The sequence below is a fragment of the Amphibalanus amphitrite genome, unplaced genomic scaffold (genome assembly GCF_019059575.1).
Source record: "Amphibalanus amphitrite isolate SeventyFive unplaced genomic scaffold, NRLGWU_Aamphi_draft 001267F_arrow, whole genome shotgun sequence".
In the NCBI taxonomy this organism is placed as follows: Eukaryota; Metazoa; Arthropoda; class Thecostraca; order Balanomorpha; family Balanidae; genus Amphibalanus; species Amphibalanus amphitrite.
In genome coordinates this window covers 1-52283 of record NW_024882760.1, presented here as the reverse complement: position 1 = coordinate 52283, position 52283 = coordinate 1, and the positions used below count along the sequence as shown (strand labels likewise).

General features: G+C 52.4%; 1 protein-coding gene across 1 annotated transcript; it reads left to right on the top strand.

Moving 5' to 3' along the window:
* The first annotated feature begins 11489 nt into the window (after positions 1 to 11489).
* On the top strand, positions 11490 to 47876 carry LOC122371648 (mucin-5AC-like). The gene is made up of 4 exons (XM_043348105.1): positions 11490 to 11825; positions 41613 to 44529; positions 44741 to 45020; positions 47769 to 47876. The coding sequence occupies exons 1-4, from the start codon at positions 11750 to 11752 to the stop codon at positions 47874 to 47876; spliced, it is 3381 nt and encodes a 1126-aa protein (XP_043204040.1). The 5' UTR covers positions 11490 to 11749.
* The last annotated feature ends 4407 nt before the right edge of the window (positions 47877 to 52283 follow it).

Here is a 52283-nt window from a genome sequence, read left to right as displayed (position 1 = left end):
TTGTCTCGATGCTGATTCTTGGTTGATTCAACATTGTCTCGATGTTGATACAACATTGTCTCGATGCTGATTCTTGGTTGATTCAACATTGTCTCGATGTTGATACAACATTGTCTCGATGTTGTTGTGGACAGACCTATGCGTGTACGAAATCCCGTAGGATCCCGTAATTACCTAAAATATTCCAGCGTCACCGTCACAGTCAATGTTCGGGGAAAAATGTATTTCTATGATATATGCACAGCTCTTCATTTTTTTCGAGTCAGTTACACTTCACATATCACGTCACACAACCTCGGCCGCCGGCACAGCTCTTCACTTTTTTCGAGTCAGTTACACTTCACATATCACGTCACCCAACCTCGGCCGCCGCTCAGTCTGCGCCATCTTCACATCTTGAGCGGTTGAGTCGGTTGAGTAAATTCAGTTCAGTCATTTTCAGCTCAGATAATAGATATTTATGTAAGTGCATTTAGCATCACGCATGTACCTACCTATTCGTCCTACTACCATGAATCTATTCTTTTATACTTACCGGGCCCTGTTTCAAGTCATGACGCTACGTGACGCCACCGGCAGCCCTTTTTCTCTTTGCCGCAGGCAAGTGAGTGACGACGGTGATCGCCACCATTTTGAAGAGAACGTTTCAGCGCCACTTTTTTAACTTATCACTGCAATAACTAGTAGGGTGTGTCGACAGAGGGGTTTTTCTCACAGATTCGCGTTAGACAAAGATATAAAGTGGCGGGAGCATGCCAAAACACTAGCCCTGCAGTTGGTTTTGCGTAAAAATGCGATTTGACGAGGCTCGGGCAGGTCGAAGTTACAGCGAAAAAGTCGCAGTCGACGGTGCTGCCACCTACATTGCCAATAACGGGCACTATCATATCGTGATAATTGGGGTAGTTTCAAATGAGAAATGACTTCTATTTTTGTTCAAACTGCTTAAGAAGAAATAAAACAATTCGGAAACATACATTTTTCCCAAATATCGCGTTCCATTTTTTCCTGTTGAGTTGTTAGGAAAGTGGTAAATTTCAAGGTTGACGGCTAAAAAACGAAACAGGAGGAACAGAGCAGGGATCACCAAGACGTGCGCCGCGCCGATGCTGTAGCCTGTAGATAAGGGGTGAGCAACAGAACCAGCATACCTAACGATTTTGATTAGTGATAGATATTTTTCTCTAAATGAAAGACTATTAGTAACTCAGGCAAGCCTTCTAATATAGGTATCGACAGGGTTGCAGTAAAAGGTACAATCGATGGCAGATTACAATTATTCTGAGTTGGGAAACCAGGGCCTATTTTAACATGTTAACTGGGGGGGCAAATGCCCCCGCACTCAACAGAATTGCCCCCCCAGTCGTCGAGATGTGCCCACTATAAAAATGGGCATAAAGGATTACACGGTGACAAACATACAACTGTGACTTGTTTTGCAATGGATGTCAAATGAGTCAGTCTGCAAGTAATGACCAGTGGTGGATCCAATGGTGTGTCATATGGGTTATGACCCCCGCCCCCTTTGGCCCGGGGACACCACAGGCCTGCCTGAGGCACCGCCGGCCTGTCAGGGGCACCACAGACCTGTTGGGAGCACCATCGACCTAGGAAGAGCACCATAGGTCTGCCAGGGGCACCACAGACCTGCCAGAGGCCCCACCGGCCTCGCAGGGGCGCCACCTTGGGCCTGTCAGGGATACCACCACAGGCCCGCCAGGGGCACCACAGGCCTGCCAGAGGCACCACAGGCCTAGCAAGGGCACCACGGACCTGTCAGCGACACCACGGGCCTGTCGGGGGCACCTCAAGCTTGTCAGGGCCAAGGGACACCACAGGCCTGTCAGAGGAACCAGAGGCCTAGCAGGGACACCACATGCCTGGCAGGGGCACCACCGGCCTCGCAGGGACATCTTGGGCCTGTAAGTGGCACCACGTGCCTGTCGGGGACACTCCAGGCTTGTCAGGAGCACCACAGTCCTCTCAGGGCCCAGGGGCACCAGCGGCCTAGCAGAGGCACCACCGGCCTAGCAGGGACACCAACGGCCTCGCAAGGGCATCATGGGCCTGTCAGGGGCACCACGGGCCTGTCGTTGGAACTTCAGGCTTGTCAGGGGCACCCACAGTTCTTTCAGATGCACCGGCGGCCTAGCACCATGGCACCATGTTTGGCCGGGATTGCGATTCGGCGCATGTCGCCTCGCATTAGCCGCTCGTTTGCAGTCTTTTCGTGGTTTCAAACGTTCAAACATGGGATATGATGTTGCTCCCATGCATTAGGGTGGGTGTCAAGGTCACCGGAAGGTCAGGTCAGGTCATTTACCTTTGATGACCTCGGTTCACATTTTCGAGTTCTATAAGATTCTAGGCTAGTTTTTGGAGCTAAATTCGAATTTAGCAACCATTTGACCGTTTGCGAAGTAGTTTTGGTGCCTTCGTAACATGTTACGAGGCTGTCAGAGGCGGTTGCCACCTACTACGAACACCCGGCAAAACCCTTACTGGTTGACCTGACCTGACCTGACCCGACCTGGCCTAAATGCATGAAGACATCATCTATAATCATAACTAACATGATATTCGTGATCATCACCCCGAAAAAACATAGCAGCCACCCTTTACATACGATGCTCTAACAGGTCTCGATTTTCCCGACTTTTGGGTCATTGATCTGACCTGGAAGGTCAAGTGATGACGACCTAGGACCTTAACACTCGCCGGCACAGGCCATTTTGCGTCCTTCGACGGCACAAGGGGGGTTGGTACGACCCCCCTCGCGTTTGGCCCCTGATCGAGCTAGAGCTTCGCGGAAAAAAACGAGCGTGCTGCCCGTCACGAGAGGAAGCCGATGATATCCAATTTTAATGTCCTAGGTCATCGGGTGACCTTCCAGGTCAGGTCAATGACCCGAAAATCGGGAAAATCGGGACCTGTTAGAGCGTCGTAAAGTGTGGCTGCTATGGGGTTTTTCGGGGTGCTGATCCGAATGATATCATGTGAGTTTTGATCACAGATGATGTCTTCATGCATTTAGTCCAGGTCGGGTCAGGTCAGGTCAGGTCAACCAGTAGGGGTCCTGCCGGGTATTCCTAGTAGGTGTCAACCGCCTCTGACAGCTTCGTAACATGTTACAAAGGCACTAAAACTAGGCTTCGTAAATGTTCATCGGGTTGCTAAATTCGAATTCAGCTCCAAAAACTGGCCTAGAAACATGTAAAACTCGAAAAAGTGAACCGAGGTCATCAAAGGTGAAAGGTCACTGACCTGACCTGACCTTCAGGTGACCTTGACATCCACCCTAATGCATGGGAGCAACATCAAATCACATGTTTGAACGTTTGAAAGCACGAAAAGCTTGCAAAAGCGCGGCTAATGCGAGTCGACATACGCCGAATCGTGATTCCGGCCAAACATGGTCTCGGAAAGTAGGTCACAGGTCAAAGGTCATTTGGGTCAGGGTCATGAAATTTTCAGGGTAGGTGTAAAATTGATAAATGCGAGGGTACTGAAAGTTTCGTTGCAATCGGCAGCTTTTTACGCGAGTTATTCGCGAAAAAACCTTAGGGGGGTTGCATCAACCCCCCCCTGTGTCGGCGAGGGTCGGCGAGGGTTAAAATTGGGTATCATCGGCTTCCTTTCATCACGGGCAACACGGTCGTTTTTTCCACGAAGCTCTAGCTCGAGCAGGGTCGAAACGGCAAGGGGGAAGGTCCAACGGACCCCCCCCCCCCCCCCCATATACGTTCGCAGCTGGAAAATACCAATACGGGCGAGGGTTGCTGGATTATTAGAGACAATTTTCCAGGTTGCCCCCCCAGTCAAATTCCCTTAAAATAGGCTCTGTGGGAAACAACACTCTTCAGATACCTACCATCAACAACCTCACTATCTCCTATATGGGAGCTATTTCATCTGATTCCAGCGCCCTGAAAACAAACAGGTTATCATCAAAAATCTCTGTATTAGCGCCTACCGACATATGCTGAATGACGCTATCAATACCCAACATTTGTAAAAGGTGATTCGCCACACAGCCCGCCGGCGTCGGAGGGGTTGAATCAGTGAGCCAGATTGCCAGCGACTCACCGCTGAACTACCGGGCGTAACAAAACGGACGATGCGACAATGACTCAGAGATCATCACAGACGCGACGGTAAGCCGCCAACAGCTCCTCTGATGTACCTATGCTTTAAAAATGTTGGCCAAAATTTAAGATCTATGTTATCTAGTGCTAATATTTGGGTTTTCGGTTTTTCTAATCCCCTCTATTTCACGGATTGCTTGAAAAAAAGCTAGAGGGTTTCTTTTTACCGATGTCAAGTGATTTTAGTTCAAAAGATTGGTGGTGCTGCTACTGGCAACATTATTGGCGCAATATAACCGTTCTTTAGTCACCATGTCAATAATATTGACACAATCAATGACCACCGACTCTCACTGAATGTGTCTTCCTGTGTTCCGCAGGAAGCTGAGCTGTGACTGACTGGCCATTGCGTGTCATCAGTTCGGCCAGTAGCGGCGGAATACCTTCAATTAAGGGGGGCACTGCCGACTTTTGGTCCCATTCATTCCATGCAACGCCCATAGGGCTAATGTTAAAATGCCAAAATCAAAGGGGGCACGGTGCCGCGGTGCCCTCCCCGTTCCGCCGCCTATGAGTTCGGCTTGACAAGGGAACCGCGAGGTGGCAGATAGCGATATTACGTATATGAACGAGGGTTCCGCACGAGCTCAGATGGGGCGGGGTGGGGCACGACACCTGGCGGGCTGCTGGGATCGTGCTCACGATCGAGCCCCTGCTGCCCGCCCGCGCGCCGCCGTGGGAGGTGGCCGCCTGCCCACACGTCACATTCTCCCTGGACATCGGAGCGTTGCGGCGGGACGCCCCACCTGACGAACTGCACCAGGCGGCGCAGAGACACCTAGCGTCCCTCCCCCAGCAAGCCATCTGGGTTTGGACGGATGGGTCGGCGGATGCGGGAGTCCGCAGCGGAGGAGCAGGAGCCTTTGTGGAGTGGCCGGACGGTGCAACCGACGAGCTACGCGTCCCTGCCGGTCAACTCTGCTCGAGCTTCAGGGCGGAGATGGTCACACTCCGCGCGGCCCTGAACCACCTGCGCGACCACCCGCACCAGCCGAGCGCGCCGATCACCATCTGCTCGGATTCGCAGTCGGCCCTCGCGACGCTGAGAGAGGGCCCGGCGTCCCAGAAGACCCTGCTAGGAGCCGCCATCTGGACCGAACTAGCGGCCCTGGCCGGTCCGTTCCGCCGGATCCACCTACAGTGGGTGCCGTCCCATTGCGGCGTCGACGGAAACGAGCGCGCCGACCAGATCGCCAAGGAGGCGACCGCGCTCCCCCAGGCGGCGGTCCCGGTGGACGTCGCTACCGCCCACCGCGCGGAAGCCAGACTGGCCCGCGACCGCACCATCGCCGCCTGGCCGGAGGGCTGGTACCGGACCCTGATGGAGAACCGGCTGCCGCCGCCGGCCGCGACGGGGGACAGATCGTCGGCCGTCGACGTCCACCAGCTCCGCGCGGGCCACTGGTCAGGATCCCGCCAATACCTTCACCGGATTGGACGGAACCCTTCCGATGATTGCCGCCAGTGCCCTGACACCGACTGTGCGGCGGGCCGGTGCACCGTGTGCCGGGAGGAGGCCACACGCCCCGGCACTTCTTCTTCCGGTGCCCGGCCCTCATGGGCTGGCGTCTCCGGATGTACGGAACGATTTTCCCGAACCCGGAAGACGTCCGCGACGACGGAGAGGTGGCGGCCCTGGCGGCCGCCGTGAGGGACCTCCAGAGCCGCACGGCTACACCGCGGTGACGCGGCTGGAGGGAACACACAACAACAACAACAACAACAGCTCAGATGGCCTTCGGTTACATTTTTCGTTGCGTCTGTGATGATCTCTGAGTCATGTCGCATAGTCCGTTTTGTTATGCCCGGTAGTTCAGCGGTGAGTCGCTGGCAATCTGACTCACTTATTCAACCCCTCAGACGCCGGCGGGCTGTGTGGCGAATCACCTTTTACAAATATCGGGTATTGATAGCGTCATTCAGCGTATGTCGGTAGGCGCTAATATAGAGATTTTTGGTAATAACCTGTTTGTTTTCAGGGCGCTGGAATCAGATGATATAGCTCCCATATAGGAGATAGTGAGGTTGTTGATGGTAGGTATCTGAAGAGTGTTGTTACCCAACTCAGAATAATTGTAATGTGCCATCGATTGTACCTTTTACCGCAACCCTGTCGATACCTATATTAGAAGGCTTGCCTGAGTTACTAATAGTCTTCCATTTAGAGAAAAATATCTATCAGTAATCAAAATCGTTAGGTATGCTGGTTCTGTTGCTCACCCCTTATCTACAGGCTACAGCATCGGCGCGGCACACGTCTTGGTGATTCCTGCTCTGTTCCTCCTGTTTCGTTTTTTAGCCGTCAACCTTGAAATTTACCACTTTCCTAACAACTCAACAGGAAAAAATGGAACGCGATATTTGGGAAAAATGTGTGTTTCCGAAAAGTTTTATTTTTTCTTAAGCAGTTTGAACAAAAATAGAAGTCATTTCTCATTTGAAACTACCCCAATTATCACGATATGATAGTGCCCGTTATTGGCAATGTAGGTGGCAGCACCGTCGACTGCGACTTTTTCGCTGTAACTTCGACCTGCCCGAGCCTCGTCAAATCGCATTTTTACGCAAAACCAACTGCAGGGCTAGTGTTTTGGCATGCTCGCGCCAATTTATATCTTTGTCTAACGCGAATCTGCGACTATCGACACACCCTAATAACTAGGATAAATGCACTGATTGTCACACAGCAGAAACTGGCGGAAACGGCTACATGGTCGGATCGAAAGAGGAGACGCCAGACGACACTGGACACAACACACTCAACACACCCGTCCGCACTCTGCGAGCCGGCACAACGGGACGGGGGACGCGCGGTCCCCTGTCGCGGTCTCCCCCTCTCTAGCCGGAGGCGAGGATGGGACCGCCCGCTGCCGGCCGCGTACAGTCTTCAAAACGGCCAGCGGTCGCTAGATTCCAGTCGGTACGGTCTCTGAAAGAGCACACCGCACGACTGGTGGGAGGGGACCAAGGCACTAACTAACGTGATACTTGAATGGCACCGGTGCAGTGGCACCCGAATAAAATCATGCCGATACAATAATGCTGCTTAATTCAACGTAGGTTGAGGATGTTATAAAAGGATTTTATTAAGTGGAGCTATCTTTATTTAAGGATCCATTCACTTTATAACTCTCTATATATCATATTCAAGACGTGTATGCCTATATAACATACCAATAGGTACTATATCTATGCGACCATATTCGTCTATTTGGAACCTCAGTGATCCCACCCTTAAAGTCCGATAGACGCCTTAGGACCTGTCGAGCCAGCCCATGGGACCCCTTACACCCGAGGGGGCATTTGCCCCCTTTAATGCTGTCAAGTGTCAACGCAACTGCGGGGCAATATAGTAATTAAATCACAATGGAACTCTACTTTTATCAATATTGTGAAATCAACATCGTGACAATGTTGTATCAATGTTGAATCACAACGTTGAAATTCTACCTCTGTCGATATTGTGAACTCAACATTGGGACAATGTTGTATCGATGTTGAACTACAATGTTGAACTTCAACCAAGATTCGACAAAGCACAACCAAATATCAACGTGATATCAACGTTGAATCAATGTTGAATTCGTGTTGAAGCACCAATATTGACAATCAACCTGATTTCAACATATCTCAATGTTGTACCAATGTTGTGTGCTACTAGGGTCAGGGTAGGTAAGATGGGCATGGGCACCCCCTCTGCAGACCAAACCAATACCTAGCGCTACGGGCGAGAAAAATTAGGACCAGAGTTGCATTTCCCACCACACACCACCATTGAAGCCTGGTGAATGTATGTTCAGTAAATAATCTTCTATTTCGATTTCTTTAAAAGCACCCATTTCATTGAAAACACCCATAGTGTATTGTACAAGCTTTTGTGTGCAGCGTTATGGAGTTAACCCCATTCCGGGCGGGCTCTGAAAGGCTCGATTCTGGGCGGGGGCCTTTTCGCCCCCCCCCCCCTTCATATATCAAAAACCACACATCGGAGCGACAAACGGCAAACGGCGTTTGATAGGCCGCTTAAAGATCTACAACTTTTACAAAAAAAAAAAATTCGGGTCAGGTCAATATTGAGGTCACAAGAGTCCAGCTCCAGAGGTTATCAACGATAAAATGTTTTGGAATTAGTTACTTATATAACTTTGAACTAAGCAACATAGAGACTTAAAAATTTAAAATAAATACATTTTTGTTGCTCTCGTCGAGGCGATTCGAATTAAGTATGCGATGACCTTCACAGGTCAATTTGAAATTTAACCTGAGGTCAAGGTCAGGTCATTCACCAATGAGGTTGCTGGGTATGGTCATGCTGCATACCAAACGACGCGCCTTGACCAGGCAAGCACTTTGGTACCACTTACAATTCTTTAGCACCATCACGTCGTGATTTATTGACAAAAACGATTTATGACGTCGCATGACCTCCGATAACCTTTCCCGGTGCCCCTGTCAATAAGCGGCACCAGGATCTTCACAGATTAGATAATCTTCCATAAAACTGAAAGAATTGGGTGGTTTTGACTCGTTTAGGTACACAAAGCAGGAGGCATTCCAATATTTTCCCATGGGTTTGCAATGTAAAGGTCACAAGTCTGGCCTGACCTCAGGTCACAGATATAAAAATTCTGAGATATATAAATTACACATACTGGTACCCTGTAACTAAAACCTGAAGAGAAGAAATTGATCAGTCAAAAACTCTGCTCTGGCTTGATTGCAAACTTTCAGAGGTGGGATTAACAAACCGCCTCTGGTGACCTGACCTGACCTGACCCGGCAACTTTTTTTGTCAAAATGTGCGCAATGAATGTTTAGAAAAATACACCGAGTATGAGCTTTCAGTCTCGCGGCGTTTGGCAATGGCACAAGAAAATCCTGGGGGGGCTTAAAAGCCACCAAAATAGGGTTAAAAACTCGTAATCACTTGTAGTACATTCATATGCCACCAGTGTTCATGTACCGCGGATTTGCTTTGCCTGCATCAAATTGTTCACAGAGAAAAATCGTGCTAACTTCCGACATTGAGTTTGGGGTAAGACGGGCAAGTATGGATCCAATGGGCCTGTAACTGATAATTTTTTTTTTTGCTCTAGGAAAAAAGAAACATTTCTGGTAAAAATATGGTCGATTTCAATACTCATCAGACCTGTTAGCAATATCTATTCCTTCAGTACAGTTTATCTCAAATAATGAGTATGAAAGACGGCTTTATAAGGCTTCTGAACGGGCCTATGTACGAGCTTATAAGTAAGCCTTCTGCACGAATCTTGTATACTGCCTTTCCCGAAGCACTTAAAACCGGTGAGAAAAGTATATTTCGGGGTACCCTAGGTTGATCTCTATTATGGTGTGCCCCCAGTCTGAAAATAGTTCCCGCGTCCCTGCACTTGAGACCAACGAGCAACTGTATCAATGCGACTAATCTCGGGCATAATTACGAGCTGTGCTGGTCAGTGAAAGTAGCTGGCCGTCTTACCCTACCCATGTGGCCGTGGCCGTCTTACCCATGGGGTGGGGTAAGACGATTTTTTGCAAGATTTTATCAAAATAGCTATACAGTTTATTTGTTGCATCAGCTCTAAGTTTCATCTTCTGACAAATGGAAGTAAGATGTCTAAAAGGGGTTTACACTTAGTTTCGCGTCTCTATGTTGTTCCTGACCGGCCGAAAAACGGCTCCAAAGTTAGGGTGCCCATCTTACCCCACTTTCTTCTTTTGGTTAGGTGCAATAAGCAAACGATTTACCTATCGATGATCATTGTTGTTTCACGTCTCTACGGACGTCAAATGAACCAGTTAAGTTTGGACCTAGACCCACGCCTTGGCAGGGCAGGGCAAAGGGAAGTTTGGAGGTCTTTCCCACAGTTTTATTTATTTTATCTTTTTTTTTGCTAAAAGACCATATTAGATATGGTCGGTCGTGCTACACAACACGGCGCTGTTCGTGGCTGCAGTACCTAGGTATACCTATGCATCTTTTCTGTACCGATCCGTTCTGGGACGGGCAGTAGCAGCAGCAGCGGCAGCAGCACTGCACCGCGCAGTGGCGGCGTGTGTGGAGTGAGGCCACCTCGCTGCGCTGTGTAGCGCCGTGACGGGCCCGACTCTCCCACACTGTTGGCGCCTTGCTGTTACCTAACGCTGTGATTCGGAGCTCGAAACACCGCGGCCGCCACGAAATATCACGTGCCCGCAACCAGCTGTCTCACATCAGTCACAAAGTGGTCTGGCTGTGCTTCAGGGAGTATACCTTCCTATTGGAGCCATCATGTTCGCCTCTGATGACGCATTCAGAGATGGGACACTTTGGATGTAAAAGCTGTCCGCGTTGGTTGAGTCGGTGCACGACTGGCAACTGGAATTCACGCAGTTTCAGTGCCTCTACCGTGAAACTCAGCGCCGCAGCGCGCTACCCTGACGTTAGACGTAAGGAATTACTATTCAATTTAGTATTTTATCTTGTTAATGCTATTGAAATATGAAAATAAATATTGTTTCCAGTTAAAGGCATTACCTTCATCTATTGATGAGAGGAAAATATGAGATATCTGTAATCTGTATGCGATAACCGACCAATGAAATGGAATGTCATTGCATGAAACGCTCCATTACTGTTGCATGCAAGCTATCATAATTATATAAAGTGTCTTCTTGGACCATACTTTAGGTTCATATTTTTCAGATATCCCCAGTCGGTCATTTTATTCCTTAGTAGGTATGACTGGGAAACGAAGGAACAACTGCGTTTTTAGGTATACCACAAAAGCATCGTCACATGACGTGAATGGAGAATGATCGCTTTACAAAACGGCTTGAGATTCATTTCGTGTTAGATACATAGGTAAAGATTTTGTTAAGATTATTATTTATTAGGGTTTTCTTATTATGAGAACCCACTTACACACCAATTTTGAAAATTGATTTTGAACGTTGACCATCCAGCGCAATTTCTGTAAGTATGTAATACTCCAGCCGAAGCCAGAAGAACGCTCAGCGCAGTGATTGGTCTTATCTCACCCAATGAACATGTCAGTTATTATCCGATGCTCACATAAAACATTGGACGCCGCCACGCGTCACACGGTGGGGCTCCCGGCGGCCGGCGGCCCAGCCTCAGCCCTCGAGCCCCGCCGGCCTAGCCTCGGGTCCTGCCGGCAGCTCCACACGCCATTTCCCTCCGCCGCAGGATTCCATCCTTTGCGCGTCGGCGAGCACCCGCACACATCTCCGCTCACTCGACGACCTCCGTCCGTTTCGACACCGGTGCCGGCGCGCCCAGCCCCCGGCGCTCCCTGAGCGGGTGATTCACGGTTTCTCTGATGGCCGGCGCCGGCACGCCGGCGCGCAGCCGCGCCGCAGGACGAGCGGGCGTGCCGACGGGCGCCGCCGCCGACGGCCAAGTAAAAGGCTCCGGCGGCGTTTGGCGGTCAGGGGCGGCAGCAGTGTCCGGCGAGCGGGGAGCCCGTGCGGACCGAGAGCGAGAGTGTGCCCACCGCGACCGAGCTCCGCACGGAACATGTGAGCGAGCCAGCGCGCGCACAGTCACCAGTGTCCGTAGTGTTTGTGTGTGTCCCACCGGTATAGTCACTGGTCGTTTTAGAATGTCCCCGATGGTGCGTTGGATCGGCCTCTCGCTGGCCCTGCTGGCCGTCTGCTCGTTTGGATCACCCCAGCAAGGTGAGTGGAATGAGGATTGGAGTGAAATTTCAGCGGATAGGTACGTTTTTTTTCGTAGACGGGTGGCAGGCGCCAGGCAGTGTATACCTAACTTGTATAGGTAAGCAATTGAGAGAAACGCTTATTCCCTTTTGACGACGCTCCAAACAACTGTATCATAAAAACAACATTATATGTATAAGGCAACATATTTTAGTTCACTCGACTGCTATGATTTATGCTACCCGAATCATTACGCTTTTCCAAACTTTTTATGCTAGCATTCCTAGTGACTTAAGAGGGATGAATGCTGCCAAAGTGACCTCCAAGAAAGAGGTGTGCAGTGGAGGCTGAGCTGAGGGTCAGACCATGGGCCCCACGGCACAGGCCGCCGTGGGAGGCCGCACGACCTGGGGGAGGGCGTCTTGCGACATGCTCAGTCCCCAGTCGTGAGTCGGCTCTGCGCTGCCAGTCCGTCCCACGTCATGCAATCGCAATTGTCACGGGGATCAGAAGGTATGCTTCTCCGCTCGGCGCGTTGTCCCTTAAAACGACTCATCTTGTCGGTCGTGCCCCAGTATATCTCTACCTCAACATGTCAGTAAATGTCTCAGTGAGCACGGCTGAGCACCCGCCACGCCATTACCTCTATATGAGCCCGACAAGCTGTTTGGAAAACAGACTTGTCCCAGCCTTCCGCTCCCTTTTACGGGTTTTGCATCACAAGACGCTCGCTATCAGCGCCGCCTTTCAGCTGACGCCATGAATAGGGTTCGACTGGCGATAAGGCATCAGCTGCGCTAGAGCACGATAAGGCCGTTAGCTGCGGTAGAGTATAGCCCGGTCGGTGAATGCCTGAATGTAGAGTAGGACTGTCTACCGATGAGACCTGCTGAGATTTTCTGGTGAAGGTCTGTCTGTAAAGAGGTCGGCAATTGGTCCCGGTAAGGCTAGTGGGAGCTTGCGGAGCCCGGTTGGGGCATACATAAGGGGCATCCTGATGCCGAGGATATGCAGCAAGATGGACTGTAGAGACCCGTGAACAACTAGAGAGACCTGTGAGCGGTTGTAAAGGCTTGCTGAGGCCGGTGGAGTCGGCAGGGTTCAGTGCAGCCGCTGCCGCGCCGCGCCGCCGACCGCCTTTTACTGGACCGGAGAGCCTCGTCCAAGGCCGCGATAAGCCCTCCGGCTGTCTTTGTGTGCAGGCTCGCAGTCTCCGCGCCGTGCGGTACAGTCTCTAATCACGGCGGCTGGTGGTATTGTAGATGGTGCGTTGCAGTCTTCATGCTGTGCGGTACAGTCTCAAACCACGGCGCTCTGGTGGCATTGTAGTCGGTGCGTTGCAGTCGCCACGCCATGCGGTACAGTCTCAAATCACGGCGCTTTGGTGGTATTGTAGTCGGTGCGTTGCAGTCGCCACGCCATGCGTGTTTGAGAGAGAGAGAGAGAGAGAGAGAGAGAGAGAGAGAGAGAGAGAGAGAGAGAGAAGAGAGAGAAATAGAGAGAAAGAGAGAGAGAGGGGGGCTGAAAAAATAATGTATGCGTGTTTTGGACAAAATGTCGTTGGGCTACTGCCAGTAGCAAACAATTCAACAGTATCGTCTTCGTACTATCACCTACTTCCGTGTCACACTCACACCATGCCAGAGCCTAGAACAGCGCCCGACATAACAATGCCTCGGGCGGCAAAGAAAACACGCTACCGGCAAAGAAGCCGCCGGCCCCACGAGGCACAGTAGACGTCTCAATTGTTCAGGACGTTCTCTGCAAACGGACGCACGGAGCGTGACGTTTCGGCCGCCAGAACAGCCGTGGGGGAGCGGCGGCACTGCCTCGTCCAGCCTCGGAACAGGTGCGACTGCCAATGCGGCGGGCGTATATGGCGCGCTCCCCTGACTCGCTGGCTCGGCCCTCTGGTCTGTTTGCTCACAAAACGCTCAAGTTGTGCGGACATTACGGCCCCCGGGCGTATGCAAAACACATCTTGGGCACTTTGCAGCGCCGCTTAGCAGCTCCGCTATGTGCAATAATATGTTTTGTTTTGCTCAGAGCCGCCTATCCAAGGCTTGTCATCATCAGTAGGCTGTGCTGACGATGTTTACATCGGTCCCGTGAGCCGCCGTCTCCGGTCTCTACCTTTGGAGACTCCTTGCTCTGGCTACCGACGCCGTCTCCGACCTGCCGGAAGAGCCGCAATTCAAGGTGAACTGGCCGCCGGCCCGGGGCGGAGTCGGAGTGGGCGTCCCTCTGTACCAGTCTGCGCCGTCGGGGCGACTCGGACTCCGTCACCGAGCTGCCTGATCCCCGGGAGCTGACCACAGGGCGCGCCGGTCAGCGCTAAAAGTCCAACTCCGCTCTCATCACTGCGGTATCTCCTATCCTAACATCATCCTACCTATGTCATATCATCCACTGCCGCACTCCGGTGATCTCCGAGATCGATAGAAAGTGAATGTTCCTCGCACACCCGGTTGACAGGCAGTCATAACGCGCCGCGGTACTCCCAGTAACGCTCGTTAGGTATCTCCCACCGGCGTCTCTCCCTTCCCACACGAACGTCACAGGTTCACGGCTCAGTTATGTCCACGTCACGGCTCTTCCCGTCGTGTCCGCGACCAGCCGGGAAGCCTTCGTGTGAGGAGGCAGCAGAGGCGCTGTCCGTCTCGTGTGACAAGGACTCTCATCTGCTGTCGGCCCCGATGCGCCCTGCCTGTGGGATGCCACCACTTGTTGCCACACCCAGGCAGACCATACATGCGCACATAGGCTCCCAGTTTCTCCCGCTCCTTGCTGCACGCCTTCCAGTGGTGGTGAAGGCCATACGAGTTTTTCACAGGGTGGCGGGACACAGCGGGCACGAGCGTGACCGTCAGGGACTGTGGGAGAAGTCGTGCGTAGGGGAGCCGGCTGCCTTCGCAGAGCGGCCTCTGCGCTTACTGGACGGGCTGCTGTCCGCTAAACGAAGCATTGTGAACAGTGTGCAGTCGCACTTTGCCGGCTAAAAATGTCTGAATAGCGTCTGTACCCGATGAGTACTCTCTGCAGTTTGTCAGCGTCTCGCTGTACTCGCTAAATGGCCCAAGTTCCCACCGCGAGTAAAACGCCCCTCTGTGCTCACTGAATAGCCCGCTGGTTCCCACCGAGCGTCCTGACCTCGTGGGCAGGGTCACCAAGGACGGCGGTCAGACGACAGAGCCACAGGCCACATTCTATTTCTCTCAATGACAATGCCGCTGGAACGGCTGAATCGTTCGTGGAAGTTTCCGCCTCTCCGATCAGCCACTCTGATTCTTCATGATAGGACACTTTATAGTTACCGATAAGTGCAATATGCCATCTTCGGTGCCTTACATTGCCAGTTCCGAATCTCTCTTACGGAGGAATGGATAAGTGGCAAGTTCGTTGGATGGCTGATAGTTGGTAATCTAGTCTGGTTTTCACAACTGGATACGGCTGAATTTTCTATTATCTCCCGTGGCTGAATTGCGCCGTCGTGGATGTCGGACAGGTGCGCTGCACGCTGGCCGCCGAGAGCCGAGCTCCGGGCACGGAGAGGCTGGCCGGTCGGCGGATCATCCGTCCGCCCGACTCGGGACCGGTCGTCCCTGAGCGCCTCTCTCTCGGCTCCGGTCTGCCGAGGTCGGCCGGTCTGCCCTCGCGGCGTGCCGCGCCGCCCGGACAGCGGAGATGGCGCATCACAGCAGACAGGCCTCCGCCAGCACACATCACAACAACGGGAGCCCGGCCTCCTCTAACACACATCACAATAACGGGAGCCCGGCCTCCGCCAGCACATATCACAATAACAGGAGCCCGGCCTCCGCCAGCACACATCACAATAACGGGAGCCCGGTCTCCGCCAGCACACATCACAATAACGGGAGCCCGGCCTCCTCTAACACAGCTCGCAATAACGACGGGCTGGCCTCCGCCGTGATATTTAGCTTCGACAGCCCTAATGGGGTATGCAGTAGGGGAGAGTGGGGAAAGATGCCCAGGGTTTGACTATGTCATATATTATTCGAAAATGACGATCGGAAAGCCAAAACTTGGAGTTTCAACGGAAGCCGACATCATTTTTCTCCAAAAATATCAAACTTTCGTGCCTGAAACATGATAACTTTTTTTGCTATTAAGCATTTTCCTGAAGAAGTGAAAGGGGGCATCTTACCCCACAGGGTGGAAAAGACGCCCCCTGGCGTTGGGTAAGATGCCCCCTGCACTATAAGTGACAAAAATAGGCACGTGAATCGCCTGAACGAATCAGTAGTCCCTTCGAGCCTGCAGTAGACACCAAACGTCATCGTAAGGGCCCTCAAAAGTAGTCGTAAGGGGCTTCAGAGGTCATCGTTAGGGCCATCATAGTCCAGCGTGGCCAAACAAGCCTCCGTGGTGGCGTTCGGAGACCATTGTGGGGCCCTTATAGGTCTTCATGATGCTTGAGGGCCTCAAGCCCATCGTGGGGACCTCAGATGCCAGCGCGGCCCGTGGAGCCAACGTGGGAGCCCTCAAAGGATGTCGTGAGGGGCCCTGGAACCAATAATGGGGCCCACAGAGGCCGTCGTGAGGGCTCTCAGAGTTAGATGCCGCCCAAAAAGTCGCTGTGTGGGCCGAGAGACCGGCATGGGGAGCACCCACGACCGTACCGGACTCTCAATAGACCCAGATCGGCTTTTGTCTCTCATCACAAGTATGTAATAAATGATTTGACGGGCTGCTTGAAGGACACCCTACGGATTTAGGGGGGCGTCTTTCCCCATCAGGACAGGGGGCATCTTACCCCAAGGTACCGACTACCGAAGTAACAATCAGCACAATTTGCTAGCCATAAAACTACACCCTGAAACAAACTGTTTGGGACACAGTACACGCATGTTAATGTATCACGACTATAGCAATGGACGCAACAATTATCTACTTTCTTTGATATTTACAATGTTTTGACGCCAAAAATTTTTTTGAAAGCAGCAAATAAAAAGCATGCAATCACCAGCCAGCCGTTGCCCAACTGAGCTTCGCAAATTTTTGTGCAGTTAACAAGGCAGGCTTCCGCTTTACGCTAAGAACATTCATTTCCAGGTTCGATTCTTTGTTTTCCCGCTAGAGGGGGTGGGGCGTCTTTCCCACCCTGGGCATCTTACCCCACTCTCCCCTAAGTAGCCTGCCGCTAGTAGGGTTAATCTCCCGCTATATTTCTCAGAAGATGGTATTGACGGGCGAATGTGAGATGAGCTGAAAGCTTCACCTTTTGACGATGCGTTCCGACATGCATTCGTGGTCTGTGTGAGCTGTGATGGCTCTGTTGGTCCTCCTGGAACTCTTTGCACATTCTGCAACCAATCAGACCTCTCTTTATCGACCAGTCACATCAATCAACCTCATTCTCGAGAAGTTGGAGTTTGTTGAAAAGACTTATGCCCACATGTGTAGATGGAATAGATTTAAAAAGTTATAAAGTTTGAGGATTGAACTCAGAAATATGTGAATGCTTGGAAAGCTTAGAGCAGTTACCTACTTTCCATTTGGCTATCAAAACCAGTTCACGCGCTCGTCCCTTTCCAGTCCTGCCTCCGGCCCGAATCGTAAGCGTCCCATCAGTGCCCAAGACGGCACGCCGCTGCCATGCTCAGCGTTTTCAGCTTCACAAACACCTCCGGTAGAGTAAACAATGCAATGAAACTGTACATTCTAAGAATGTCAAGTAAAACCGGTGGGCGCCACTCGCCCTCCAAGGCTCAGACTACTAACCGCTAAACATTAACCACTTCAGACAATTTAATAATGGAATGAGGCTAACATCAATCTTTCATAGAAATTGACTACGAAATATATGTTGAAGCACACGAGCCGAATGAATAATGTCACAGGTCTAGCTATGTCCTGACAAGAGTACGAGCCGGCTCGTCGAATCGGGGTCGGCCCTGCCGGGTGCATCGCCGGTGCTTGGAGACCGGACAGACCAGTGTCACCAATACGGACAGGTCCGAGTTTCGCTTTTCTCGAGACCCGGTTTAGGTCGGCTCGGCGGCCGGTCGCCGGCCGGACAGGTCAGCGGGGCCAGTTCGGCGAGTGTCTCCGCAGCGCGCCCTCCATTGAGCGCCTGACCGGCGCCGCTCGCCAGTAGCTGTCCCGGGTGACGCACGCGTCCGCGGCGGCGGCGTCCATTACGACCTGGCGGCCCGGCCTGTGAGGCGCCGCCGGGAGCCGGGCCCGAGTTATGGGAGCGGCAGCAGACTGCTGTCTCGCGGCCAGCCGCTCTGTCGCCCGATGGACGAGTGGCCCGGCGCAGCGGGGGACGCCCGGCGCCATCCATTTGGACCACTCTGCCCGGCTGGCGGGCGCCAGTGCAGCGCGGCTCCGGCCGCCCCGTCCCATATACACCCCTTCCCCCACTGCTGTCAGCTGGGATATCCGAGCCGGCTCGGACGGCGGAAGAATCGCGAACGGCCAGTCACCTCCCCTCTCGCTGAAGAGTATCAACTTCCAGATGGACGGACGCTAACAATTTGGAGAACTTCTCCAGCCCAGCGAAGTTGTGCAGAATGTCGTTAGCGTTGCACGAATGAACATGGGTATGGGATTTAAGAGGCCCTAATGCCTCTGAAGATATATTTGGAAGCCTTTAGATTTTGGCATTCAAAGGCGAACAGAAAACCGCTTCCCGACGCGGGTTTCATTATTTCACCCTATTAGTGGCAGGCTCCTGGCTACCCCATATTAGTGGCAGGGGGGGCTGTTTACGACCCCCCCCCTTGATATCTCGAGATCTAACCGGCCGATTTTCAAAATTCAAACAGCATTCGATTTGGCTCAACGAGATCTACATTTCTAAAAAAAAATAAAATAAAAAATATCAATAGGGGGGTAGAGGGGGGTAAAAACGGGCAAATTGCAGATACATTTTAGACTGTTTATCACGGCCAGGTTTCTGAACCAATCTTAACGCAACTTTTGCCGATCGATAGAGAATGAACCAGGAATTCACATGGATCCTAAAAATATGCATTCTCAAAAATCATAGGCGGATACAGATCATTGAGATTGGGGGTACACAAAAAGTATAGTAAATAAGGTTTTTGTTGGTACTGTTTCTAAAAAGGGTGGCAATGGTCTTGTTATGTTACAATTTTCTTATGAGAGAACGACTAAAATTGTATTGGTCATGCATAGGCGGTGTCAGGGCACCTATGTTGGGGGGTAAAAAATAGCCCCCCTTTTTGGACGCCTGGATCCGCCTATTATAGCAAAAACGTGTCAAAAGAGGATGCACAATAACTTTGTATATGTTATCACATGATACCTTTCATTCACTGTTCGTAAAACTGGTGCAGCATCGTGATCTTCGCCCAAATGACTCGCTTCACGAATAGGACCCCCCAATTCCCAGTGCTCTGGAGCCGCCCCTGGTAAAGTTATGAGCTTGAAATTTTCAGGGAATGTGCCCAATTTAGTTTTAGGAAAAGTCAGAAAATTTCAGCATCGTAGCTTCAGCGGTTTCGGAGATATTTCCGAAAAACCTGAGGGGTGGATAAAAACAACCCCCTGCCACTAATAGGGTTAAATGCCTATCTTTATGCCGGCGATGTGTTAGAGCCGCATTGAGTTGATATCCTCGTAAAAATATGTAGTGTTCGAAAGGCTAGGGTGACACGTCACGTCACACTAGCGCCCCTGATTGACTGCGAGTCCTCTCTGATCGCCGCGATAAATTGGCTTGGATCGGACTGAACGCCGTCAGTCGCTGGCTCTACCCAGTCCTGGCGACTCGATCACCGAGAAGGAGTGGTCCCGGCGAGTGGAGCGCGAGGCGGGCGGCCGAAAACGAAAGTGGTCTGCCGGTGTGCGCACCGGAGCGTGGCACGGTTACGGCTCCGGCGAGCGCACGCACGAAAAGCCTGCCGAAAGCCACCGACAGGCGCGGCTGGGGTAGATGAAAACAGCGTCTGATGGCTGGCGCCGGGCCGAGACGGACAGAAGGCCAGATGACCGCGCGGCACTGCAGCCTGCCTCTCGGCTCGCGGGGGAGGAGCAAATACAGCACTGCGGCTTACTGTCAATCACTGCACGGCTGTCCCGCAAGGGAGACGCTGCTGAATATTGAATAGCGGTTTTGCATAAGCATGCAGCAAAGCAACAATGGATAGTTTCAAAGTCTCGCTGGAATGTTTTTGCGATGATTCCAGGTTAGGTCAGCTATGTCGAAAATATGCCTTTATCTCTTATGAGACTCGCTTACACGGCGAATAAAAAGCATCGTTGAGCTCGTCCGTACAAGGACAACCAAAACATAACGTGGCTACCTCATACCTGTCATATCTGCATTTCCAGAAATGCATAACTTTGTGACCTCTAGGTACATTTCTGACAGTGATAGGCTGTCCCGTACTCCCGGATTCCACCTGTCCCTTGCATGCATGGGCACGGAACTTGAGAGCTCCAGTCCAGGTATATCGGAGCACAATAGGCTCAGCTCTCAGGCCTCAGTGGTCACTTTTCCTTCAGGTCGCTGGAATATCGGAAATTGTTAGCAGGCCAGTGACACCGAGGAACGCTGAGAAACGGTTCAGGACGTCAGGACGGCCGTGTCACAGCTCCGGTCCTGTGACTGGCGGCATCTGAACCCATCTGCGGTCCAAATGGTGCACCTTGGTGTATACCGCGGTGTGGCGACCTTTGACCGGCCACCACCGCAGCTCTGTCACGGCAGCGGACCGTGTGGGAGCCACCGCAGCCGGACGGCGTGACCGTGACTGACGGAGGGGAGCGGTTTTTCACAGCACCCAGCGGGTGTCGCTGGACAGTTCGGGGGCTTAAAACTCCAGGTCATCGACATTGCAGCTGTGAAAAAATAGCTCCTGAAAGCACCATACATGATATACATGTTCGTTTCACTCAGCCCGCTCGGTCCGAATAAATGGCTTGGTTCTCATGTAGCGCCCAACAATAGCTAAACTCGGTTTGCGCGAGCGACAGATGTGTGGGTAGGTTCGCTGGGTGAAGTAAGACATAAGCGCCACCTCTTCTTTATAATGCCATCTTGGCTTAGCCGACCATATAGGCTTGGATTTGTTGAACTGAGATGCGTCATTAGCCTTTTCAGGCTTGAATTTAAGTTGTGCTGCCACCGGCTCATTGGCTCAAGAATCGCATCATCAGCGTTGATATAAGGGACCACGGCTAACCCACTTAGCGTGTCGTCTGAACTGAGCTCTACCACTGACTGCAGCCCATCACATTCACTTGTCAATGCAGCGTCGCAGTGAATCGAACCGTGTCGTCACCGACGATTGGTGAGAGGATCTCCTCACTGAGCTATAGAGTCGGTTGGAACACTTGTTCGCTGAATTAGTTCCGGGTGAATACACTGACGCTGTATTGCATGCATTTTACTGCAGCATGCGTGTCCAGATCGCAAAACCTATTTCAATTCGCTCGTTGTTTTCAGTGTATCCTGTTCATCAGCAGGGTTTTTGTCTTGGAATTTCGGAGAGAGGCACTACATGCGAGAAAGTTACGGAGCTGTTAATCACCTACAAAATCTGGCGCACCTGGGTCGGAGAGCCGGATATAACTTCTCTTCGCGCTCTTTGTGACCGAAGTTTGGCGAGGTCCTCTGCCTTCAAGCAGTTTCGAGTGCCTCATTTTCCGTATATAAAACTGGCAAAACGGATGGCAGGCATATTTCGGAGCCAGGTCTCCCCACCCCTTTGTGACTTCTCGCAGCGTCGCTGCCCCTGCCAACGTCAGGCCATCTTTCGCCGGGGCTATTTTTCGGTCGCTTCTGTATGCCGGCGTTATGCTCCAAGTTTCACCTGATCCCGCAGCCGGCACGGACGAGACCGGAATTCAGAAGCGGGTCCGGAAGCGCGCTGTGACCGTCGGCCGGTCCCGGCGGCAGACGATGCTCGGTCAGGGCCCGCCAATAACGCTCTCCACCCGTCACAGAGCAGCTAACAAATAGTTGCCGCAAACATGAATAGTATTACAGAAAGGGCATCCATTAGTCACCAGCGAAGTGTCGCAAATACATATTTGAAGAAAATCTAAAACAGAACTAATAAACATAAAACATTGAGTGCGAACGGTGAAAGTGCTGAGGAAAGCAAATATTTGCCAACTGGAGAACGCTAATTGATTAAAGAAAGGAAAGGTATAAGGTGGCGAAAAAATAGGGCAATACGTGAAAATATTCAAACAAATTTTTACTCTTAGAGGTAGGTAAATATTTCCCTATAAATAACGCTTCTAAAGCTCAGGCCTAACTGAAGCAAGAAATCAAGGTGTCTTAATTCCTGGCCTTTAGCAGAGCTAACGATTACAGCAAGGGCTCTAAATTTCCGGGAGGGACGCCCAACACCCCCGGTAGATTACTCTCTCGGACGAAAGTGAATCTTATCTGCGGCCGCTGCGGTTGATGAAACTCGCATTAGATCTAGCACGCCATCGTGCTTCCCTCATAATGGAGTTCAAATTTCTCCCGGCGCCTCCCCGTGCCGGCAGCACCTTTCAGCGGTGGGCGTATTTCGCGTGGGAAAGAGAGCGCGAATGGCGTCAGAGACCCAGCGCTTCCCGTCCGTCCCACGCGCCATCAACCAGCGCTTCCCGTCTGTCCCACGCCTCTAGGTGAACCCGGCTGTCCCGCAAGTCCTACGCCACCCACCAGCCGCGGTCCCACCTCAGCTTCCCACCGTACTGGGTCCGGCTGTCCCATCAGGTGCCTCTATGCTGGGCCCGGCTGCCATTGTCACGTGGTCCTTCGCCGGGCTCGGCTGTCCCGTCCCGTCGATGTCAAATACGACGGTCCCACTATGTGGCTCTCGAGCCGGAGCCCTGCTGTCCCCATCCCACCGCTCTCAGGCCCTGCCTGTCCCATCCTGTTGCTCCCGGTCCCGGTCCTGACTGTCCCGTCCCGCTGTCCCCGAGCTCGCAGTCCCGGGAGCCCGACCAGGGGCTGCCCCTGGGTGCCCGCTAATGACGTCGCAGCGCTCCCGAGGTCCGTGAGAGCACCGCCCAGCTGATGCTATTCCCGTCAGGGCCGCCGCACTTTGGTCACGTACCGAGGCAGGCGGCGGCGACAGACGCTGCGTGCTCGACCGACTCGAGATGGGGCGGCGTCTCTGTTTCTTTCGCCTGGCGGACTGTTTTCTCGGCGCACGCTATTCAGCAGGGCCGGGCAGCCTGTAACGAAACTAAAGACGTTCTCAACAATCCCACGGCGCACCACATCCAGCCGCTTCACAAAACGTTGGACGATACGTGATTGCAAAATATTAGTCTCAAGATGTCATCAACATAAGCAATTGTGAGAGTGACAAAAATGAAAACATTTAGGTTACCTATCATCTGAAAGACCAAGAAGAGCAAGAGCAGGATCAGGAAGAAACTTCACTTGAACTCAAATCCCGAGGGCCGCTTCAAATTTGTAGAAAAGTCAGCGCTGCTCAGGAGCGCTCTGAGCGTCACCGATGGACCAGTCACGCGCAAACCCTTGCAACAATCTCACCCCGCCCCGCTGCGTGCACTTGCCAACCGACCGTATCCAACGGCAGGAAAGTGAAAATTGCCTGACGCTCGAGTGTTCGCTCAAGTGCAAAAACCGGAGCTGTCAACACCGTAACAGCTAAATGGGTCACAAAGATACCTGTCTTCGGAATATGCAAAGATTGCAACATTCTCGCGTTATCATATCAGTCGTAGCGCAAAGATTCTTCTACGTCCTTCGGTTTCTCTCGCCGAAAAAAAAACTGGAGGTCGAACCGACCGGGCGGGTCCGCAATGGTGTGTCCTCGGAACGGGTGTGTCCGCACTGTGTGTCCTCGGAACGGGTGTGACCGTCAGGGTGTGTCCGGTCGGAAGAAAGCCTTTCGCTAGTGACACGCACGCGCACGCTGCACGCTGAGCTCTTTACAAAGCGGAGAGGGTGGGGCAAACTAAGCGAAGGAGGCGAGACAGCCACAGCGGGGGACAAGGAGTGGGCGGAGAGAGCACGGAGAGTGACAGGGAGAGAGGTGGGAGGGAAGGGAGAGAGCCCAGAAGGATGGCGAATGGGACATCGGATTCCCAGCGACGAAACATGCATCACATATGCGCAGTATGGTGATATTAGCCAGAGGGCAGTTGGCGCCGTCCCAGCACTGATGAAGCCTTCTGATGACGAACGATATTCAAAGAGAGGGAACGCCGAGGCAGTAAGGGGTGCTGCTGCCAAAAAAGCGATCATTATTATCCCAGCGGCATACTTAGCCGTCTAACAGGGAATATTACAGCCAAACGATGTGACAGTCTCATGCGACACTCGAATCTTATCATAAAAAACTATGTTAGGAAATTTGCGTTTTTACAACTACGGATTACCCTAGTACGAGCATATGTCTAACCTCACTATTCGACCAAATGCGGCGATAGCGGTTACGATATATCGAGTTGGCGGTCCGGTGGGACCGGTGGGACGTGCTGGGCGTCTCCCTCCACCCGGCGCCGAGCCGGTCCCACCAGAAACGACCACATTCCGACGACAGGGGCGCGGCGAAAGCGGCGCGCCCGGTCGGTCGCGGCTGCAGCGGCCGGGCGCTCGCGCTGGTGCGTGCACGCTCTGCGGCGGCGCGGCTGCAGCCGTCTCCGATGGGCGCAGCTCGGCTCTGTGACTCCGGTAATGTGGCAGCACGGTAGCTGAGTGACGGGCGCTGCGCACAACACGGCACCGACGCCAAATAATGGCAGCTCTGGCTGCAGCCGAGCTGGTCCCACGTGAATTCATTGCTTCCATTACACCGTCACGGCCGTAGCGACAAAACCGAGCTCTGGCTGAAAATATCCCTCTCGAATTGGCGGGCGATACTGCATCACGAGTATTGGATGTAAAGGCGGGCGAAACATTGAGAGCTAAATGCATGCTCTATAATCATTATTCCGATCTATGTCGTCCAGGGAGGTGTTCTGAAATCGCCTCTGATAAATCTGTTATACGCATCCAATTCAAATCACTTCCATATGACTCGTATTGAATTGATTCATTTTCACTGTCAATTTTTATTCATCTCAAACGCTTTTCAAATCAACATATCGTGAAGATGACTAACGATCACCCTGACCCGTCAACGAGGTGGAAGTGAAAAAATGGGCCGGCCTTTATTCTATCGTTTCTTATGAATCCTTTTGTTCTATATTTATTATACCTATTTGAATCTTACTGTAATCCGTTGTCTCTGTAATATTTCACGAATGAGTCTGATATTGCATGAATAGCTCATCTTTTATTACATGATGAATACACTTATATCATAAGTCGAAGCGAAGCTTACTAATTTTACCCTGCCTTTGCTTTAATTCAGAAAATTTAACAGCCCTGACACGATACGAGTGTCAGAATCTGTTCAGTGAATGTCTACTGGGTAATGTGGAACATGGTCTGCCGTTATGTGGATTGGCACTTTTTATGATAGGCTCTTATACCGCTGTGAAATACCTGGTCGTTTACGCCTACACGGCCCGAATATACTCAATTATGTTTTCTGTTTTTTCGTGTTTTCTGAGAGTATGCGGGCGAGCTCATGATGATTAGTTATGTAGCTTTAGGTATACCTAGTTAGAATATATCATAGTCATATCGTGGCTATGAAGTAAGACTTTACTTAATTGTTTGGTGCAAACTGCAATGTGATTATGCTTTTAGCCTACTCTAAAAAGGTTTCAGAATCGATTAATTGTAGCGAGACAGATTATTGTGAAACACTGCAAACAGTTTTGATTCAATACGGAGACAGATAAGCGTTAGCCCAAGCGAAATCGCCGCAGTTGAACCTTGACTAGCGCATCATTTTGCGGACTGAAATCTGCCAGCGATTTTAAAGCCGGATATTTTAGCTTGCCTGTCCGTGAATCTCACTGAAAGGCCCTCGTAGTGCGGCGGCTCTCGAGCGAAGTGGGCCTTTTGCGGGCTGTAAAACGTAAATAACGTCGCATCAGAGACACATATGCAGCTTTCGCTCTGTTGAAACCGTCTTTTGAATTGCTTCATTGCATGGACTGCATGGACTCCGGAGTTTGTTTAAAGTTAACCCGCGCGGGGCTGGGGGGGGTAAATTTTACCCCCCTCGCGAATTTTTGTAATATCTCAAAAACGGCGGCGCACAGCGCCGCCAAACTTTCAGTACCTTTTCTTACATCAATTTGACACGTTCCCTGAAAATTTGAGCGAAATCCGTCGGAAATTTTTTGAGAAATTGACGTTTTAGTGACGTCATGTTCGCCATTTTCGCCTCAAAAACGGCAAAAGTTCAAACGCCGCTAACATCTTCATTTTTAAAGGCATCAAGACGTAACAAAAAAGGATATACGTAAGTTTACTTTGTCTATCAAATGGCTATCTCGGTTTTTTGAAAATTTTGGATTTTGGCCCACAAAAAACTGACTTTTTTTGGGAAAAGAGCTATAAAATCCAAAATTTTGAGTGTATCGAAAAAACCGGAATATATGTCAGAGAAGTGGTCTATGTGCACCTACATACCAAGTTTTAGAAGAATCGGTTCAAAAATGTGGGAGTTATTCAAAATTGTATGACGTCACGACACACAAGATTTTTGAAAAATGACTTTTTTGGAAGTTCTAGACCTCGTACGGAAACAAAAGTAGCACCATTCCATTCGCCGTGAAAAACTGCATCAGATAGACACCTTTTTAGGCCTTAACAACCAACTTCAAAATTTGACCTCACTTGACCTGACCTTGACCTGACCTCGACCTGAAATTCATCCAGAGGTGGTCCATATCACTTATTGAGTGTGCCTATTGAATTCTATGAGTAAACTGACCCATAAAACATGTGTCGCACATGCCCTTTTCTATATTTTGTTTTTGGTGACCTGACCTGACCTGACCTGACCTTGACCTTGACCTCTGAATGATATTGTATGCAACTAATATTGTCTTGGTAGCCTAAGAACACGTTTTGGGCGATCAGTCTCAGTCCATGACTCCATTCTTCGGCAACTACGGTGCAAGGCCGATACTGTAGGAACTTGCTGTTTATTGTTTATTGTTTATTAGGCATTGTCAGCCACAGGCAAAACCCAATGACGGCTGAGGTCAAAGTAAAATATAAACACGTACACGCACACACACACACACACAATACACACACTATTTCATCACACCTGCCTACGCACATGCATATACCTATACCCACCACAGACAAAAAGCCGCGGGACACTTTAAGACAGCAATAGCTCGTATAAAAGTGGCAAAAGGCCAAAACACTGAGATACAATAAAAAAGGAACAATAAAATGACACATGATCTGTAAAAAATGCAAAAGATAAAAGTAATGCAAACAATAGCAGCCTACGTGACTACGTCATACAAGTACCAAGGCCTCGTGCGTAGGCACGGATGCGCGCGGTGCAGTGGGGACTAGGCTGAAAGAAATCCTCGTCTGGATATTTGTTCAGGAACTCATTCACTAGTTTCGGGACTCGTACGCCGAGGCCGTTCTTCACCGTATCAACCCGTCCAAAAGGTACGTTGAACAAGCCCGTCTGCCTAGAGCGCCGGCCAGGAACACGCAGCGAAAACATAGTCACAAGTAGCCCACAGTCCAGTCGGCCGGCAAACACAGAGCGTATGAACTTCAGGTCGGTCTGAACAAGTCTAGCTTTGATGGACATACAGTGAAAATGTTGGAGGAGAGACTCATAGTCCATCGAGCACCGGCTATGTGTCTTGGCGCCTAACCACATCAGGTAACGGTGTTGCAGTCTCTCCAATCTCGCAAGGTGAGTACACCCCTATAGGTGCTGCGCCACTCCAGACGACACTCGCGTATTCCACAACCGATCTGACATGGGCATTGTACGCCGCCATGACTGCCCGGTGATCGAAGTACGGCAGCCGGGTACGGTGTGAGACCTGCATGCTGCGCATAAGTAGACCTAGCATGCGGTTGGCCTTGCTCACACAGGCGTCAACATGCGCGCCAAATGTTAGCCTGGAGTCCAGGATCACACCCAGATCTCTGATCTCCGTACACCGCTCGAGTTCGTGACCATCTAAAAAGTATGATGATGCGATGGGAGATGTACGTAAAGTAAAGGTGATGGTCTTGCATTTAGCCGGATTGAGCCTAAGATGCCATGTTTTTGACCAGTCACTAAGACGGCTTAGATCAGCCTGAAGAGAGTTGACGTCCGCTGGACATTGAATTCTGTGGAAAATTTTGACATCATCAGCATATGACAGTGAGCTGGTCTGAAGTTGAGACGGAAGGTCAGCTACATAGCATGTGAAGAGAATCGGACCGAGAATGCTGCCTTCCGGAACTCCAGATTGCACTGGGATCCAGTCCGAGTGCTTGCCATCCAGAATGACCCGCTGATAGCGGTGGCTGAGGTAAGAATCAATCCAGCTATATGCAAGACCGGTGATATTAAAAGAGTGCCTAAGCTTGTGTAAAAGTAGCCTATGACTAACACTTGTAAAAGCGGAAGAGTAATCGGTGTAGATCGTATCGGTTTGCATGCCCTTTGTCAGTGAGACCCAACAGTGATCCATAAAACATGCCAGATTTGTCACGCAAGAACGTTTTGGAAGAAACCCATGTTGGGAGTCTGGAAGAGCGGGCAGACATGCACGAAGTAAGCCCTCACACACAACTTTTCCAAGATTTTAGAACTGATTGCCAAAAGTGAGACTGGTCGGTAGTTTTCTGGGAGTTTTTTGGAACCCTTTTTGAATACCGGAATCACATTAGCCCGCTTCCACGTCGTCGGAAACACTCCGGATCTCACTGACAGTTTACATATGATCTCAAGAGGGACCGCAAGCTCATCCGCACATTCACGCATAATCCTAGCACTTAGTCCGTCCGGTCCACACGCCTTGTGTGGGCTGAGCTGGCGCAGCAGCTGAGCTACGCGGCCCGCTGGCACTTCAAAAGCAGAGAGGCCTGGGGCGTTCAGAACCGGCGGCTCGGGCAGCGGACCCGCGTGCGGGGCACTGAATTTAGTTGCAAAACAGGCATTAAATATGTTAGCGCGAGCGAACACATCCGTCGCGACCCGCCCGCCCCACTCGAGAACAGGAGACGCCGATGCATGTGACTTCAGTGATTTTACAAAAGACCAGTATCGTTTCGGGTTGTCTTTAAACTCTCGTATTAACCCTAGTAGGTATGAGCGGTAGCTTTGATCGGCCTGTCGCTTGAAGTCAGCTCTGGCAGCGGAGTGGGCCCGAATGTTCTCTTCAGTCGGACTGACTTTCTTCAGTCGGACTGACTGACTTGTACCCAATTTGTACCCAATTTGCAATTTGTACCCTTGACCTGACCTTGACCTTGACCTCAAACTTAAAATTAAGTACATGTTTTTAGTTGTTCGTGATGAGATCGTTCGATTGGCGTTTGAATTTTCCAAATCGGACCATTAGTTCGGGAGATAACAGGGGGTAAAATTTACCCCCCCCCCCCCAGCCCCGCGCGCTCGGCTGGAGACCCCAGCCCCGCGCGGGTTAACTCCCCATGATTATATAGTTGTTTTCAAGAGTTGGGCTGCTGCTCCGACTTTATACTGGCAGCTACACAATTTCGCTTTATTATCTTTAAAAAATCAGTACATTGATTTACAAATATTCCTCTTCACATAATCCATGCATACGCTTGGAAGGTTCCCTGCACCATAAATTGAACGCCCATAAAATGTGACTTTCACTTCAGTCCTTTCCTCGCCACACGCCCAGAGGTTCCCGTTGTGCCGGGCTCGGCAGCTCGTCCAGGTGGTTTAGACGTGGTTCTGCACAGACGGCCGAGTCTGTCCGGGCCGGGTGCCTCCGTTCAGAGCGTGTCCCACACTGAGCCTATTCGTCTACTCCGCAGAGCAGAGACCATGGCCAGGAGACAGATCGGGGAGAAGGTGGTGTGCTCGTTGTCCAGCATCGCTCGCTCGTTGTCCTCATATGAGTCATTGTATGGTGCACAGCCAAATATGAGACACAGGTGCCGTCACAACGAAGTTTCATTGTCGACAATTTGCTTTGGAATGTGCTGAGAAAACCCTTCCCATTTTCCGGAGCTCAGAAGAAAATCCGCTGCTTGCTGCTTTCTCATCAGAACTGGAAGAGTTGAGCACTGAGCGGCCCCGTCCGTTTTGTGGAAGAGGTAGGGACCGGGGAGTGGGGACTCCTTTTGTCGATGCTGGAAGGGGATGGGGAGCTCCTCTTGTCGGTGCTGGGGAGTGCAGCAGTGCTGAGGAGCCGCACAGTCGCCAGAGATAGAGTGTCAAGTATGTATGTGTGTGCCTAAGTGGAAATATTTGCGCCAGAAAAGATTGAGAGATACTGCTTTACGGGAGAAGAGTCCCAGATGAGCAGACAACGCGGAAGAAAGGATTAGGCATGCTGATGGGCGCACATAATGGCGAAGGTCCGTATACAAATAGACGACTGAAAGGGAGGAAGACAATAGCTGGGAATGTGTCATAGAAGAGCTGCGCAGCATAAGTATGTGCTGTGGAAGTATGGAGACAAAAATAGCATCACTGGAGTGAGAATAGACTCTGAAGACTGAGCTCAGATGAAACATATTCAGGGGCAAATTGATGTCAAGCTCATTCTTCCATACCGTAAGTAGGATATACACCGCCAGGCTGCACGAAACATTACCTAACATCGTGCTGATGTTACATGATGTTACCAGTTCCGGTGCTGACTTGCTTCCCATCCGAAAACCCCACTCCTCTGGCAGCAGCTGTCGCCCCAGCCCTCCGCTCTGTCTCGGCTGCTGCCCCGGCGGGGCTGGCCCCGCTGAGACGCAGACCGCCGCGCCGGCCGACCGGTCCGGCAGTCACGTGACTCACAGCAAGGTGAAAGTGATGGCGTCCGGCAGCGCGAGATGGGCAGGAATGGCTGGCCAAGAGCGTCTCAGCGTCCAGCAATGCTAGGCATGTGCCGACCTTGTTCAGCGGTATAGTGAAACAGGCGTGTATACGGTCGAACAATTTTGTGCACGGCTTTGTGACATTGATGTCAATATGGCCAGACACGCAAGTCAACAAGGAATGTCAGGATCGTGGCCGGTCATTTCCCCCAGCTGTCCCGGCTACTGTTGACGCGGTTTGTGTTCATTGAACGGGAAAAGGAGACCGAGCTTGGCATTTGGAGCATTCATGGGCTTGTTTGTCCTCATGCCATACTACACTATCGAGGAAATGTTGACGCACACCTGTTGAGGTTACGGCAAAACTTAACCTCCGCTTGCAAGCATTGCTACAGGGAGTCTACACAATGTCCTCTGTCCTGAATAGTTTTGGCGATAACAAAGGCAGCGTGTCGGTGGGAGCGCTCCCTTCCTGCGCGATTGTCCTCTAGTGGAGACAGATTGGTGCTCGTGGGTATGGGGGTCCCCGGAGGAGACAGATTGGCCGCGCCGTAATAACGATAAACGCTGCCGACTCGGCCAGGGCAAGACGCTGCACATTGGCGCCTGTCTGATGAATGGTATGCGTTATTACCTAGACATTGGACTGGAGCGCACGATAAGGATGATTTGAATGCGGATATGGCCGTGAACGTATAAAAAGATGGGAGACGAGAAACGAGACATTCATTTATATAAAATACTAGCAGAGAGCGGCACGCACGTTCCCAAAAATCAATGGCAAGACATCATGTAAGCGAGTTTGCAGCCCTCATACCTGACGAACAATGGTTGCAGCAGCCTGTGAAAACGCTACAGCGGGAAGACCTCGGGGAGGCCCAACCGAGGCGCGCATGGTGCCACGGTGCACTCCAAAGACCGGTACTTTTACAGCTCAATTCAGCCGCGTCGATATCCCATTACCAGTCTCGGGTCAGTGGCGGCTCGATGACGACACCGGTCTGCTGCCTCCGATGACGTCACTGGAACGGTATCCGGCCGGCGTCCAAGGCCGTTCTCGGGGGCGCGCCTGTCCGGCCGGCGCGGCGGGCCGGCGCGGCGGGACACGGCTTGACCCGACCCGGTTCGGCGCGCCGCGGCCCCGCCCGCCGCCTTCGGTCCGCGGCCGGTCGGCGGCCGGCCCCTGCCAGTGGTCAGCGCGGTCAGTGCCGGGCCGTGGCAATCCTATTGGGTCACAGCCGTGAGCCGGCCACAGGTTATAGCCCATGCCTGATTTGCACAATGCAGGCTGTGGGAAATGTGCAGTCGAGTCAGGCGTGACTGAGAGACCGGTTTATCTTGGGAACTTGTGGATGAATGAAATCAACCAGCCGATGAATATAAAAATTATTTTCAACATTCATTCCGTGCCCTGTCGTCGTAGCGCTTTGACGGTGGCCGGTCACTTCGAGCACCGGAGACGAATCAAACGCCACTGTGGAATTTCGTCCCACGGTCGCGGCGGTCGGAGCGCGTCCGACGGCCCAGCCCAGCCGGGCGCGTTACATCACAGTGGGTCATCGCAACCTGACGCTGCCGGCGGCCGCAGTCGGCCGATTACAACAGCCGCCAGACGAGCCGGCCACTCTCACTTTCCGCTGCCGCCGCTGACGCTGACGGCGGAAGCGGAGGCGTTGGAGCATGAATGGTTACCAGCCGAACAGTGGCGATGACGTAAATTTATCAGTTATTTAATATTTGTTCAGTTAGAATCTGGAACGTTGGGCAGTCTGACACCTTGTTCCCGGCGGAGGGAGCCCGAGGTGGCCGGCCCGGCGTCCGGCGCTCGTCGTCCGCTCGGCGGAGGTCATCAGGCGCCCCGGTCAGAGCCCGGGGATCAGCGCCGAATCTCCCGCTTCCTGCGGCCTCCAAAGGCCTGATAAAGTGTGACACCGCCACCACCGCCGTATTGATGGTATGAGCTCATCGTTATGGCAGCACATAAGAAATGCTCGACTAGATATTGAGGTGGCTGAATGTCATCTCGACTTTTTGCTTGGTGAATAATGCCCAACTTTAGGAGCGCCTCTCTGTCGTTCGCAAGCATATGTTTCGTGCTGAGTTGATTTGCTTCCACGGGACTTTACTGGCGGCAGCGGTAGCCCTTTGTTACTCGTACTCAGTGCCAATTCATTCGTCCCGTGTGCTCGCGGCTGAGTTCCGCGCTGTCGGTAGGATATCGAGCTACCGGTCAGAGCCGCGGCTCACTGTCAGCACCACGGACTTCAGCTGCCATCGCCCCATCAGGCGACCATTGATAGCACTCGATACGACACGGCCCGACCGTTCAGCTGAGTGGCGTGTAACAGCGTTTTTCGATTCCGTTATAGGTACTGAGCTGTGGGGATTACCGTTTGATCATCGCGAGCAAATGCGAACTGATCGTGACCATCACCAGCTATGGATAGTCATTTGGATACGCCGCTCAGAATCTGTCGGTCGGAGCATCTACCCGTGGTTTCTATTTGGTGACATATATTGACGGTCTGTCGATGTATGTTTGTAGACATGCAATATGCATTTATGAATTTGGTTGCATTGAGCGCCGCTGTGCGTTAGATCGCTGCCGCCGGCCGGTCCCGGGTCTCGGCAGTGGCCCGGAGAGTGTCGCACTACAGCCGAGTGACTGAGGGTCTAAAATCAGCTCTGTGGCCCTGTGACCAAGGCCCATTGTAAGGGGGTGGCCGAGGGCTCACTGCCGCCACTGTGAACCCTGGAACCGCCATTGGCTGACACAGCACGCTCCAAACCTTTGTCCAACCCAATTGGCGTGGAATATCGACTATTTTTGGCAGCATCGCCCTCGATACGGGCTACATTATAAACAGGCATCCAGTATCGACGCTGGCTGCATTGGCTGCCACGGGACTGTGTTGAACGTTGCCGCTGCATTCACTGAGCAGTTAAGGGTTCTCCCGAGACGGGGCTGCTTAGACGCGCTGTAATCACCGGCGCCACCGAGGCTCAATGCAGGCGGTGCCTCGGCTGTTTGGCTTCTTGCGGATCAAACGGCTGTGGATCAAACATCTCCAAGTATCGAGCGGGCCTGCCTCACCAATGACGGGAACTGCCGACTAAGCCACGTCAGCAGGATTGACTAAATGCTGTCTCGGGGCCCTCTCAACCCGGGGTCATCGATCGGATGTATACAATGGTGTCACGAAATATGGATCAGTACCTGTAACTGTATGTATGTATGTATGTACATACAGTGTTGTCACGGGCAAATGTCTTATTTATCGCCGTCTCCTCTTTTCCCTTCAAAACCACCACATTTCCCTCCGTAGCTCACATCCCGTCTCGCACCAAAGCCGCGTAACTACCTCTCACCAGTTTGGGATTCTCTCCCAGTGTCTTCCCACCTCATTCCTCCTCTCGGCACAAACGAGCTTGGCTAGAGCGTCACATTGATTCCAGTTGGTTTCCCGACGAATCCGGTGAAGGATGGCCATTAGATCCTGACATGCTCAGCTGGGACTCTTCTCTGTGAAATAGCGCGTACCGCCGAGAAATGGCTGCGGAAAACCCGTGAACACGGTCTGAAGCATGTGTAGTCTCGACAGTGAGTAATGCCGGCGCGGACAGTGCCTCATCGCCAATGGGCTGGGCTGCAGGAACATGAATCAGGGCCGGTTGGGGAGCACGCGGCGCCAGGCGGTTTCGGAGGCAGCGCTGCGGTTAGAGCCGTGCCGGTGAAACATGGCCCAGCCACGGCGGCCAGCCACGGCGGCCAGTCGCAGCGGCCAGCCCTTTAGCCGGCCGGCCGCTGCTGTCAAGGCGCGCAGGATTATTGCCCGTGCTGTCAGCGCCAGCAGCACCTGGCTGTGACGGCAGGCATTGCCGCTACATTGGCGAACTGCAGTCTGCAGCGGCCCTTCAAGTCGGTCCGGAGCCGTAGCCCTGCTGAGCAGACTGCTCCGGGCCAGTCCGGGGCCAGCTCTGCTTGCGGGTACTGCTCAGTCCTGAGCCAGTTCTGCCTGCGGATCCGGGCCAGTCCGGAGTCGATATGTGACGAGCGACACGACAGAGTGGGCTAAGGGCTCAAACCGTCGCTGGAAACTGTTGGATTTGTAGACGGTGAAAAGATATATGGAATCATGTAACATCTCATAGAATTGATAAGCAGGCTTCAATGGAAGGCAAATGTCATTCCATTCCGTTTGATGCATATTGCATTTGTAGAAACCATTTCAGCTTTGATGTATACCCACCAGTGCCAGCAATCATTGCGTGTGGGTGGGCCTCTCGCGTCTGCGGAAGCCTTACAAATTATCAGGCATTAGCTATCGATTGCACACAAAAACTTGCTGCGAATCGAACTGAAGTCAGACAGACAAATAAAATCGCCGTTTTATTGTACGCTTCCCCTGTCTAATATCCATTTATCTGTGACCTACTATTACATTTGGATACCTACCGATACATGTAAACGCAATCAACGTAATGGCGTTTCGAGGTTATGTTATGAAACGGCGAGGGCAATGTTGCAGACATAGCGGTACGTTCTTACCGTGGCGTTGCACCGGTATCACTTCCCACACGTGCAGCGCGCCTTTCATGGCTGAACTGACCTTCCCGGGGTGTGAACGGAGTCGCTGTCACCTCTGACCTCCGGAACGCCCTCGGGCCGAGCCCGACCGTCAGCCGAGTATAACGCCGGTCACGATAGACGTGCGGTGGAGACCGACAGTGCCCAACAGGCTTGAACCAGTGTCCGTCTAACAGCTATTACGGGTGAGACAGGCGAAATCAGCGACTAAGGCGACTTTGATGCGGGATCAAACCCTGGCCAGACCCGCAGGAGGTGGTTTTTTCCCTGCACCGACCACCCGTTCAAACTCAGGTCCGTTTCACACGGTAGTTTATAATGCATACGCCCTCATCCTTAGAATTTTGCCCGTGATTAAAAGCCTACCACCAGCATTTAGCGTGCAAGGCGCATGGTGCAGGCTTGCATTTGCGCCATCTCGTAGAGCCTGCTTTTTATTGGCACGATATAAAGCGTATGAATATTTCACCAGCGGCGTTGCAGGCCGGTATCTCGTGCAAAGGTCAAGGCTAATGCCCAGTCTAACCGGCAACCGCTACATATCAATTACTGAAGTATACATGTGCCGTAGACATGCAAGTGACATGCAGCTCACATAAAATTCACCTCGGTACACACGGCCCCGCAGTTGAAGCGGAACGCTCTGCCACGTGAGGGGGACAACTGTATCCTTGCGGAGATTGGCGCTCCATGCTGTGCCAGCCATTCGTCAATAGCGCGCCGCTCACGGCGCCGCTGCGCCGCTGAAGGCCGCGCCGCGCCAGTGAAAGGCCGGTCCGCCGGCGCAGCGCGGTGGTGGCGCTATCCCCCGACCCATTTCCAGAGGCTGCGGGCGTGGCAGCTGTCCGTGTCTCGGCCACGGCCGTCCTAGCCGACCTCTCCTCAGAGGCGCCGCAGTACGGAGCGGCCCGGCTCCGATCGGTCGGCGCACGGCGCTCGGCTAACGATGGAAAAGGCGATGTCTGTGCACGCTGCGTATGTTCCGCGAGGCGGTAATGACCGTCGCCGTCGCTCGTCGGCATCGGTCGAGCGGGCGGTACTCTGAGCGGGACCATTTCTGCAGAGCGTGCCGAGCTCGACAGGAGGGACGGGGGGAAGGGGAGCCGCGAGCCGGCGTCCGCCGGTAACGACGCGTGCTCTCTCCATCCAGCCGCCCGTCCGGTCCTTCCGACACCAGATTTATGAACAGCGGAAGGAACACAACGGTCTAAGGCGAAGCATATTCCAAACGGCATAACTGTAAAATCAAATGGTAATTTCACTCGAAACGATGCAATAAATCGCTTTATTCTCGCTTTGTTCAATTTTCCTGAAGCGGAGCTGCGATTTACGTCTTGCTCTCGTGCATGCTGCAGACGGCGTTGAGCTGTACCGATCCGGCTCGAATTTCCGACACGGATCATGGGAATGCTACAATCTGCTCAGCCTGTGAGGCACCCGGCGGTTTCGTGACGCCAGCTCACCGACCCCGGGCGTGGTCCGTGCAGACATTTCCTCGTCACGCTGTTGTGAGCTCAGGACACGGTACGGTGCACGCGCAGACTGTAAGCCGTCAGGCTTGTGCTTTTTGTTATTTCGTTGTGCGACGACTTCTGGTGGTGTTCGGAGTTCCTCTGTCCGGTATACGAGCATGCTGCCTTCTGTCCAGTATGCGCCGTATCCTTTCCGGTAAGCGCCGTCTCCTGTCGAATTTCCTTTTACCCGGCGTGCTCTGTCCAACGTGTGCATTTGCTCGCTATCCTATGCGACAGTCGGCCGACCGCCGACGGCGCCGCTTCCGTCGGTACCGGAGTGTCGCACACCAGCCGGCTCGTATCTGCTGGGAGCCGCTCGGCGGCAACCAATTACATCAGGAGCCAGCGTGATTGTTCCCGCCTGGGTGCTCCCCGAGCGCGCTCCAGTGCGGGCGGCGAGCAGGTGCCATTGCCGGTCGGCGCGGCCTGCCCCACCCGGATCCGCACCCGCCGCCGGCGCCCCACTCACTCTCACTGCCCGCCGTGACGTCACGGGCTCAGCGGTGACGTCAGCCTGTCCCACTTCGCGGCCATTCCAGCCAGCTGACCTCTCTCCGCTTCTCTTTTGCATCGGCCGAGGCCCTTATCTTTTTCAGCAAGGCCCCGACCGCACACTAAAGCGCTGGCGCGCGAGCCGCGGCACCCCTATGTCAGATGCAGGCGATGTCTCGCTGGTGAGCGGCTGGCTGTCTGCCAGCCTCATACATCTCCTCTCCGGCTGCAAAGGGCGGTCTCAGTCGCTCTTCAGCCCCGGGTTGTATCTGTTTAGGACTGACTCGGTCTCTGCCGGCTACCGGAAACGGTGGTCCGGTTTGGAGGCGGAACGTTTAAGAATGTCGATTCAATTGACAGAAATGTCCCTTTCGCGTCTTCCCACGACGCCAGAACGGGCAAGCGGTGGGTCATCCATAGAACATTAGTTTCTTTGTAACAGCCAAAAATTGAATTGGCTCTGCTAGTGCCTTCCCCGTAGGCCGTAGCCACTGAAATAATTTAATTACCTACAGACAAAATGAGCTGAGTGTTCCAAATGCCTGCCTGCAGGTCGCAGGAGTCTGTCCCACCGCGGCGATGACTCCCTACGGCTGTTCGGTTCTATGCGGACAGAGGCTTGGCAGCGCTGATCGCCTTGAGCCATCGGTAGCCCGCCCCCTCCCGATTCCCGTATCGATTTCGGCAATCATCAGTCCAGGGAACTAGCTCATGTGCTCCCAAGTGGCCCCGTTTGAGTCCATATGGAAACCCTACTGGTGGGACGGCGTCCAATTTAATTTGCAAATGGTTGCATTACCACAGATGATATCAGGCAAACGTGTATTTGCAAATATATTGGGTGGCGTTTGTAATCGACTACGTAGGTATACGGTTGAGAGCGCTCTATCAAAAGAAGTCCCCAAGGTAGCTATATCGAATTACCATTAGAATCTATTAGAGCACGTGCGACCAGCGACTTTATCATATACCGGCGCGCAGTGGATGCTAGAGTAAAGCTGTTAAGGACGTTGGAAAAGCGTCCAGTCATCGACTGCTTCAGGTGGAGTGAGGCTTTCCAATCACGAAGTCAACAACCAACGGAAGCCTCTCATCAATCCTCTCTTCCTTATACTTCCACTCCTCTCCCTCCTACTCTTCCTACCTACCTACCTCCCACTCCTCCTACCTCCCTCCCTCCCCCCTCTCTCTCTCTCTCTTTCTCTCTCTCTCTCTCTCTCTCTCTCTCTCTCTCTCTCTCTCTCTCTCTCTCTCTCTCTCTCTCTCTCTCTCTCTCTCTCTCTCTCTCTCTCTCTCTCTCTCTCGCTCTCTCTTTCTCATATCTTTTTACTTGTAGCGGTTCTGGAGGGCGAACCTCGGTCTCATAACCCCACAAGCGCTCTCCAGTCTCCGCTGATGGTCCTCGGCGCTGGCCACTGACGGCCCCTCTCAGTCCCCGCTCCACACTCCCCAGCCCTGCACCCTACCGAGTGAGCTGTTTTTGTCCGTCGGTCGGCTCCAAGTGGTATCTGTTTGGCCCCGAGTCTGTTCCTGCCGGCTCCTTTCGATCGCGGCCGCCTCTTGACGTGACCAGATAGACTCCGGAAGAAATAATTTGTGCCCGGTCGCGTGTTTTTGTTTCTGAGATGACAGGGATAGACGTTCTTTCAAAACAATCGTAATGTATGTGTCCAACATTTGATTACAGTATCAACCTCCGCATTTCGAGTCTCTAACCAGCGAAATATACTCGTATGAGTGGTTTTACGAAATGTTATAGTGACGAGAACGAATACGGTTTATTGAGCTGTGTGTATCTTTAAACAGTTGTTTTGCTTAACCCGCGCCCTGCTGGGGGGGGGGGTGTTTGAACACCCCCCCTTGTGGTTTTTCGCGAATATCTCAAATACGGCGGCGCGGAGCGCCGCCGTTTTTGGTACACCTTATCATACATCAATTCTACACATGTTGTTAAAATTTCAGACCAAGGTCATTCAAGGTCAGGTCACCAGGTCACTTGAAGTGACCTCACCTCATAAAAACTTTCAATGTCTGTCATAGCTACACCGAGTGACCGATCGCTTTGAAACTTTCAGCGATTGCTAAGAGCAATAGCATGTACAAAATGTATATCTCAGAATTTTGATATCGATGACCTAAGGTCAGGTCAATTTTGCGACCTCCCCATTATAAGTCAATGGGAGAAAATTGAAATGCGCCTCTTTTGGATGAAAGACATTATACACACTCCCAAACACCGAATTACAAGTGGTTTAGACACACTGAACTTGAAAATGGTGTCCGTGACCCTTGTTTATGCCCTGAGGTCATCTTAGGTCACGAATGGTATCTAACAGTTTTTCGCAAATAACTTTTGATAGAGGCATGCTAGAGCGATGAAAACGCCTTAGATGTGTTCAGCTCGACGATACGGATCGACTGATATGCAACATGACCCTTTCCGGTCAGGTCATGACCTTGACCTGAGGTCAAATTTTCAAGTTGACCTTTCAAGGTCAAGTTATAGTTCATTCGATGCGTCTTGACGAGAGGAACACGATGCCGGTAAAAGTAAGCTCGTACAAGGCTTGGGTCAAAAGTTATTGCAGAAAAACTGTTTTCGAAAATATCGGCTATTTTTGCAGTTTTTGCCCCCTGCAGGCAAAACCGTTGACCTTAGGTCAAATCTGAGAGAATTACTCAGAAAGGGCGTTAATAGGGCTATCGAATGCGCTTTTCCGCGGCGCTGTAGCTCTATTGGTTCCCGAGTTATGCGTTGGCTTCTTGGAAATTTTCGACATTCGACCTGGAAATCGGCGAAATTTTGCCTTCAATGACCTCTGGTGACCTGACCTTTGACCTGACCAAAAAATTGACCGAAGTGATTTCGTCATTATTTTTTACGCTCTTTCGAACGCCGCCTTCCGCGTATCGCTACGTGGCCCAGGAGCCGAGTTACAAGGGGGGTGTTCAAACACCCCCCCCCCCCCCCCAGCAGGGCGTGGAAATCCAGGACCCCCAGCAGGGCGCGGGTTAAAGTTACGCTGAGACTTGTAAAAGCTTCTAAATGCATAGTTTACCGGTTTTAATGCCTTGTCGCGGAAACGGTGTGAGAAAGAAGGAGAGAGAGAGAGAGAGAGAGAGAGAGAGAGAGAGAGAGAGAGGGGGGAGAGGGAGAGAGAGAGGAAGGAGAAAGTTGGGGAGGCGAGTCGCCTCCCCAACTAGGCGACCGACCACCATGCTGAGCGACGAAAAGGAATGTTTTCCGCGATAAATACTGTACGCCTCTCAAGGCTCTGGAAATCAGCGCAATAAGTGTTTACAATTTATATAATCGCCGAACCCATGAATTAGACACAAAAAACATCATTTAACCCTATTAGTATTTAGTGGCAGGCTCCTGGCTACCCCCTATTAGTGGCAGGGGGGGCTGTTTACGACCCCCCTTGATATCTCGAGATCTAACGGGCCGATTTTCAAAATTCAAACGGCATTCGATTTCGCTCAACGTGATCTACATTTCTAAAAAATAAAAATTAAAAAATATCAATAGGGGGGGGGGGGTAGAGGGGGGTAAAAACGGGCAAATTGCAGATACATTTTAGACTGTTTATCACGGCCAGGATTCTGAACCAATCTTAACGCAACTTTTGCCGATCGATAGAGAATGAACCATGAATTCACATGGATCCCAAAAATATGCATTTCCAAAAATCATAGGCGGATACAGATCATTGAGATTGGGGGTACACAAAAAGTATAGTAAATAAGGTTTTTGTTGGTACTGTTTCTAAAAATGGTGGTAATGGTCTTGTTATGTTACAATTTTCTTATGAGAGAACGACTACAATTGTATTGGTCATGCATAGGCGGTGTCAGGGCACCTATGTTGGGAGGTAAAACATAACCCCCCTTTTTGGACGCCTGGATCCGCTTGTTATAGCAAAAACGTGTCAAAAGAGGATGCACAATAACTGTATATGTTATCAAATATCACATGATACCTTTCATTCACTGTTCGTAAAACTCGTGCAGCATCGTGATCTTCGCCCAAATGACTCGCTTCACGAATAGGACCCCCCAATTCCCAGTGCTCTGGAGCCGCCCCTGGTAAAGTTATGAACTTGAAATTTTCAGGGAATGTGCCCAATTTAGTTTTAGGAAAAGTCAGAAAATTTCAGCATCGTAGCTTCAGCGGTTTCGGAGATATTCCCGAAAAACCTGAGGGGTGGATAAAAACAACCCCCCTGCCACTAATAGGGTTAAGACCCTGCGAATTGAATTCGCTCAACTTTGATCGAGGTCGTGTAGTGTGTGGAGCCGGTGCTGGTGCCTGGTCATTTGTTCTAACAGCCGCTGTTTCTGTGTTTCAGCATCCAACAACGTCCCGTTCACTGCATTCGGCTCGCCGGCGCAGCAGCGGCAGCGGGAGCGGCAGCAGGGCGCGCGACTGCTCAACAACAACGTCCTGTCGTTCCAGTCTCGGCCGCCTGGGTTCCCGTTCAACGCTCCGCAGCAGTTCCCTCAGCAGCAGCAGCAGCAGCGGCCGTTCACCGCCTTCCGCCAGCAGCCGCAGCAGCAGTTCCGACCGCCGGCGCAGCCGCAGTTCGGCCAGTTCCGGCCAGTGCTGCGCTTCCCGCCACAGCAGCCACAGGAGCAGCAGCAGCAGAGGCAGGAGCAGCAACAGCAGAATGTGTTCCGCGCGCCGCCGGTAACGCAGCGGCCGCGGCCTCGCCCCACGCTCTTCCAGTTTGTGAACCGGCCACCTACGACGCCGGCGCCCACTGAGAGCCCCACTCTGCGCTCCAACGAGGTGACCGTGTTCGAGCCGGAGCTGACGGAGCCACGCGGTCGGTTCGGCGCCCCGCCGGCGCCCCGGCCCACGCCCCAGTTCTCGGCGCCCCAGACGTCACCGGCACCACCGCCACGCAGGACACCGTTCGTGTTCTTCGGCAGGCCAAGGAGCACGACCGAGCCCACCGAGCAGCCGCCCAGCGAACAGCCACCGCCAACCACCGAGACCTCGTTCACAACCGAGGACCTCACTGGAGACGGAGGGCTGATTGACTACGGTGACTATCCGGAGGGAGACCTGTTTTATGACTATGTCGACGAAGTTGGTGATGTCTTCCCGAGCGTTACTGAGAATAGTATCGAGGCCAGCACGGCGAGCGCCCTCAGTCAGTTTGCCGACACGACTGAGCGCAGTCCGATCACCACTGCGGCGGGCGGAGACGCCGTCTTCACCGACTCCGAGGCACCGGTCGACGCCACCAGTGAACCCGAGACCACCACTGAGTTGGCAACTGCCAGGCCTGCGGAGACCACGGAGCCATTGTCGGCCGCCGACGTCGAAGCGACCGAGTTCGTGCCTGATGTCACCGCGACCACGGCTCGGCCTTTGTCCGTCTCCAGCGACAGCGAACTTCAATCACTGGACTCTGTAGACCTGGGTACCGTGAGTGCGACTGCCGCACCTCTGCCAGCGAGCACGGAGCCGTCACTCTCCGACACGGACTTCACCACGGCCATCACCGCGCCGCCCACCAACCGCATCACCCGCGAGACGACACCGTTCGCGCCGCGGCCCACACGTCCCTCGTTCCAGCGGCGCCGGCCCTCCTTCCGGGATCGGCTACAGGGCCGCAGCCAGGACGGAGGCGCAGCCGAGGAGGCCACACCAGAAAAGGAGACGCCGGCGCCGCGCCGCCTGTCCCTCAGGGAGCGGCTGCGGCAGCAGCTTCTGGAACAGCAACGGGAACAAGCCTCGGCAGCTGCTACTGATGAGGCGACCGAAGAGCCTGAACCAACTACCAGACCTTCGCCGCGGGCCAGCTTCCGAGAGACAACAAGAGCACCCTCGACTGAGGCAACTACGTCACGTCGCCTTCCGACGGCGAACCGACGCCCACGTCCATCCATCAGTAGCAGCGGCGGCGGCGGACTCGCCTCGCTGCTCAGCCAGCTGAAGGACGAAGAGTCGCCGGTTGAGGAGACCACGGCCGCCGCTACGGACGCACCCGAGACAGAGGCGACAACTGAGCAGATTGAGACCACCACTGCCCGCAGAGCACCCAGTCCTCGCCGAGGACTGGCGGATATCATCGCCAATGGCTCTCCGGAGCGACCTCGGGCAGTCCAGTCCCTGATCGAGCGTCTGCGTGGCAGTGCTTCCAGCACGGAACGTCCTGGAGCCAACCGAGACGGCAAGGAACTCCGGGCGGACAGTGAGCGCCAGCGGCCGGTACGTCTGCCACCGCGCAGAAGGCCGGGATCACGCACCACGACCACGACAACGGAGCCGGCGCCGCCTACCACGGAGTCAGCTGCTGAGTTGGATGTGGTTGAGGAGGATGTGTCACGCTTCCTCCCGCCCGGCTTCAAGCCTGTCTCCGAGTCGGTCGAAACTACCACGCTGCGTACCGACGGAGGTGTAGTCATCATCGAGGAGGACATCAACCCCGACCTCCTGCCGGAGAACTTCAAACAGCAGGTGCGTGAGGACCTCGAGAGCTCCAGCACACCGAAGCTGACGCCGCCGCCGCAGACGTTCACACCTAAGGTCGAGGTTCAGGATGTGGAAGACCTGTCTTCGTTCCTGCCTCCCGGGTTCCAGCTGGAGTCGGTGAGCACCACTAGTGAGAAGAAGCAGCCGGTCATCATTGAGGAGGACGTGTCAGCCTTCCTGCCGCCCGGCTTCAAACCTGTGGAAACTACCACGACGGAAAGTTCTGGGCTGCCAGTCGTCGCCATCGAAGAGGACGTTTCTGCTTTCCTCCCGCCAGGCTACAAGCCCGCAGAAACGACCACCAAATCCAGTCTCCCGATCGTCGAGGAGGACGTTTCCGCCTTCCTTCCGCCCGGCTTCAAGCCACGAGAAAAAGCCACCTCAACGTCTAGGCCCAGTGTTCCAATCGTCGTCGAGGAGGATGTATCGGCGTTTTTGCCGCCGGGCTACAAGCCTCCAGCAACCACGACTTCAGATAGTGACTCAGAAACTCCGGCCGTGACTGTTGTTGAACAGGACGTGTCGGCCTTCCTGCCGCCGGGATACAAGCCCGACAGCCAGGACCCCACTACCACCGAGAAATCCACCACGAGGGCGCCGAGCAGGAAGGGCGGCATCGTCTTCCCGGGCGGCAGCAACAAGGAGAGGAAGCCACTCGATCTGAACCTGCCGCTCGGCCGTCCTGACGACAGCAGCGAGGCTGGAGGCAGCACGCCGCTGCCGCCTTCCGCATACGATCTGGAGAACCCCGGCAAGGGCCTCTTCTCACGGCTCGGCGACCGGTAAGTTGAGTTCCTTGATCGCAGTTAGATATTTTAAGTTCACAATCAGTTTATCATAGCTCAAGTCACTCGCTTCAAGCCGTCACTGCACTACCACGACCTGTCTGCATTTTTACGTTATCGAGTTCAGCAAATGCGATTTGTTATCGGTCATAGATTGTTCACGACTTCCGTTGCTGGTTATTAAAACACCATTCAATATCCATTCCAGACCGAAGTTTACGGGCTGGCCAAGCCCTCCTCCGAAGCCGACGGTGCCGGGTGAGGTCAGGACGACCAAATCAACCACGCCTCTGCCGACGGCGGCTACCACCACTACCACGACCACGACCACCACCACAACTCGCGTGCCGACCACGCCTGGCGTGTGCGGCTCCAACTGCCGCATGGCCAGCTCGGTGCGCATCGTGGAGGGCCTCACCTGGAGGCCGGAGCTGGCAGTGCGGAACACGGAGCCGTGGAAGGACGCCGCCGAGCTGGTCACACTCGAGGTGAGACGACAGGAAGGGGTGGGATAGGACGAGACGGGATGGGACCGGAGACGTTACAAGGATATTTTGGTTTCATCGGCTTCATGCAATTCCGTTTGCTTCTCAAATAATTTTAACCGCATTTAGTGTTGCTGTGTATACGAATATTAGCGTTTATTCTCTAATGCGCGCTCAATGTTCACCTATTTTTGCGTACATGTTATATATTTCTGTTGAATATCCCCGTATTTAATCACCTCTAACAACCATCCGCATATAGGCAAGCAGTGCCGCAAACGCGCGCCCCGCCGTTGAGAGCACTCTCGCTCCCACCGGCCGGACGTCATCAGTCGACAGAGCAGCACACACATTCCGCGGAGATCGCTCCGCTGAGCACCATAACACTCGGACGATTCCGCTCCTAATCGCCGGCGACTAAATTAATGATGACCTGGCCGCCGACAGCGGCGGGCCTGGACGTCGCCGAATCGACCCGGCCGTCCCGGCCCGCTCCCCATAGACCGACAGAAACTCAACCCGCTCAACGCGAGGCTCGCTCGGTGCGCTGCCTGGCTCGTTGAGTCGTCAGCATCAGCACTGACACGCAGAGCTGCGTTGCAGACCCTGGGCCCAAATTGGGCCCTGGTCTTACCCATGAACGATTTCTCGTACACACAGAAAAATATTGACACCGTTAGCGGTGTAATTGCACAGTACATATCTGAGCACTTGAGGAAAGTTAATTTAGTCCCTTCCCCGCTTAAATTACTCGCGCTTCTAAATGAACACCAGGAAGAAGGTAATAGAACACTGTTAGGAGGGTTGGGTGTTTTGCTACACGTAGTAAAACACCCAACCCTCCTAACAGTGTTCTATTACCTTCTTCCTGGTGTTCCTTTAGAAGCGCGAGTAATTTAAGCGGGGAAGGGACTAAATTAACTTTCCTCAAGTGCTCAGATATGTACTGTGCAATTACACCGCTAACGGTGTCAATATTTTTCTGTGTGTAATGTCAGACAACAGGAAAGACGGCAGACGAGACTGAGAGAGGAGTGGGTGGTCTGCAACTGGTGCGAACGCCCGTGTCATAAAACCTCACCCATTAGGATCAGTGGGCTCGGTTCTTCGGTACTTGGCGTAGGAAATTATGATCATCAGATTACGTAAGAGGCATTATGACGCACTCACAGCATGACATTCAGATGGGGTAGCATACAGACGGTTTAGATTGACACGCAGAAGAATCAGGCGGAACACCCGCAAGCTCTTTCCATTTCATTGTTATATGCGTTTCAACTCATTCACATTATAGCAGCAGCCCTCGCTTCAAAAGACGATGTAATTGCGCTCTAATCTCTTTATGACAAAGGCAAACAATGAACCATCAACGAGCTCCAGAGCAGCTCTTTGCTGCATTAAAATCTAAAAGCGTCTTGGTGCGGTTCAGGACTGTGTTGCTGCGTTCGGCTCCTGCTCGGCTGTTGACGAGCCTGAGCCCCAGTCTAGACAAGGCGACCCCGATCGACAGCCCTCGAGACCGTAGCTAGGCTGTTTCGAACCCCACGAGACGGGAGGGGAGGGGAGGGAGGGATCGGCTGTCGGAGTCGGCGACCGCATCGCTCTTGTGGTGGCGTATCTCGATCCCAATGGAGCGGCCCAGTGAAATGTATCGACCTTTAACCATCGAAACGGCTGCATCGGGCGGCAAGTAAACATCGCTTCGATGCCCCAAGCTGTCTGATGGATGAAATGCATTGTGGTAAAGTTGGTATCCAAATGCTCTTTGATACTTGCTCAGCGAATTGAATGCCGTACCTGTTAAAAACATAAAAGCGAATGATAAAAAACAGTCTACACATTAAATTTCAATAGCTAACGTACCTATATGCTCACACTGTAAACACAGTAATCTCTTTCTGGCTCTCATCCTGATCAGCTTAGATGAGCTCTTTGATCCTGATTAAGGGCGAGTAATCAATTGACAGGGTCATTTGGCTCCGCCCGGCCATGAAGTCGCAATTCAGGTAAACTGTGGTCCGCAATGTCGGCAGCTCATCACGCTGTATTACAGCCGGCGTAAATGGCGCCTCGCTTCCACTCAGTGGTGGAACCTTTCAGAGGCCGAGCCTGTCTGGCCAGCAGTTTGTGATTGTGCAACCCATGAGAAATGCCGAGGCGCCCTTTAGAGATTCCAATGACATGTCGGGTATGCGACCGATGATCAGTCGACCTTTGTCCAAAGTCTATAGGAATTTCCTATTGACTTCTTTTATGGCTTGTAAGAGTCTCACGCAGTCTTTGCTAACGCTAGGATCTGTCTAACGTGTGTAAACGCCACGGCCGTAGGTCAGACCTCGAACGGGTCTATAGGTCATAATTTGTACCGGTCATATGTCAGACTTCGGGCCGGTTATAAGTCACATATTAGACCAATCAAAAGTCACACTTCGGACCAATCAAAGCTTATTTTCGAGACGGCAGGTTAGATCATACCGGTCATCAGGACAGAGCTCGCTGGCCAGTAAGTACAAGGACATGCATGACATCATGTCCGGACACCTAGCCCGTGACGCATACCATGGTAATGATACGGTCTTTTCTAGGAACCAGCCACCGTTCTACCCATCACCGTCACACAGCCCTCACCGTCACCGTCACACCGTCACAGCGGTGGTTCTGTCGGCCGGCGACCTCGAAGCTATTGGCACTGAGAGACAGTCAGAGACTGACAGAGACCCTGACCCTGCCCTCTCTCTCTCCGGTCCACAGCTCACCGAGGCATTCAAGGCGTCCCCACTGGCGGTCTGGTTCGACAAGGTCGTCATCGACTCGTTCAGGTACGTGTCGCCCCCGATCGGTTACGCACTGAATGGTTGATTCCATAAACGTGGTCGATCTATGGCAAGTTTTACTAACAGATAATCGTGGCTGCGGCTAATTTTATGTAAGGGTCACCCATAAATTTCATTACCCACGCGAAAAAAAAAATGCTGATGTGAAAATATCAGTCAAGTTGGCTAATTTTTTCACATAATCGGTTTTCAAGTAAATGGCGAAGTACTTGTATGAACAGCATTATGACATATATATGTTTTATATATGTTTTATATACATATATATATACATATGTTTATATACATATATATGTTATATATATGTTTTATATATGACATATCATCTTCATGGGACACCTTGAGGATACCTTCAACGATAGCGCACTTCTCAAACCGGACATCTACATGAGATACATCGATGACATTTTTGGAGTGTGGACTCACGGACCAACTAGTCTCAAAGAATACTTATCCCACATCAACGAAGCACATCCTTCAATGAAATTTACCATCGAGTCGACGGAAGACAATACACCAATCCCCTTTCTAGATACCAAGATCACAGTTTACCCTTCGGGAAAGTATACAACGGAACTTTACATCAAACCAACATCAGCCGGGATTATACTTCACGCAGAGTCGGCTCAACCATGGAAGACCAAAAGGGCAGTGCTTCACTCACAAATACGACGAGCCATCAAGCTATCAAGTGACGATAACGCCCGACACCGAAGCATCAACAAAACAAGAGAGCTATTCGCCAACAACGGGTACAACGTGAAGACCATCAACAAGGCGGTGGACCAGTGCATGAAGACGACCAGAGCAAGAACAAGAAGACCGAATGCTTCCGCAGTCAGAATGGTGCTACCGATTTGTCGACGACGAGCTCGCCAACGCGGTCCAGACAGTCGTCCGGAGGAGTAGCCAACCTGACCTGGGGTTGGCCTGGACTAATAAGAACACCATCAGGCACCAACTGGTCCGGTCAGCCCTCCAGCCTCCACCCTGTCCCGGTGGCTCTCGATGCCACTCGTGCGCCGCCGGACTGAAAGGAAGATGCCACAGCTCAGGTGTGGTGTACCAGCTCACGTGTGAACTGTGTAACCAGAGTTATGTTGGTGAGACGGGACGTTCGGTGCGCCTCCGCTACAACGAACACTTGCGAGATGCTAAAAACAAGCGGAATGACTCCCCGTGGGGCGAGCATTTCCGAACACAGCATCCCCAGTGTCGGCCGGGACCCCATAATGTAAGGGCAAAGATTCTGCAGGCATGCGATGAAAGTAGAGGCAGGAAAATAGCGGAGTCTCTTTGGATCAAACAGATTCGCCCAGCTCTAAACAGCAACATAGCGGCCTGGGCCATCATTTAAAGGGTAACGAGTCATAGACCAAGGGAAAGAAATGAGGAACTGATCCTGTCCTGTAGTACTCTAGCATTTACAACTTCGCTATTGTAACGTCTTCTGTTCTGATGCCTTTGCCACTGATTCACTGATCATGTGTGTATTACTGAGTGACAAGTGGCTTTTATATTCAACCATATTGATGAATGATATGTGAGAAAATGAATGAATGAATGAAGGACTGAATAATTGGATGATTGTATGAATGAATGAATGAATGAATGAATGAATGAATGAATGAATGAATGTATGAATGTATGGATGAACATGAATGATTGAACGATTGAGTATTGTTTCGAGGTTTGAATGAATGGTTTAATGGTAAAGTACTTATGCTCTTTGATGTAAGATGGTGGCCTTTGATGACTTGATTGTCTAATTATCTATAGCTGAGTGATGTGTGAGTACATGGATGGTTGGATGTTTGACTGATTGCATGGCTCGATGGTTGAATAGACGACTAGATGCTTGTGGTCTAGTGATTGATTGATGATAGGGATGGATTAATGTGTAAATTGTGGACACACATGTATTATATTTATATGAAAGGGTACCTTGTGAACATTTCAACTGTAAGATGGTTGTCTATTTTGCGCGAGAATTTACCAATGTGAGACTTCCTAACTTAGCTGTTATCGACATATTCTGGCGCTGTTGTGACTAAATGATTTAATTTGCAATTCTGAACTGAAGAAGGACAGTGTCCGAAATATATTCATTTTGTAATTAATTTTGGAACCATTTGCATTTCGCAATCATTGAACATAAGGTTATATTTGAAAACATATAATCGGTTTTCCTTTGTGTGGCTGCAGTGAATAATAAAAATAACCACAGCCGACCTTTTATCTGTCGATAAAACTGACCGTTGCTCTATTTTACCGTTTACACTTTCCAGTGTGACTCATGTGAGCAATGACCATGAAAGTAAAATCATTCCATCTCCGACACAAAGTATACAGCGAAAAGATCTCCACTAACAGCGACAGCTTGATAGCATGGAGGATAGACCGCTCGAGCCTTCCTCCCGCCAACTATTGTGCTGTGTGTGTAATTCAGCCGGCGTGCCGCGTTCGGCGTCCTTCTTGGGACCGACCTCGTCTGTCGGTGGGGCCAGTCGGCTCCCCGGCTCGCTCGGACCAATATCCGGTCCGCGGACAGCGCTGTGACACAGCAGTCCGTGATTCCGACCACCCTCGAGCCGCGCCGCGCCGCGCCGGGCCGCGCCGGGCCGTCCCCGACTCTCCAGGGAGCTGTGATTTCCTGAGCAGCGGTCACTCGTGGTCTGAAGGCCGTGCGGTGGGATTTCTAGGGATGAATAGGCGGGCCAGTTATGTTGGTGGTTATGACTTGATCTTTTCTTGAAAGTTTTCTACACTCACCGTGTGATATTGGAAAATATGCCGCTATCATGTAAGTTAGGGCTGTTCATGGGGCTTTAATGGTAGCGCCGGTAAGCTCTGGAGACTTTAATGGCCTTTTTAAATAGCATTTTAATAAGTTTATTTGGTGGGGACTTGGATGCTCCGCATATTCTGATATTGATGAGATAACTTTCCTCACAGACATGCTGATTATTCCTCGGAGCTATATAGTAAAGTGAACACAAATGCATCCAATAATGGGAAACAAATTAGGCCGCTTGGATCAATCAACAGCTCATAGCCGGATAATTTACGCAATAATTTCGCCTTTAAGACGAAACAACATAACGTCAGGTCCGATAGCTCATTAAAGTTACGGTTTACCACTACTAAAAAACTGTTAGCTTTCCAGGGGTTTGTTATTCGGGGTGGTTGGTGTTGCGCACGTTTGCGCACGAAAACAACTAGCCCTCTGTGGAACAATGTAGGATACAGCACCGACATAAGCACGCACTACACCGCTGGAGCAGCACATCACATTACCATAACGAGCAGCTTTAGAGACTACCCATAGCCTCATAACTTTACACAGATAAGAGGATGCTAAAGTACATTGCCTTATTACCTGGATCAGGATCAAATAAGATAAAATTTCACTATCAAGTTACATTGGTTTTGACGGCTAGTCCAATCAAATTCCAAAAGTGACGGGGATCCTGCAGTCTGCACCAATTAGCTCGCCGCCGAAATTTCTCCTCTCCTCTCCTGAAATGATGGTCGTCTATCTCTGTTCGTGTCAGGGAGGGGCGGAGGCGAGGGGTCGGCAGCAGCCGTCAATTGTGTTGCAGCGCCGCAATAAAGGCCATTGTCTCGTCGGTCCAATCAGCCGACCCCATTCTCTCGGTGACACGGCCTTGGGACGGAGCGATGCCGGCGGCGCAGCGGCGCGCGGGTCGCCGCCAGCGCCGCCGCCGGCCCCGGCCAGTGGCGGCCCCCTAATTGCGTGTCGCACCGCCTGTCGCTCGCCATTAGTAGGTAGGACCGAGACTGGGCCGACGGCGTCGCTCAGCTCCCAGTGGCGCTGTCCAGACGCCCCAGCTGGTGTGGTGAGACTCCGTGTCGGGATGTGTCGCAGGCGGTGGGGCGGCGCCGGCTGTCCGCCCGTCGGTCGCCCGTCGGTCGGCCGTCGGTCAGCCGGGTCAGTCGGGAGCGGCACGGCCTCCAATCTCACCGCGTCAGCCCGCAGCATTGGCCCGCAGCGTCCGTCTCGGACCGATCGGGGCGCCGAGCAAACAGAGACGCTGGCCGCGGGCCCGAGTCAATGAGCCGGCCGCGTGACACACGGCCCATCTCCGGACTGCGTCTCATATGACCGCCGCCCGCGTCAGCAGCTCACGCACGCCGCCGGCCGGCCGCATTCAGAGGCTCGCTCCCCGTCGTCATGTGACCGGAATGACGGCCACTCAGAGCCAGCGGCACGCCAGCTGGGCCGCGCACTCACTCAATCTAGCCACCCCCGATATCTTCACGGCCCATTGCCAGTGGGTGACCTGCCTCGTGCCCCCTCCCCGCCCCCCAGTCGTGATCGGCCGCTGATGGTCCGGGAGCAATAGCCGTGCAGGCAGAGGCCCGCGTTTAGTGTTCAAATTTGCGGCGCGCCTCGTCGACATCGCTGACG

Coding starts and splice junctions, on each gene's coding strand:
- LOC122371648 (XM_043348105.1), top strand. CDS start 11,750: ATGTCCCCGATGGTGCGTTGGATCGGCCTCTCGCTGGCCCTGCTGGCC. Junction 11,826..41,612: donor GTTTGGATCACCCCAGCAAG/GTGAGTGGAATG, acceptor TCTGTGTTTCAG/CATCCAACAACGTCCCGTTC. Junction 44,530..44,740: donor TTCTCACGGCTCGGCGACCG/GTAAGTTGAGTT, acceptor TATCCATTCCAG/ACCGAAGTTTACGGGCTGGC.